The sequence below is a fragment of the Coregonus lavaretus genome (genome assembly GCF_964263955.1).
Source record: "Coregonus lavaretus genome assembly, contig: HAP1_SCAFFOLD_759, whole genome shotgun sequence".
In the NCBI taxonomy this organism is placed as follows: domain Eukaryota; kingdom Metazoa; phylum Chordata; class Actinopteri; order Salmoniformes; family Salmonidae; genus Coregonus; species Coregonus lavaretus.
In genome coordinates, this window is record NW_028166726.1 from 108,830 (window position 1) to 175,000 (window position 66,171).

The following is a 66,171-nucleotide window of genomic DNA, read 5'->3' on the forward strand; positions in this document are numbered from 1 at the left end:
CCTCCTTCTTCTTCTGTGGGTTTTATGGCGGACTACAACCCAAAAAGGTGTATTGCCACCACCAACTGGACAGGTTGAAACCAAAACAAGGTAAAAAGAAAATCCATTCGTGATAGCGAAACTACCTTAATCTACCCAAATAAAAATAGTACATTGAAAAAACAAAACAAAACTCCCACTTCTTCCTTCTCCCTCCCTAAGGATTCCGTTACTAGGGGCAACCTTTGACCAAGTGTTGCAACGTGTTTGAAACTTGAAAGCATAGTCAAATATAATTAACAAAAATATAAACGCAACATGCAAAAATGTCAAAGATTTTACTGAGTTACAGTTCATATAAGGAAATCAGTCAATTGAAATAAATTAATTAGGCCCTAATCTATGGATTTCACGACTGTGCTAGGGTGCAGTCATAGGTGGGCTTGGCAATCAGAATGAGTTTTTCCCCACAAAAGGCCTTTATTACAGACAGAAATACTCCACCCCTCCTCAGATGATCCTGCAGGTGAAGAAGCCGGATGTGGAGTACCTGGGCTGGCGTGGTTACAGGTGTTCTGTGACTGTGAGGCCGGTTGGACGTGCTGCCAAATTCTCTAAAACGATGTTAGAGGCAGCTTATGGTAGAGAAATTAACATTACATTCTCTGGCAACAGCTCTGTTGGACATTCCTGCAGTCAGCATGCCAATTACACACTCCCTCAAAACTTGAGACATCTGTGGCATTGTGTTGTGTGTCAAAACTGCACATTTTAGAGTGGCCTTTTATTGTCCCCAGCACAAGGTGCACCTGTGTAATGATCATGCTGTTTAATCAGCTTCTTGATATGCCACACCTGTCAGGTGGATGGATTATCTTGGCAAATGACAAATGCTCACTAACAGGGATGTAAACAAATTTGTGCACAAAATCTGAGAGAAATAAGCGTTTTGTGAGTATGGAACATTTCTGGGATCTTTTATTTCACCTCATGAAACATGAGACCAACACTTTACATGTTGCGTTTATATTTTTGTTCAGTATATATATTGTAACCACACTGTACATTGAATTGATAGTGACATTGATAATGTACAATCCGACACATTGTAGCCGACTGATTGTAGTACTCCTGAATGGTAGGCGGCGGTAGAGGTTTGCACAACGCCAAAGAGCGTTTACGTCTTGGTCAACGATGATATTTTATATTGACAAGATTGTTGAGTGACCGCTCTAACAACGGAAATACATGTCCTCAAAGATGGAAGGCAGGCTGGAGGAGGTGAGATCAGGTGGGAACAGTCTAGCCAATGAGAGGGCAGAAACGCCAAAATGCCATGTGCGCCCACTTATATCAGTACATTTATAACAACCTAACCATGGCCGTGTTCGAAACATTGAGGTATAATAAGAAGACAGACTATATCCGCGTTGCATCCGGTTTATACGGACCAACATCACACGCTCACTAGCAGTGCGAGCAGCGACAACGTCATCACGTCATCCAAAAATATGGCAGACATTGGATGAATATAAAATGTTTAATATATTTGGCTGTGAGTGATGGAAAAGAATCAGCCTCAGCTACAATTATTTGAATAATTCAATGGATGTTTTGTGCACAAAGGTGATGATGACTAAAGTGTTTTATTAGGAATTTTCTAATCTGACTTCTCTATGTGGCCGTCTTTAGAAGTTGTCTTTCTGGGCCGGGCATCAGTTAAACTGCAGTACCGAAGCAAAACTGCAGAAGCATTCGAAACCGTGCTTCTTTACCTGAACCACAGAGTTTCTAAACCCAGCAATACAACATCGCCAGGCTTCCGGGAACGCAACGCGAAGCAGACCAGGCCGGGGTTTGAGAAATCAATGAGAGAAGTGAAATATTCTTCCTTTGCTGTTAATTTCCCCGAAATCTAAAGGCACAACCTGGATTCGAGACAATGTCTTAAGTAGTTGAATATGTTATTACTCCAACCTCGTGAAAGTGACAAACTGACACGTTTTAACTTTCTTAAAAAACGACTTTATATCAAAGGAGTGACTGATTTGAGGCCTGCACATCATAAGCAGTTAGGGGCAAGACGAACCGTCAGACCTGATGACGTGTCTCTGCGCACTAGCTTAGCTGGCCAACATCACCATGACATCTCCTACAAGAGTGATCAAGGATTTCAAATTGGAGAAACAGTTTCTGCCTGTCTTCATACTGTACTGTCTTTGCCGGCACACTGGCCCCTTGGGGTGCGTTCGTAAATTCACTCTGGCTATCTACTCCGATTTCAGAGCACTCTCATCTGAGTGTGCCAGAGCGCAGAATAACTGATGAATTTACAAACGCTTAACACCCGTTGAATATGGCCGGTGTCAGTAAACGTAGGCAAAAAAAAAGCGTAATTAAATTGTTGCCAGCAGCACAGTTACAGATACCAACGCTCTGGAGAACATAAAACAGCCTAACCAGTGCTGTTAGGGCGTGTAAAATGGTCAGAATGAGGTGTTCTCTCATTTGTGTCTGGAAGTAGCTAACAAGCTAGCCAACGTTAGCTTGGGTGCTTGACTGTTTAGCCAGTTAGCTTGGGTGCTTGACTGCAGTTGTGAGGTCAGAACGCTCAGATCAACCCTACTCCTTGGCCAGAGCGTCCAGTGTGCGCTCCGAGAGCGAACCGCTCTGAATTTACTAATGGACAATCTGACACTCTGAGTGCACTCTGGCACTCCAGATTGAATTTACGAACAAAGCATTGATGCATTATTGGTAAATCGTGACCAACTGACTGATCTACAAATAATATTGAGTAGCTATTTATGATTCAAGGTGATTTGTAGATTAGTCAGTCTTGTCTTTAAAGTCGGCTGCAATGTTGAACGCGCCCCATTACGAAATATAAAGCCTTGTGCAGAGAGTAGCAATTCATTCTTTAGTTGACCAAATTCGAAACTCTCTCGTTGACCTCCCTACAAAAATTCCTCACTTCATAGTGTTATTTTCCTGGACAGATTTTTGGCAGAGTAACCCTCTCGCTTTGCCTCTTCTTCTCTGTCTTGGTAGGCCGGGGATTGGCGAGTAGTGATGGACCGGAAGGATGACCGAAATTCGGCTCGTTTTACCAAAGATGCTTTAAAACTAATCCAAGATAGACCAGAGCCTGTCGTTTCCAATGGGAGCAAATTAATCATAGTGGGCAGAACAAGCAAGTAGGTGGGCGGAGCCAAGCAGGAGCTAGCGAAATCCTATTGGCGCGTTCTAGCATTTATTTGCATATTTCCGTTAGGGAACGCCTGTAAAGCGCGTGTGTGCAATAACTCAATGCGCCCTTGAAGTCCTACTAAACAACGCACTTTTTTTTAAACATTGGCAAAGGGTAAAGTCTACAAAACGTAGTCCACTCTGTTTGTTACAGATTGTCGTTTTGGAAACAGAAAACTGTATTGAGATCAAACGTTTCATCGAGGTGAAAATGTGCATAATGTCGGCCAAAATCTATCTCGTTCCATCTTCTCCCACTGCCGGCCCTGGGCTTCCTCTCATCACCATATTTGGTAGTGAGTGGAAACGCCAACCGGATGCTTCACATTTATACATCCGGTGACATATCTGACTCATTGTCTATCTGTGTTTTTACTGACTCGGATCTTTTCCACTTCTTCAGTCAAAATAACGAATTTTTCGACTCATTTCAATCAGTCAGTAACAGCCAATTTATGCTTGATCCGAAAATGTGAACTGAGGCTCTGGATGGTGTGACGCAATTGCAGAGCCTCTGGAGGAACGCAGAGGCCAAATTGAGCTCCATACAGCAGTGCCGTGCCTCTCATTTTGTAACAATGCAGAGGGCTCTGTATAGCTCCGCATTGACATGATTGGAGCGCACTCAGGACCCCCTGACAGTGAACGATGAACTGAAAAATTCGAAAGAGTTATGATTCTATGAGCCTCTGGTTCGCCTTTTTTTTTCACATGTCGTTCACCATAAGGGGCTTATTGAAGCTGTTGTAAACATGTGTTTTAAACAATGTACTTTTGTTGATTGCTAGGCATACAACCTGACTAGATTGTGAACTACTCTTGGCAGAATGCATTGCTTGACTGCCACGAGGGTGATACGTAGCCTAAAGACTTAAACGCGCTACATGGTCAATCCATTATCTGCATTGGGCCGTGCAGCATTTATGGTGATATGGCCTCTGCAGAAGTCAGGGCATTCATACTTTTTGGCTTCATGGAGCAGTGCAGAGCTGTTATGAAGAAAGTTGTCAAAGTGAGTTTGTGTTTATACAGGACCTCCCGCCCCCACCTAACATCAACCAATCATGTCACTGCGGAGCTATACAGAGCCCCCCGCATTGTAACACAATTTGAGAGGTGCATGGTGATGCGGTATGGAGTTAAATTTGTCCTCTGCATGCCTCTGGAGGCTCCGAAATTGCGTCACACCCTCCATATGAAGCCTCCGACCACATTTTCGGATCAAACATAAATTGGCTTTTAGTTCTCGAGTTTGATGAGCAGAGGCTGTGTATGTTTTGGTTCTACAAAGTTGTGTCCATAACATTCAATAATCAATTAATTGCAGACGTTCTTGCACCATGATCAATTATCAGTTCTAAACATGTATTCTTCTTCTCTATATACTATGCTTTCTTATGCGCATTTGACAGACAGTTGATGGTCGGAACAGTATCTGGAGCCGCTGAGCCAGAGCAGCGTGTATTAATCCTGCTTTAGGAATCATTGCGGCCAGCCCTAGCAGGTCAAACGAACAACTGAAATGAATGAGTCACTCAGAAAAATGAATCATGACTCTCGAGTCAGAAAAAAGAGTCGTTCAAAAAGAAGGAATCGTTCGCGAACTGCACGTCACTGTTGGCGAGGTAAGATGGCGGCGCCAGAGGAGCAGGAATTATCTCAGGCGCAGACCGAAAAACTCCTTCAGTTTCAGGTAGTGAGCCTTTCTTCAGTTTACGGTCATTTCGATATAACGCCATATCAATGCATGTTTAGATATATGAAGGAAATTGTTTAAAATAAAGCACGTTATGGGTGTAAAAACGCTTTTTGACAAGATCATTTCGATACCCCTAGCGCCACCGCTAACGATGTTAGCTAACTAGCAACACACCAATTATTTTCAATACAAAATATTGTCTTGAGTTGCTTGTTCGTTCCCGACAATTCCCCCAAAGAAACGCATCAGCAAACTTCAATCAGTGTATGGTGAATTAGAAAGTACATGTTGAACTTGGTTATCTGCAGCACACTTGGCTTACTTACGGCAACTAGCTAGCTAGGCTAACGACAGTTGGCTAGCTAGCTAGCAGTTTGCTTGGTCAGCCAAGCTAACTTTACTTAGCTTGTTAGCTTTAAGATGGTTTGAGAGTGAACATCAGACACAACTGTTATGACACATGACAAGCAATGACTGGTTAGTTCCTAGTAAGTCCCCATCGGTCTCATCCCGTGTAGCTCAGTTAGTAGAGCATGGCGCTTGCAACGCCAGGGTTGTGGGTTCGTTTCCCACGGGGGGCCAGTATGAAAATGTATGCACTCACTAACTGTAAATCGCTCTGGATAAGAGCGTCTGCTAAATGACTAAAATGTAAAATGTAAGATGTGGAAATGGCCTGTAGGAATTATTGGAATAAATTCGTTGAACCTAACGTCTTCACATCCTCTCCTATCAATTGGAGATCTGTCCAATCTCGTGTACACCAGTGCTAGATCTAAGAATTCTGATTTTTTTTGCATTTGATTTCAGGACTTGACAGGCTTGGAGTCTATGGACCAATGTCGTCGCACATTAGAACAACACAATTGGAACATCGAGGTAAGAACTGTCACCCCAAATAAACGGAATACCTCTTTTTGATGTGGGCCTTTGAAGACTACAACATGCACAGGTCATGATGCACCCAGTGAATCCAATAATTTATCAGAGGATGCACTGTTATAAATGAATAACGTACAGTGCAGTAATATATATCATGTGACAAATGTTGCCTTCAATAATTCTGCATGATCTCTGTGACACGGTTTAGTCTTCCTTGTACTGTCCCGGGTGAGATGAAATGGATCATGTGATGTGTGTGTTCCCAGGCTGCGGTGCAGGACAGACTGAACGAGCAGGAAGGAGTTCCCAGTGTGTTCAACCCTCCGCCCTCCAGACCCTTACAGGTCAACACAGCAGACCACAGAGTGTATAGCTATATCGTCTCCAGGCCACAACCCAGAGTACGTACACATATTCTGTCTCTCTCTCATGTTGTTCTTCTCTTTGCTCTTATGTGTCACTGGTAAACTGCAGTAAATTGTTCTTGCATCTCAACTTAAAAGGTAGACTCTGCCATATGACATTAGCGTACACAGCGGGGCAACCTCCTGCTTACAGAAATCAACTCCATAAGAGAAATCAACCAGCTGACAGCTGTAGTATTCTCATTGAATCTTTCCACTGTTCCGACCATCATGTCTCGTCTGGTCTTTTTCTTACATTTTCAGGGATTAATAGGATGGAGTTACTACATGATAATGCTACCTTTCAGATTGACATATTACACACTTCTGGACATATTCAGGTAATACAAAGAAACTGTATTTGGCCATCAGTTCCCCTTATAAATATGAGCTGCCTGGCGTTTCTGTATGAAGGTGACTGATTGGTTCCTCCTCCTCTCCCAGGTTTGCCCTGCGGTGGGTCAGGCCAGACCCTCGTGGACGCGTCACAGACCCTGTGGGTGACGTTGTCTCTTTCATCCATAGTTTTGAAGAGAAGTACGGTCGATCGCATCCAGTGTTTTACCAGGGAACATATAGCCAGGTGTGTTACTCAGGTTTCCCAGTCCAGTTTCAATCTCAATTTGGGTTACTAGTACCTGACCATCCACAAGAAGAACATTTAGAACTCATGAGAACATTTAGAACTCATGAGAACATTTAGAACTCATGAGAACATTTTAGAACTCATGAGAACATTTCGAACTCATAAGAACATTACCTAAAAAAGTTGACACCCCACGTTTTATTTTATTGAGCGACCGACTAAATGGTTTTAATAAGGAAGCGGATGTTCCAGAATCCATATAGGTTGTAAATGGATTGAATCAATGTGTAACTTGGGTGATTAGCTGGTAGTGTTATTCAGTGAGCTGTGTTTGTTTTCCCCTGTAGGCATTGAATGATGCCAAACGTGAGCTTCGCTACTTGTTAGTTTACCTCCATGGAGAGGACCACCAGGATACAGACCAGTTCTGCCGGTAGGTCCCATACCATATGATCACTTTATGATCCATTTACATGAGGTCAACATACACGCAAACAAAATGCACTATGATACTACAGTGCAATACCCAAACTCTGGAAGGCCAGGCAATGTTGTGTACTCTTCTCCCTTTTTCGAGCGAGACCTGGCAAGAATCATTAGTTCGTTATCTAGTTATAATTCAGGTTCTATTGTTTTATTGGTTTGGATATTTATTCAGTTGATTGGATGGAGGTATTCCTTGCGTGTTTCCTTATTTGTGTCATGCTTGGTATTATTCACTTGTCCTCCCCTCTTCATTATTAGTATAAATCATTTAGGTATTTTGTTGATTTGGATATTTTCCCTGAAGTGTACCCTGTATGTCTTTCCTCTCACAGTTGATATTAACGATGTGCCTCTTTCTGTTACCATCTTCCTTCCAGCTCCACGTTATGTACAGAAGAGGTCCTGACCTTCCTCAACACCAGAACGCTGTTCTGGGCCTGCTCCACCAGCAAGCCTGAGGGATACAGAGGTAATGGTCTACTCCTGCACGCGTCTTCACTACCTGGGTCTGCTGGAGCTGGAGAGGAACAGGCCTCATCCTGTATACTCTTTTATTGTTGCTGTAAATTGAGGACGTGTTCTCAGTCAGTTTCATCTGGTCAAAAAGGGTTAAAGATAAAAGTCAATCATCTGTGCTGGAACTTTGGATGATTCTGTCATTGCTGGTCCATTTTACATTTTTACATTTTTAGTCATTTAGCAGACGCTCTTATCCAGAGCGACTTACAGGAGCAATTAGGGTTAAGTGCCTTGCTCAAGGGCACATCGACAGATTTTTCACCTAGTCGGCTCGGGGATTAGAACCAGAACTGAACTGGCACAACGGTCTTACCCACTAAGCGACCTGCCTCTCTAAGATATGAGGGGGGGGATCTCTTCATCCATCACTTTAGATCAGTGTTGTTTTAATCTGTGTTTGTTTTTCCCTGTGTCTGTCTCTGTGTGTCTGTGCCTCAGTGTCCCAGGCGCTGCGTGAGAACACCTACCCGTTCCTGGCCATGATCATGCTGAAGGACCGTAAGATGACGGTGGTGGGACGTCTGGAGGGGCTCATCCAATCAGAGGACCTCCTCAACCAGCTCACCTTCATCATGGAGGCCAATCAAACCTACCTGATGTCTGAACGCATGGAGCGGTAAGGGACTGGCATTGACTGGCTGCAGACCTGGGTAGACCTGGGCAGACCTGGGCAGACCTGGGCAGACCTGGGTAGACCTGGGTAGACCTGGGTTTCCAATACTTTAAAATCTATTCCAATAGTTATTTTTGAAATGTATTTAAAACCCAGGTCTGATTTTATTTTACTATTGTGAAAAATACAAATGTGGAGATGGTGTCTGGAATTTGAATTAAACCTCAGAAACGATGTTAATGGAACACGTGTCCTTATCTGCGTGTGTTCCAGGGAGGAGAGGAACCAGACGCAGGTGTTACGGGCGCAGCAGGACGAGGCCTACCTGGAGTCGCTGAGAGCCGACCAGGAGAAGGACCGGAGGAAGAGGGAGGAGCAGGAGAAGGTCCAGGCGGAGGAGGAGATGGTCCGGCAGACCGTTCTGGCCGAGGAGAGGAGGAGGAGGGTGAGGACGAAGAGTATTTTATACTATCTCCGTCCTCTCTCTCTCTCTCTGCTTACATTAAAACAGTTTCTTGGTCCTATGTTTTTTTAAATACTTTGTTGTTGCCTGTTTTGACTGTGGCTAACTAATTCTGTGTTTGTTTTTTTAGACGCTGGAGGAAGAGAAGGAGCGCAAGTCAGAATGTCTTCCCCCCGAGCCCACAGCAGACGACCCTGACAGCGTCAAGATAGTTTTCAAACTGCCTAACGACACCAGAGTAGAGAGGCGCTTCCTCTTCCAGCAGTCTCTGACGGTAAGAACACAGCTCTGCTCAAGTCAGCTTACAGGTGGTGGCATTTTAACTGTCCCGGTGCATACCAGTGGGGGCTTGACTCCCAATTCTACACAGCAAACTCTTAGTCACTCTTACATGTGGTGTCATTTTAACAGTTTGATTAAACTCCCCTGGCGTATACCAATGGAACTTATGGTCTTGACAAAAAAAAGCACGCATCTCACCCATCTCTCCCTCTGTGTTTCCAGGTAATATACGACTTCCTGTTCTCGTTGAAGGAGACCCCGGAGAAATTCCAGATAGTAACAAACTTCCCTCGCCGGGTTCTGCCCTGCCTTCCCACGGAGGAGCAGCCCAATCCTCCCAGCCTGAAAGAGGCCGGCCTCAGCCGTTCCGAGGTCCTCTTTGTTCAGGACCTCACGGAAGATTGACACCTAGCTAACTTTCTCCTCCGCCTCCAACATGGAACCTTCTCCTCCGCCTCCAACATGGAACCTTCTCCTCCGCCTCCAACATGGAACCTTCTCCTCCGCCTCCAACATGGAACCTTCTCCAACATGGAACCTTCTCCTCCGCCTCCAACATGGAACCTTCTCCTCCGCCTCCAACATGGAACCTTCTCCTCCGCCTCCAACATGGAACCTTCTCCTCCGCCTCCAACATGGAACCTTCTCCTCCGCCTCCAACATGGAACCTTCTCCTCCGCCTCCAACATGGAACCTTCTCCTCCGCCTCCAACATGGAACCTTCTCCTCCAACTGTTCTGTTGTTTCTTCACCCATTCTGTTTGTCTAAATGGCCGATAAGGGATCACTGTCTGAAATAACGAAACAAACTCTCTAACCCAAAATAATTTAGCCCCGCTCCATCCCCGGCCGCCCGGCCCGCCCTGATGACTCCTCTCGCCAGTTCAATTTGGTTCTGTTTAAAAGGAGAGCAATGTGAACTGCCCTCCCTGTACATACGTTAGATATATTTAAATAACAAGGCTGGAAAAAGCACTACTTTTTTTTTTTTTTTTTTTTTTTATTCAATCAAAGTTGACTCTATAATGTAATTGTCATGAGATGACCAAACAGGCGAGGGTTGAGTTCCGTACCGCCGGAGTAGGGCAGCCTGCCTGCAGTTTAAGACTACAACACAGTTCAAGAAGAAGAAGAGGCCACAGCTTTGATGTGGCTTTACCTATCTATAATATAACAGTCTGCCTGTGGTGATTCATAGATGCCTATTTCTCCTGTAACATCGGAATGGGTTGGTCATGTAAAGATGTCATTTTCCAACAACTATAAATTAAACATTTTAAAATGTCGTGGTGGTTTTGATTTTGATAATATTACTGGCTGTCAGTGCTCTTTCGCCGTCCCCAGCTCTCTTGGTCTAATAAACCTCCCTGCCTGCGTCTCAGCCTTCTCTTGGTCTAATACATCTCAGCATTCCTACCAGCCAATAGAAACTCTGCTAACCTTGAAGCCATGTCAGTTTTAATATTTTTGTAGGTACGCTATATATATATATATATATATATATATATATACATATACAGTGGGTAAAAAAAGTATTTAGTCAGCCACCAATTGTGCAAGTTCAACCACTTAAAAAGATGAGAGGCCTGTAATTTTCATCATAGGTACACGTCAACTATGACAGACAAAATGAGGGAAAAAAATCCAGAAAATCACATTGTAGGATTTTTAATGAATTTATTTGCAAATTATGGTGGAAAATAAGTATTTGGTCAATAACAAAAGTTTCTCAATACTTTGTTATATACCCTTTGTTGGCAATGACACAGGTCAAACGTTTTCTGTAAGTCTTCACAAGGTTTTCACACACTGTTGCTGGTATTTTGGCCCATTCCTCCATGCAGATCTCCTCTAGAGCAGTGATGTTTTGGGGCTGTCGCTGGGCAACACAGACTTTCAACTCCCTCCAAAGATTTTCTATGGGGTTGAGATCTGGAGACTGGCTAGGCCACTCCAGGACCTTGAAATGCTTCTTACGAAGGCACTCCTTCGTTGCCCGGGCGGTGTGTTTGTCATGCTGAAAGACCCAGCCACGTTTCATCTTCAATGCCCTTGCTGATGGAAGGAGGTTTTCACTCAAAATCTCACGATACATGGCCCCATTCATTCTTTCCTTTACACGGATCAGTCGTCCTGGTCCCTTTGCAGAAAAACAGCCCCAAAGCATGATGTTTCCACCCCCATGCTTCACAGTAGGTATGGTGTTCTTTGGATGCAACTCAGCATTCTTTGTCCTCCAAACACGACGAGTTGAGTTTTTACCAAAAAGTTCTATTTTGGTTTCATCTGACCATATGACATTCTCTCAACCCTCTTCTGGATCATCCAAATAAACTCTAGCAAACTTCAGACGGGCCTGGACATGTACTGGCTTAAGCAGGGGCACACGTCTGGCACTGCAGGATTTGAGTCCCTGGCGGCGTAGTGTGTTACTGATGGTAGGCTTTGTTACTTTGGTCCCAGCTCTCTGCAGGTCATTCACTAGGTCCCCCCGTGTGGTTCTGGGATTTTTGCTCACCGTTCTTGTGATCATTTTGACCCCACGGGGTGAGATCTTGCGTGGAGCCCCAGATCGAGGGAGATTATCAGTGGTCTTGTATGTCTTCTATTTCCTAATAATTGCTCCCACAGTTGATTTCTTCAAACCAAGCTGCTTACCTATTGCAGATTCAGTCTTCCCAGCCTGGTGCAGGTCTACAATTTTGTTTCTGGTGTCCTTTGACAGCTCTTTGGTCTTGGCCATAGTGGAGTTTGGAGTGTGACTGTTTGAGGTTGTGGACAGGTGTCTTTTATACTGATAACAAGTTCAAACAGGTGCCATTAATACAGGTAACGAGTGGAGGACAGAGGAGCCTCTTAAAGAAGAAGTTACAGGTCTGTGAGAGCCAGAAATCTTGCTTGTTTGTAGGTGACCAAATACTTATTTTCCACCATAATTTGCAAATAAATTCATTAAAAATCCTACAATGTGATTTTCTGGAATTTGTTTTCTCAATTTGTCTGTCATAGTTGACATGTACCTATGATGAAAATTACAGGTCTCTCTCATCTTTTTAAGTGTGAGAACTTGCACAATTGGTGGCTGACTAAATACTTTTTTCCCCCACTGTATGAGATGAGTAGTGCAAGATATGTAAAGATTATTAAAGTGACTAGTGTTCCATTTCTTAAAGTGGCCAGTGATTTCAATAGGCAGCAGCAGCCTCTAATGTGCTAGTGATGGCTATTTAACAGTCTGATGTCCTTGAGATAGAAGCTGTTTTTCATTCTCTTGGTCCCAGCTTTGATGCACCTGTACTGACCCCGCCTTCTGGATGATAGCGGGGTGAACAGGCAGTGGCTCAGGTGGTTGATGTCCTTGATTATCTTTTTGGCCTTCCTGTGACATCGGGTGCTGTATGTGTCTTGGAGGGCGGGTAGTTTGCCCCCGGTAATACGTTCGGCAGACCGCACCACCCTCTGGAGAGCCCTGCGGTTGTTGGCGGTGCAGTTGCCGTACCAGGCGGTGATACAGCCCGACAGGATGTTCTCAATTGTGTATCTGTAAAAGTTTGTGAGGGTTTTAGGTGCCAAGCCAAATTTCTTCAGCCTCCTGAGGTTGAAGAGGCTCTGTTGCGCCTTCTTCACCATACTGTCTGCGTGGGTGGACCATTTCAGTTTGTCAGTGATGTGTACGCAGTGGCAGCTCCTGAAAAAATTCTCAGGAGGGGCAATTTTTCTGATGATTTAGGTGACCTACACACATTTTTAAAAAGATATGTCCAGCAACAACATGAAGACAGGGGCAGCATATAAGTCAATACCAGAAGCATTTATTGACTGATCTCAAAAGTGTTGGCTTACAAAAGCAAAATAAGTTATCACAGTAAAAATAATCAAGGGTGTTCTTTCACATTCCTCAACACTGCATAAACAATATGTATGGCTTTGTAAAAATGAACAACCATATTCTGGCCAATTGTATAGATTTGTAAATATGAACAACCATATTCTGGCCAATTGTATAGATTTGTAAAAATGAACATGAACAGATTTTTTATTTTTTTGAATGGCAGTACCTTTCAAACATGTCTGCTTGCAGTAAGGTAGCACTCACAAGGTGGCCAGAGAAAGAGAACCTTTCTTTGGTGTGATCCAGGATGGTGTTGCAGACCTCTTCAGACAGCCTCTGCTTCTCCTCTTCTCTCAAAGCTGTTCTGGGTCTTTTGGCTCCTGTTGCTTCTTGCAGCTGCTGTTGAGAGGAGTCCCTGAAGGCAAACAGACCAATGTGTTTGTTGGCTTTGTACAGTATTGTTGTCTATGTGATGCACAGGTATATGCAATGTATCCATGTATAGTACAAATACTTCAGTTCCACTTAAAATGGGCAGGGATGCATAAAGTCTTTAGTGTTTAAGTTAGCCTTTGTGTCTCACATAGCCTGGATGTTCAGCACAGTATACAGTGGTGCTCATAAGCTTATGATCCCATGCTAAAGTTGACTAAAAAGAGGAATAAAAAAGAAAATAAAATTGGTGTCCTTAAAGGTTGGATTTTCCAACTTTTTTAATTAAGTCATTAAGATCAAATTCCAAAAGATGATTTTTTTATTTTTTTATTCCTCTTTTTAGTCAGCTTTAGAATGTGTTCATACACTTATGAGCACCACTGTACAGTACACATAGTATATAAAATAAGATAGATTACACCACTGGCCATATATAATGACAATAATGTAATTTCAAACACAAATGCAGTCTCCTTTCATGCATACATTTTCAAATAAAGCTCTGCTTTGAGAAAGATCGAATGATATTGTTTAATCTTTATCTTACCTTATGGCCTGCACACTGCTTGCGAAGCTGTCGAGGGCACGTTTGATAAAGACAGCATCGATGTCCTTATTCTGTAGCTTCTGGTACGGTGGGCTGGTCAAATGAACCCAATGAACCCGTCCGGATGGCTTCAAAACATTCTATGAGGTCGTCTCGATTCTCGTAGACAGTGTTCACGACTCTGCTGTTGCTAACCTCATCGTTGTGGCGGCGGACAGCTAGCCTGTATCCCTCATCCAGTTGAGTGGCAATATTCACTCTCACCAAAGCAGACAATCTCAAACAGCTATCAATGTGGGTCTTTGACAGCTCATTTTTCTTAATCTTTTCTGAAAGATGGTGCATGTCGGTTACACCAGTCGCTGTCCAAGCGTTGCTGTCTGCCGTTCATGGTTACGTTACGTTACGTATGACGAAAGCGCGTAAGTGCAAGCCCTCAGACACCCATAGAGAATGTATTGAAAGCTCAGAAATTTGAAAAAAAAATATTTTACATTAGAGGCTATGAGAGACTTCTGGGCGATTTTCAACCTGACTGAAATCGCCCCAAAACGGGCGGGGACATTTGAAGCACGACTTTAGCCTGATTGGACATTTAGTGGCTGGCAGATCAGACGTGAACACTGAACTACTGTTGCCATGATATAATTGATTAGAAAAAAAATCCCTTCCTTTTCCCGTTTGGCAGTGCGTCGCCCATATCGCCCTATTGAACACACCGCCCATGTGTGTACGCCAAGGAACTTGAAGCTTTCCACCTTCTCTACTGCGGTCCCGTCGATGTGGATAGGGGGTTGCACACTGCTGTTTCCTGAAGTCCACGTTCATCTCCTTTGTTTTGTTGATGTTGAGGGAGAGGTTATTTTCCTGGCACCACACTCCCAGAGCCCTCACCTCCTCCCTGTAGGCTGTCTCGTCATTGTTGGTAATCAAGCCTACTACTGTTGTGTCGTCTGCAAACTTGATGATTGAGTTGGAGGCGTGCTTGGCCACGCAGTCATTGGGTGAACAGGAAGTAGAGGAGGGGGCTGAGCACGCACCCTTGTGGGGCCCCGGTGTTGAGGATCAGCGAAGAGGAGATGTTGTTTCCTACCTTCACGACCTGGTGGCGGCCCGTCAGGAAGTCCAGGACCCAGTTGCACAGGGCGGGGTTCAGACCCAGGGCCTCAAGCTTAATGATGAGCTTGGAGGGTACTATGGTGTTGAAGGCTGAGCTACAGTCAATGAACAGCATTCTTATTGTCTAGGAGCCACAATGGCTCAGCCGTGAAGTGGTCGGTCACACAAGCTCACAGAACGGCACCGCCGAGTGCTGAAGCGCGTAAAGATCGTATGTCCTCAGTTTCAACACTCACTACCGAGTTCCAAACTGCCTCTGGAAGCAACGTCAGCACAACAACTGTTCGTGGGGAGCTTCATCAAATGGGTTTCCATGGCCGAGCAGCCGCACACAAGCCTAAGATCACGATGCAACAACGGCAAGCGTCGGCTGGAGTGGTGTAAAGCTCTCTGCCATTGGACTCTGGAGCAGTGGAAACACTTCCTCTGGAGTGATGAATCACACTTCACCATCTGGCAGTCCGAAGGACAAATCTGGGTTTCATGGATGCCAGGAGAACGCTACCTGCCCCAATGCATAGTGCCAACTACAGTTTGGTGGAGGAGGAATAATCGTTCGGGCTAGGCCACTTAGTTCCAGTTAAGGGAAGTCTTAACGCTGCAGCATACAATTACATTCTAGACGATTCTGTGCTTCCAACTTTGTGGCAAAAGTTTGGGGGAGGCCCTTTCCTGTTTCAGCATGACAATGCCCCTGTGCACAAAGCGAGTGTAACAGTGTTGCTTCCGTCCCTCTCCTCGCCCCTACCTGGGCTTGAACCAGGGACCCTCTGCACACATCGACAACAGTCACCCTCGAAGCACCGTTACCCGTCGCTCCACAAAAGCCGCGGCCCTTGCAGAGCAAGGGAAACAACTACTTCAAGGTCTCAGAGCGAGTGACGTCACCGATTGAAACGCTACTAGTGCGCACCGCTAACTAGCTAGCCATTTAACACCGGTTACACTAGGTCCATACAGAAATGGTTTGTTGAGATCAGTGTGGAAGAACTTGACTGGCCTGCACAGAGCCCTGACCTCAACCCCATTCGAACACCTTTGGGATGAATTGGAACGCCGACTGCGAGCCAGGCCTAATCGGCCAACATCAGTGCCCGACCTCACTAATGCTCTTGTGGCTGAATGGAAGCAAGTCCCCGCAGCAATGTTCCAACATCTAGTGGAAAGCCTTCCCAGAAGAGTGGAGGCTGTTATAGCAGCAAAGGGGGGACCAACTCCATATTAATGCCCATGATTCTGGAATGAGATGTTCGACAAGTAGTGTATGTGGAAAACCAACGTATTACGCTAACCTATTAGTAAATGTCTCATGGAATACTAGAGTTGGCTGTGAAGAGTTTCTTTTAGCCGTCACCTTATGTTCATCCTGATCTCACGAGATCACATTCCTTTTCTCTGCACAGTATGAGAGCCCAGGGCTCTGGTCAAAATCAGTGCACTATATAGGGAATAGGGTGCTATATGGGCCTCAATCCTAGCATTCATGACAGCTTTCTGTGAACTCTATGGTGATTACAGTGAAAACAGGCAAAGAAGCGGTTGTAATATTGGTATATGTCATACATTTATTAGTGAACAACCCTCTCAAAATCAGCCACAACGAAAAAATAAAATGATTGCACGACTCGGTAAAGCAGAACTAGCAACTTTCAGTTTATAAAAGTACAAATCTGAAAAATGTCAATCAGTATAGCTGTATATATAATCCACTATAACTAGTTAAATGCTACAAACAATATGATTCCAATGGAATGAAAACATAGCATTAAGAACCATTTTCCTATATATAATATATTCGCTTTTATTTTTTAAATCCAAACATGGCAAAATTGAGGTAACTGTAAATGTGCAAGTACCAAACATCTCGTTTCTAACACCGAACATGCCCCTGGCCCTGTTGGGTGGAGCCCCCTAGAGGCTGGAGGAGTAGTAGAATCAGTAAACAGACCACTATCCCACCACAGCAACAGATCATTGGAAAACAGTGGAAATCTACGGCGTAACCAAGAAATCAAATCCTAAAGAAATTATTTTAGCTGCTTATTATTGGAACACCATTTTTTTCTCCCCTATTTTTTTTTTTGCCTTTGTACCACAAGCTGTGAGATTATTCATTAAATTGGATCACAGAAAGACCACAAGATTCTATTTTCATTTGTCTTCAGACGTTACAATATGGTCATTAAAACCTGCCAAATAGATGTTTACCCCTCGAACCATGGCGCTAATGTTTCAGTAAGTGAATAAATGGTATCTAGATGTCAAATCTACATTGAGAATACAGTCGGTTGTTATTAGTTTGACTAACATGTATATATATTTTTTTATGTCCTTTAACTGTGTTGAATGTAACTGACCATTTTAGGACTATTAGTATAGCAACATGCTCTAAGAATCCATCTGATCTGATCCCCATGGCAAACTATTGCATTCCCACAAGTGACAGCATCATACCTAAAGCAAATCTAATGGCTTTTCACTATGGCTTTCAGTTAACTAGGTTCTAGACATGTTCATTATCTGAGGCAGCAACAACATAGCACACATATTATAACCAACAACTTTAACATCCTGGATTTCTCCCCAGTTCCAAAGTCCAGACAATTTGTATTTTAATAAAAGCGCAATAAAATCTTTTAGTCATTCAGTTCTGTTACAAATGTGTGCAGTACAATGCATGGCAGTTATCAGCTGAGCAGTAACGGAGCCCCCACCACCTGAAGAACGGACCCAAAGCCAACTAGAGCTAGCTAAAAACCAGTTGGGACCTGGTAGGACATGCATGCATATTGTGCACCGTTAAATAGTCCACCATCCCCATGTCTAGATATCTTTCACTGAAAATACACACTTGGTTTAATAAAAAAAAAATCATGCAAACACCTTCAGAGTAGTTTTGGAAGTGGTTTTAGGTAGGATATTGTGCACCAACGGCACGTTTTTAAAATGGGATCACAACCATTATGTAAGTATGCATGTCTGTACGTCGTGTGGTTGAGTTCAAGTTCAAGAACACAAACTAAAATGTATGATTATATGATGCAATATCCACTACTCTGGCAAAAAAAATAAAAAAAATCTACAAGTATTATTATTATCAATATTTGAATAGATTACATTAAAAATATGCGTGGCCTGAGGGAAAACAACCAAGAAAATTCAAATCCACCACCAATCCTTTCATGGCATCTGTCCCATTCAAACAGGCTGTGTTCCTTTATTCTTATATACCGAGAGGCCCTGAGGGATTTTTTGTTGTTGTTGTTTCAAACTCACAATATATGCCAGTGAACAGATATGTACACAGATTAACTCTCAAAGCTGTGGGTTTACTTTAAACTCATCAAGATGGCTTTTTTTTTTTTTCTCTTTAAAAAGGTGGTACACGCGTCACAGAGAGACTCACATTCGCTATAGAAAACATGGCAAGGTCCCTTTACACAAGAAAGCAAGTGTCCATCCTAAAAGTTACATCGGCCTATCAGTGCTTATTGGGGTAGTTAGGAATAGAAAGGAATCCCCCTACAACAACACAAAAGACACCCGGAGTAACATTTTATATATATATATTTTTTTTACCCCAACAACATTCCGTTTTGGAAGTCTGAACAAAGATGAGCCGGGTCCCAAATGGCACCCTATTCCCTACATAGTGCACTAGCCCTATGGGCCCTGGTCAAAAGTAGTGCACTACATTTGGGACGCAAACCCTATAGATGTCCAACAGTGTATCATTCTACCAACACCACTCCTCCCTCCATCTTTATCTCAAACCCCTTCCTGTCCTGATCATCACGGTGAAAGTACGGTCAGCTCAGCTGGGACAACGCCAGAGCGTCTGTCTGTCACGTCACCAGAGATGTTTGAAACAGGGAGTTAACATTCTTTTTGTCTTCGAAAACAAGACGATTATCGAGAAGCATTCACACTGAAGCTATGCGGCATACAACACTTCATCTTTTACAACACCATTAGTTAGCACGGCCTAACAAGAAGACCTGACCAAGTTAAGTTACCATTAGAATAGAACACATACCGTTGACCATACACTTCCATGTTAGTGCTCTGACCTTGTCCTTCAACACGTTTTCTCTAAGATAGCTAAAACCAATAAATAACACCATTTAAAAACTCTTAAAACAAGTGGAAATGACAAAGGGATTTTTTTCTTTTGAAAGATTATTAAGTAATAATAGGTTTGTGCTTGTCAAGGTCTTGAGAAGGCATATCTGAAATCTTGAAAGAGTATATATATATATAATATTGAATATTTGGCTCACAAACAAAGAGATAAAAGCCTGGTTCTTCCAAAAACAGGAAGAAAAACGTCCACTTTAAAACTATCACTCATTGCACATATTGCTTTCTGCAGCAGGCTCCACAGCAGCAGTCAGTCAGTGATGTTGATGCTGGGGTAGTGAAGGTTCCCTCCTGTCCCCCTCACCGATGCAGAAGACACATTCCCTCCACCTCGCTCTCTGGGTGAGACAAGGATCCCCCCCCCCTACCTCTCTGGGTGAGACAAGGCTCCTCCCCCTCCCTCTGGGTGAGACAAGGCTCCTCCCCCTCCCTCTGGGTGAGACAAGGATCCCCCCCCTCCCTCTGGGTGAGACAAGGCTCCTCCCCCTCGCTCTGGGTGAGACAAGCCCCCCCTCTCTCTCTCTCTGGGTGAGACAAGCCCCCCCTCTCTCTCTCTCTCTCTGGGTGAGACAAGCCCCCCCTCTCTCTCTCTCTGGGTGAGACAACATTCCTTGTTTTTGTTTGTTTGTTGTTACTTCCTTTAAAATGTTGTGGCGATACTTGATTAAAATATTGCTATGCTAATCCTTCAGTGCTGCCCGGGATCCAGCCAGCTGGTCTCCAGAGGACCAAGGCTGGCGAGGAGGATGGATGTGGTCATTGTGCAGAAAGGGCAGATGACTTCACAGAGAGGCAGTGCTTTGTCCCCCCTCCTCTCCTCTCTCTGGGGGCTGATCTGAGGACCCTCCCCTTCACTCCACAGCATAATCTCTCCTCTTCCTCCACCCGTCCAAGCCTCCATCCAGTCAGTTGTGTATCACAGTGTGGAGTAACAGGGCGAGGAGGGAATATATACCCGACAGGTCGGTGGCGGTGCATCACTTCCATCATTCTCAGTGCCAGATGAGTCCATAACCTCAGGCTTGTTTTAACCACAGCAAGTCATACTTTCACAATAGCATTAGCAGATTGAAAAAGAAAAAACGGATAGAACTATTGAAATCATCAATACATTATTGCGAAACATACATTATTAACAGGTCACTTTGCCCATCAGTCATCTACACAAACATGCATCTATGATGGTCAGTCAGCCAGGCTTCTCCTCCAAGCCAGCGGAATGATCTAGTCTCCTACAGTTTTAACCGTGTTGAAGTATTCCTATTATTGGTCTGCTGATTGAACAACGTGTGACGCCTCTCTCCGCTCCACCAGGCCCCCCCCCCCCCACCGTCATCACCATCTCCCATGCAGGCAGCTCCAACTCCCATCTGTCACAAAGAACTAACCAAAACCACAAGATAACAAAAAGTAAAAACCTTGTAAACGTAAAAGCCCTTCGACAACAACAACAACATATGGTAGGTCACGTCTTTGGAATCTGCCACACTGGGGCAGGCAGAGGAGCAGAACGAGGAGATGGATCAATGGATATCCCAGGCAGACAGACAGACAGACAGACAGACAGGCAGGCAGACAGACAGACAGGCAGACAGGCAGACAGACAGGCAGACAGACAGACAGACAGACAGACAGACAGACAGACAGACAGACAGACAGGCGGGCAGACGGGCAGACAGACGGGCAGACAGACGGGCAGACAGACGGGCAGACAGACGGGCAGACAGACGGGCAGACAGACAGACAGACAGACAGACAGACAGGCAGACAGGCAGGCAGACAGGCAGACAGGCAGACAGACAGACAGGCAGACAGACAGACAGACAGACAGACAGGCAGACAGACAGGCAGACAGACAGGACTATGAGGCTGTAGCTTTTCATCAGAGGCAGCAGTAGAAGAACAGCAGAGGTACGACCGAGGGAGGGGCTCCAAACATACAATCTTAGATTGCTTATTGTTGTTGAGGTGGAGCAGGAGTGGTGAGGGGGGGTGGAGGGGTCAGGAGTGGTGGGGGGGTGGGGGGGGCGCAGGACGCAGGCAGGGTAGGTGGCAGGCGTCCCCAGGCAGGCTGAGGCAGGCGCTACGACAGACAGACAGACTCTGTGGGTTTAGTTTTGTGCTGCTTTCCAATCAAAGATCTCAAAAGCCTGGGTGTCACTCACTCCACCTCGCGGTGCACCTCTGACGCGTCCGCCCGGCAGATTGGACAAGTGCGATTGGTCTGGGAGGAAGACAGAGGAACAAAAATAAGTGTTAACCATCGCATTAAAAAGGTATAGGGCATAGGATGCCATTTGGGACGTACTCCAAGAGTTAACGATGGATGAAATTAGCTTACCTTTAACCATTTGTCGACACACTTAGCGTGGAACTCGTGGTTGCAGGGTAATACTCTCAGTAGCTGCCTACACTCAAAGTCACTAAAGCACACGACACACCTGGAAGACAGACCTGAGCATTACACAGAGCGTCACCAGGTTCTGACATACTGTATGTTTAAAATGTCAAGACAGTTCCTGTTACGATGGATGGATGGATGGATGGATGGATGGTAGGGCTGGGCGATATGACCATGTTCTGACATACTACATGTTTAAACCCCCTCAATCAATCTATACACAATACCCCATAATGACAAAGCAAAAACAGGTTTTTAGAAATGTTTGCAAAACTGAAATATCACATTTACATAAGTATTCAGACTCTTTACTCAGTACGTTGTTGAAGCACCTTTGGCAACGATTACAGCCTCGAGTCTTCTTGGGTATGATGCTACAAGCTTGGCACACCTGTATTTGGGGAGTTTCTCCCATTCTTCTCTGCAGATCCTCTCAAGCTCTGTCAGGTTGGATGGGGAGCGTCGCTGCACAACTATTTTCAGGTCTCTCCAGAGATGTTCGATCGGGTTCAAGTCCGGGCTCTGGCTGGGCCACTCAAGGACATTCAGAGACTTGTCCCGAACCCACTCCTGTGTTGTCTTGCCTGTGTGCTTAGGGTCGTTGTCCTGTTGGAAAGTGAACCTTCGCCCCAGTCTGAGGTCCTGAGCGCTCTGGAGCAGGTTTTCATCAAGGATCTCTCTGTACTTTGCTCCGTTCATCTTTCCCTCGATCCTGACTAGTCTCCCAGTCCCTGCCGCTGAAAAACATCCCCACAGCATGATGCTGCCACCACCATGCTTCACCGTAGGGATGGTGCCAGGATTCCTCCAGACGTGACGCTTGGCATTCAGGCCAATGAGTTCAATCTTGGTTTCATCAGACCAGAGAATCTTGTTTGTCATGGTCTGAGAGTCCTTTAGGTGCCTTTTGGCAAACTCCAAGCGGGCTGTGGAGTGCTGCAGAGATGGTTGTCCTTCTGGAAGGATCTCCCATCTCCACAGAGAAACTCTGAAGCTCTGTCAGAGTGACCATCAGGTTCCTGGTCAGCTCCCTGCCCAAGGCCCTTCTCCCCCAATTGCTCAGACTGGCTGGGCGGCCAGCTCTAGGAAGAGTCTTGGTGGTTCCAAACTTCTTCCATTTAAGAATGATACAGTGAGGGAAAAAAGTATTTGATCCCCTGCTGATTTTGTACGTTTGCCCACTGACAAAGAAATGATCAGTCTATCATTTTAATGGTAGGTTTATTTGAACAGTGAGAGACAGAATAACAACAACAAAATCCAGAAAAACACAAATGTTATAAATTGATTTGCATTTTAATGAGGGAAATAAGTATTTGACCCCTCTGCAAAACATTACTTAGTACTTGGTGGCAAAACCCTTGTTGGCAATCACAGAGGTCAGACATTTCTTGTAGTTGGAAACCAAGTTTGCACACATCTCAGGAGGGATTTTGTCCCACTCCTCTTTGCAGATCTTCTCCAAGTCATTAAGGTTTCGAGGCTGACGTTTGGCAACTCTAACCTTCAGCTCCCTCCACAGATTTTCTATGCGATTAAGGTCTGGAGACTGGCTAGGCCACTCCAGGACCTTAATGTGCTTCTTCTTGAGCCACTCCTTTGTTGCCTTGGCCGTGTGTTTTGGGTCATTGTCATGCCGGAATACCCATCCACGACCCATTTTCAATGCCATGGCTGAGAGAAGGAGGTTCTCACCCAAGATTTGACGGTACATGGCCCCGTCCATCGTCCCTTTGATGCGGTGAAGTTGTCCTGTCCCCTTAGCAGAAAAACACCCCCAAAGCATAATGTTTCCACCTCCATGTTTGACGGTGGGGATGGTGTTCTTGGGGTCATAGGCAGCATTCCTCCTCCTCCAAACACGGTGAGTTGAGTTGATGCCAAAGAGCTCCATTTTGGTCTCATCTGACCACAACACTTTCACCATGTTCTCCTCTGAATCATTCAGATGTTCATTGGCAAACTTCAGACGGGCATGTATATGTGCTTTCTTGAGCAGGGGGACCTTGCAGGCGCTGCAGGATTTCAGTCCTTCACGGCGTAGTGTGTTACTAATTGTTTTCTTGGTGACTATGGTCCCAGCTGCCTTGAGATCATTGACAAGATCCTCCTGTGTAGGTCTGGGCTGATTCCTCACCGTTCTCATGATCATTGCAACTCCACGAGGTGAGATCTTGCATGGAGCCCCAGGCCGAGGGAGATTGACAGTTCTTTTGTGTTTCTTCCATTTGCGAATAATCGCACCAACTGTTGTCACCTTCTCACCAAGCTGCTTGGCGATGGTCTTGTAGCCCATTCCAGCCTTGTGTAGGTCTACAATCTTGTCCCTGACATCCTTGGAGAGCTCTTTGGTCTTGGCCATGGTGGAGAGTTTGGAATCTGATTGATTGATTGCTTTTGTGGACAGGTGTCTTTTATACAGGTAACAAGCTGAGATTAGGAGCACTCCCTTTAAGAGTGTGCTCCTAATCTCAGCTCGTTACCTGTATAAAAGACACCTGGGAGCCAGAAATCTTTCTGATTGAGAGGGGGTCAAATACTTATTTCCCTCATTAAAATGCAAATCAATTTATAACATTTTTGACATGCGTTTTTCTGGATTTTGTTGTTGTTATTCTGTCTCTCACTGTTCAAATAAACCTACCATTACAATTATAGACTGATCATGTCTTTGTCAGTGGGCAAACGTACAAAATCAGCAGGGGATCAAATACTTTTTTCCCTCACTGTAGAGGCCACCGTTTCTTGGGGACCTTCAAAGCTGCAGAATTTTTTTGGCACCCTTCCCCAGATCTGTGCCTCGATACAATCCTGTCTCTGAGCTCTACGGACAATTCCTTCGACCTCATGGTTTGGTTTTTGCTCTGACATGTACTGTCAACTGTGGGACCTAATGTAGACAGGTGTGTGCCTTTCTAAATCATGTCCAATCAATTAAATTTACCACAGGTGGACTCCAATCAAGTTGGAGAAACATCTCAAGGATGATCAATGAAAACAGAATGCACCTGAGCTCAATTTTGATTCTCATAGGAAAGGGTCTGAATACTTAAGGTATTTCATTATTTTATTTTTTTGCAAACATTTCTAAAAACCTGTTTTCACTTTGTCATTATGGGGTATTGTGTGTAGACTGATGAGGGGAAAAAAGTAATTTAATCAATTTTAGAATAAGGCTGTAAAGTAAAAAATTTGGGAAAAGTAAAGGGGTCTGAATACTTTCTGAATGCACTAGATGAAAATATGTAGTAGCCATTTATCAACTAATCTTCTTGTGGAACAATGTTTACGGTAGATGGTCAATACGAAATAGGAAACGCAACACTTTTTTGACTGGATAATTTCAACGAATCATCTCTCCACAAGTCGTTCTAAATAGTGACAGGGGTTGTCTTTAGTTTGAGTGATAGCTTGACTGTGAAATCCGTGTATTAGTTTGTGGCCAGCGACTTTTATACAGAAAGCGGCGCGAATTGTCTGTGCCATTTCACTTTGAAAATGACAACAGCGTTATAAATCCTGCGACGGACAGGCGCGTATGACAAAATCAACGGGTAACAAAATAATAATATTAATCTGATTCAAGCAATTGATTTAGTGTCAGCGTGATGACTTTACACTTTTCTAATAACCAGTGTATTCATGGACTCCAAGGGAAGCCAGGCTTCCCCAAAAAAATTGACCAATAATTTTTTTTTACAAAATAATGTATCTTTCGTCTCTCCGCGTTTTCCTTCAATTTGCAAGAGGCTGAATGTATCTCACAGGAGAAAGCATCCGAGCGAACAAAGCAAAACTCCTCTGTCTCAGTATATGTAGAGTGTCTATCTGATGCTGTCTGGTCAAAAAGAGTATGACATTGTTGCTGCACGTAGCATTGAATGAAAAGGGAAGCCAGCAAGTATTTAGCCTCCTTTGATAAAAAATAAATAAAATAATAGCCAATCGGCATTGAGCTAAACTGAGTGAGCTCAGCTGTGATTGGTCCTGGTGCACCCAAAGGGAAGCCAGTTTGGATTTGGCTACAGCCCAATCACATCACAAGCCAAACATCATTATTGACAGAAAAAAACTTGAATTGTTGCATCTCGTTGTGTTGTCCTCTGGTGGCTAGCTAGCTAGCTAAAATCATCCCTTTCCTAAATTAGCCATAGATGGAAATAGGGATTTTGGACCGGCCAATGATTACAACAGCTATTCAGATCCAACCACAAATTCATACATTGTACCCCCGGCCTGAGAGGATGGAAGTTCAACATGTAGCTAGATGTAGTATGCTAATGTTAACTAGATGGCCTGGGGCATCGTTGCCCATGAAGTTAAGCTACCAAGCAAGTATAATGAACAAAAATATAAAAGCAACTTGCAACAATTTCAATGATTTTACTGAGTTACAGTTCATATAAGGAAATCAGTCAATTGAAATAAATTCATTAGGCGCTAATCTATGGATATCACATGACTGGGTGGGCCTGGGAAGGTATAGGCAGGGCTTGGTGTGACAGGGGGCAGGGCTTGGTGTGACAGGGGGCAGGGCTTGGTGTGACAGGGGGCAGGGCTTGGAGTGACAGGGGGAAGGGTTTGGTGTGACAGGGGGCAGGGCTTGGTGTGACAGGGGGCAGGGCTTGGTGTGACAGGGGGCAGGGCTTGGTGTGACAGGGGGCAGGGCTTGGAGTGACAGGGGGCAGGGTTTGGTGTGACAGGGGGCAGGGTTTGGTGTGACAGGGGGCAGGGCTTGGTGTGTCGGGGGGCAGGGCTTGGTGTGTCGGGGGGCAGGGCTTGGTGTGTCGGGGGGCAGGGCTTGGTGTGTCGGGGGGCAGGGCTTGGTGTGTCGGGGGGCAGGGCTTGGTGTGTCGGGGGGCAGGGCTTGGTGTGTCGGGGGGCAGGGTTTGGTGTGACGGGGGGCAGGGCTTGGTGTGACGGGGGGCAGGGCTTGGTGTCACACCAAGCCCGGAGATGCGTATCACATTTAACAAACCAAATATTGAAATACCGTTATAGAAGGTAAAGTAAAAACCCAAACTGGTCCATGCATCGATACCGGTATATAGGAAAATATGGTATACCGCCCAGCCCTATTTGGCCAGCCAGCCAGATAGATTAGATTAGATAGATTAAATGGGTGAGTGGAATAAGAGAAAAGGCAGAGGAAGCTTATCTTACAGCGTTTGTTCAGATTGATGGTTGTCGAGGTTGAACCTGTAGGATGGAAGCTGCTCAATGTCTGCCTTGGTGATTCCTCGTGGTTTAGCCTCTCCTAGCCTCTCAGCCAGGTTCACTAATGCCTGAGGGACGAGAGGGTGAGAGAGATCAGCCAGGTTCACTAATGCCTGAGGGACGAGAGAGACCAGCCAGGTTCACTAATGCCTGAGGGACAAGAGGGAGAGAGATCAGCCAGGTTCACTAATGCCTGAGGGACAAGAGGGAGAGAGATCAGCCAGGTTCACTAATGCCTGAGGGACGAGAGGGTGAGAGAGATCAGCCAGGTTCACTAATGCCTGAGGGACAAGAGGGAGAGAGATCAGCCAGGTTCACTAATGCCTGAGGGACAAGAGGGAGAGAGATCAGCCAGGTTCACTAATGCCTGAGGGACGAGAGGGTGAGAGAGATCAGCCAGGTTCACTAATGCCTGAGGGACGAGAGGGAGAGAGATCAGCCAGGTTCACTAATGCCTGAGGGACAAGAGGGAGAGAGATCAGCCAGGTTCACTAATGCCTGAGGGACAAGAGGGAGAGAGATCAGCCAGGTTCACTAATGCCTGAGGGACAAGAGGGAGAGAGATCAGCCAGGTTCACTAATGCCTGAGGGACAAGAGGGTGAGAGAGATCAGCCAGGTTCACTAATGCCTGAGGGACGAGAGGGTGAGAGAGATCAGCCAGGTTCACTAATGCCTGAGGGACGAGAGGGAGAGAGATCAGCCAGGTTCACTAATGCCTGAGGGACAAGAGGGAGAGAGATCAGCCAGGTTCACTAATGCCTGAGGGACAAGAGGGAGAGAGATCAGCCAGGTTCACTAATGCCTGAGGGACAAGAGGGAGAGAGATCAGCCAGGTTCACTAATGCCTGAGGGACAAGAGAGATCAGCCAGGTTCACTAATGCCTGAGGGACGAGAGGGAGAGAGATCAGCCAGGTTCACTAATGCCTGAGGGACGAGAGAGATCAGCCAGGTTCACTAATGCCTGAGGGACGAGAGAGATCAGCCAGGTTCACTAATGCCTGAGGGACATATATTTTAGGGCCAGTTGTTTTGGTTAATTTTTATTGACCGGTATTTCCAGCATTATCCACTAGGTTTGGAAATGGCCCTCAAGTCTTTAAATTGACACAAGCTGTCTCTAAATCAATCAATCAATCAATCAATCAATGTCTGGTTGTGCGTGAGTGTTTGACCCATTTTGACCCATTTTTAACTCCAACTTCCATTGGAGTGGATCAGCTTGAGCAAAGTGATGTGTAGAATCACTGATCTACAAACCGGTTTTTCCCTGCCAGATAATAGTCGTAGAGCTCCGCCTCCCCTGGCTCAGGCGATCCCCCACCAAACACTCGCGCACAACCAGACATTGATTGATTGATTGATTGTGTTCTAGCTAAAGACCATTTCCTAGTATTTTCTACCTGCAGCAAACCTAGTGGATAATGCTGGAAATACCGGTCAAGAGAAAACCCCCCACAAAAACCATCCAAAACAACTGACCCTAAATATAGTACAAACACAGAAACACACAGAGAAACACACAGAAACACACAGAGAAACAAACAGTGTGTTTGGTAAGTGTATTGATGACCTGGTCCTCTCACCTCATAGTTCTCCATCTCCACATCATCTACGTCCAGGTCCAGACTGATGGCTGGTCCCACTGCTGTAGGAGGCACAGGAAGCATCGACCTGCACAGAGACACAACGGTCACACATCACCCGGACTAAAATAGGGACATGACACTTGGGATGTGGAAAAAGGCAATGTATTGTGGCGTTGTCAATACAGTGTACAGTATGTTCAGTTACGTTAACACCTCACCTTAAAGGGTGTCCTATTTTAGGTCCTGAGCGACTTTGGGTCATTGAAAAGCGTACTTGTATCATTACGTTCTTTATTCATTTCATACTCACAGGAAGTACGGCAGGAAGCCTGGGTAGTAGGGAGGTGGGGGCGGAGGTGGGGGCTGCTGTAACCGGTACCTGTGGCCGTTGACACGCCGCGGCAGCATGTGGGGGTATGGCTGAACAGGAGACGAGAGAGACATAGCTGTTAACATGCTGGGGGTGAAATATGACTGTTTATTTAAAATGCCAATTACACCAGCTCTGTAGCTTTAGCTAGTTCTACAATCTGAAGCCTTACCACTGGGGAAGGGTTAGACTGAGCTAGCTAAAGCCTTACCACTGGGGAAGGGTTAGACTGAGCTAGCTAAAGCCTTACCACTGGGGAAGGGTTAGACTGAGCTAGCTAAAGCCTTACCACTGGGGAAGGGTTAGACTGAGCTAGCTAAAGTCTTACCACTGGGGAAGGGTTAGACTGAGCTAGCTAAAGTCTTACCACTGGGGAAGGGTTAGACTGAGCTAGCTAAAGCCTTACCACTGGGGAAGGGTTAGACTGAGCTAGCTAAAGTCTTACCACTGGGGAAGGGTTAGACTGAGCTAGCTAAAGCCTTACCACTGGGGAAGGGTTAGACTGAGCTAGCTAAAGCCTTACCACTGGGGAAGGGTTAGACTGAGCTAGCTAAAGCCTTACCACTGGGGAAGGGTTAGACTGAGCTAGCTAAAGTCTTACCACTGGGGAAGGGTTAGACTGAGCTAGCTAAAGTCTTACCACTGGGGAAGGGTTAGACTGAGCTAGCTAAAGTCTTACCACTGGGAAGGGTTAGACTGAGCTAGCTAAAGCCTTACCACTGGGGAGGGTTAGACAGCTAGCTAAAGTCTTACCACTGGGGAAGGGTTAGACTGAGCTAGCTAAAGTCTTACCACTGGGGAAGGGTTAGACTGAGCTAGCTAAAGTCTTACCACTGGGGAAGGGTTAGACTGAGCTAGCTAAAGCCTTACCACTGGGGAAGGGTTAGGGATGGATAGCTCTATGTTTTGCTAACTGTGTGACGGTGAAGACATGAGGTCTTACCACAGTAAAGGGTTAACCCATTCATAGACTAACTACCTTTAGCGCCTATTGACGATAGCATCTTCTGGCCAGGGGGAGTTTTGTTAAGAACCCCGATGCTCATTCTGAACCTTAAAACTCATTGCTTGTTTTGGAAACATAAGGAACGTATCTTTCACATCAGCACAAAAGAAAGTTGTAAAAAAAAAAATGACGACACACATTTATGGGGTTAGTGTTCCCACACGGCCATATCACCAAGGTTACAGCGCTTGTTTACGGAAGACAGAGGCGGTCACCTGTGCTAATTAGCCACCTAGCGTGCTCCCAACACCTGTGTGTCAGCTAACTGGGGAGGAAGTGTAGTTTGTCAACTGGAGGCACACACAGCGTGTGGATCTGTGCTAAACTGCTACAGTAAATGTATATTTTTATTTGAAAGATTATTTCTCGTTGATTTACATTTACATTTACGTCATTTAGCAGACGCTCTTATCCAGAGCGACTTACAAATAGATGAAAGGGGTATATCTACTAGTGATTAGTGCTTTTTGAGGTCGGGGTTCGGTTTCGATTAGATTATTAAAAAATAAATCACAGTATTCGATTTTGATAATTTTTTTAAAACATTAAATGTATTATGAAATAATGACATTACAATGATTAGAGCTTTTTAATGGAAATTCCAAAGCCAAAAACAGTGAACATTCAATTGCCAAAACCGATCTCGACAAACCATTTCTCGGACCTCGCTTTGTGCACGGGGGCATTGTCATGCTGAAACAGGAAAGGACCTTCCCCAGACTGTTGACACAAAGTTGGAAGCACAGAATGTCATTGTATGCTGTAGCATTAAGATTTCCACCGGAACTAAGGGGCCTAGCCTGAACCATGAAAAAAAAAAAACAGCCCCAGACCATTATTCCTCCTCCACCAAACTTTACAGTTGGCACTATGCATTGGGGCAGGTAGCGTTCTCCTGGCATCCCCCAAACCTAGATTCGTCCGTCGGACTGCCAGATGGTGAAGAATGATTCATCACTCCGAAGAACGGAGTTTTACACCACTGCTCCAGAGTTTTACACCACTCCAGCCAACACTTGGCATTGCGGATGGTGATCTTAGGCTTGGCATTGCGGATGGTGATCTTAGGCTTGGCATTGCGGATGGTGATCTTAGGCTTGGCATTGCGGATGGTGATCTTAGGCTTGGCATTGCGGCTGCTGGGCGATGGATCCCCATTTCATGAAGCTCCCGACGAACAGTTCTTGACTGGTTGGAAATGTGGCATCCTATGACGGTGCCACGTTGAAAGTCACTGAGCTCTTCAGGAAGGCCATTCTACTGCCAATGTTTGTCTCTGGAGATTGCATGGCGGTGTGCTCGATTTTATACACCTGTCAGCAACGGATGTGGCTGAAATAGCCGAATACACTAATTTGAAGGGGTGTCCACATACTTTTGGTCATGTAGTGTAGGTCGACTTGATTTCACTCTAGAAAAAGGGCGCGTTGGGCTCACACGAAAAAAATTAACTAAATGGAATTCAAGTAATTGAACAGACGTCGGTCAATTAGCTGTTTAATAACGGGTTAATCGCTCAGCACTGCTACCTACCTCTAACTTCCTTCATACTGGACAGAAACATAAAAATGGTGTCCACAAGTTCATCTGACTCTGGGGAAGTAGATAACGCCAAAATCCCGAAGCATCCCTTTAATAATGTAAAAATACGTTTGTTACTCAAATAAGGAGTATCGATTAGCAACTATCGAAATTAACTGCCGTCACGGCCGGTATGTACTTCCAAAAAATGTCTAACTAAAAATGTCCAAGCAACCCAAAGAAATGTCGGCACCTGGTGGATGGGAGTTTCAAATCGGTGCTTTCTGGGCGTTAGAAGGGTTTATAACTCACAGATACTGGTTCAGCTAGCTAGCTCTATGGCATCAAGCCTTACCACTGGGAAGGGCAGATGTGAGGTAAAGTCTTACCACTGGGAAGGGCAGATGTGAGGTAAAGTCTTACCACTGGGAAGGGCAGATGTGAGGTAAAGTCTTACCACTGGTAAGGGCAGATGTGAGGTAAAGCCTTACCACTGGGAAGGGCAGATGTGAGGTAAAGTCTTACCACTGGGAAGGGCAGATGTGAGGTAAAGTCTTACCACTGGGAAGGGCAGATGTGAGGTAAAGCCTTACCACTGGGAAGGGCAGATGTGAGGTAAAGTCTTACCACTGGGAAGGGAAGATGTGAGGTAAAGTCTTACCACTGGGAAGGGCAGATGTGAGGTAAAGTCTTACCACTGGGAAGGGAAGATGTGAGGTAAAGTCTTACCACTGGGAAGGGCAGATGTGAGGTAAAGTCTTACCACTGGGAAGGGAAGATGTGAGGTAAAGTCTTACCACTGGGAAGGGCATCTCCTGGTGCAGAGGCTCCTGAGGGAGGTACTGGAGGGGGACAGAGGGAGGCATCGCTGGTGGGTGGTGGTGGTTCGAGGGAGGGTAAGAGAACGTTCCTAATGGGTGCTGGTCCCCCCTGAGATCCACCTCATTCTCTACCCTCTGGAGAGGCTGGCCGACCGACGGGAGAGGGAGGGAGTGAGAGAGAGAACTTAACAGTCAGTGACAGGTTTCACACATTCTAACTCAGACTCATTCCTTTTTAATTCATGTGGATCAACTACTATACAGAAATGTGCATTCAGAAAGTACCACTGAAAGCAATATCGATATTTGGTTAACACATTCTAACTAAATCCTAGGCGACTCATCACTTTTTTTCCAACTACCGTGTAAGTGTACTAGATGACGAGGCATACTTCTAGTGTTATTTGTAACGGACAGGATTCCGTCCCAAATGGCACCCTATTCCCTACACACTGTGAAAGCAGGACACACACGCGCACTAACAGTCACTTAGGGATAGTTCTCTTGAGTCATAGCTAATGAAAACAAATAGTTGTGTGTGTGTGTGTGTGGATGGTTGGAAACAGAGAGTATGATAAATAAAATAAATAAACTATTTTGGGTTGAAAAACACTCCAGGCCACCCCTGAACGACTACAACTTGATAGAAAGTAGAAATTGTAATTGTAAAATGGATTAAATTGAGATTTTGTTTCAGTGGCCTACACGCAATACCCCATAATGTCAAAGTGGAATTATGTTGAAATGTCTTGAGTCAATAAGTATTCATCCCCTTTGTTATGGGGAGCTTAAATAAGTTCAGGAGTAAAAAATATCTTAAGTCACATAAGTTGCATGGACTCACTGTGTGCAATACTAGTGTTAAACATGACTTTTGAATGACTACCTCATCTCTGTACCCCACACATACAATTATCTGTAAGGTCCTCAGTCGAACAGTGAATTTCAAAACACAGATTCAACCACTAAGACCAGGGAGGTTATCCAATGCCTCGCAAAGAAGGGCACCTATTGGTATATGGGTAAAAAAAAGCAGACATTGAATATTCCTTTGAGCATGGTGAAGTTATTAATTACACTTTGGATGGTGTATCAATACACTAAGTCACTACAAAGATACAGGCGTCCTTCCTAACTCATTTGCAGGAGAGGAAGGAAACCGCTCAGGGATTTCACGATGAGGCCAATGGTGACTGAAAAAAAACCTCTTAAAATCTCCCAGTCAATCCTGATCCAGTTTTATGCACCAATCATTGAGTCCATCCTCACCTCCTCCATCACCGCCTGGTTTGGGTCTGAGTCGGCCCGCTTCAAGGGCAAACTGCAACGCATTGCCCGGTCTGCAAAGGGTCATTGGCTGTCACCTGCCCTCTATCGGGGTCCTGCACGACTCCAGGGCAAGGAAGCGTGTGGGGAAAATTATTGCCTACCCCTCCTCCAAAAATTCACCTCTGGCAGGCGTTTCAGGAATCTCGTCCAAAAAGTTGACAAAAGTTTGCCAAAAAGCACATGGAAGATCATCAAGACTTTTGGAATAATTTTCTATGGACAGATGAGTCAAAAGTATAACTCTTTGGAGGACATGGGTCTCATTAAGCCTGGTGAAAACCAAACACTGCATTCCAGAGTAAGAACCTTATACCAACGGTCAAGCATGGTGGTGGTGGTGTGATGGTTTCGGGATGCTTTGCTGCCTCAGGACCTGGACGACTTTCCTCAATAGAACAAACCATGAATTCTACAGGAGAATTAAAAATTAAATTAAAAATGCCATTTAGCAGACGCTTTTATCCAAAGCGACTTACAGTCATGTGCGCATAAATTTTTACGTATGGGTAGTCCCGGGGATCGAACCCACTACCCTGGCGTTACAAGCGCCATGCTCTACCAATTGAGCTACAGAGGACCACAGGCCATCCGTCTGTGAGCTTAAGATGAAGCGCAGCTGGGTCATGCAGCAAGACAATGATCCAAAACACACAATCAAGTCTACATGAAAATGGTTAAAAAGCAACAAATTTGAAGTTTTGGAATGGCCAAGTCAAAGTCTAGACCTAATCTCAACTGAGATGTTGTGGCAGGACTTGAAACGAGCAGTTCATTTTTGAAAACCTACAAATGTCATTGAGTTAAAGCAGTTCTGCATGGAAGAGTGGGCCAAAATCCTCCACAGCGACGTGAAAGACTGATAAACAACTACAGGAAGCATTTGGTTGGAGTCATTGCAGCTAAAGGTGGCACAACCAGTTATTGAGTGTAAAGGGGGCAATTATGTGTTGCATAACTTTGTTAATTAAATAAGTATCAATAATTGTTGTTATTTGTAAACTCAGGTTCCCTTTATCTAATATTAGGTTTTGATTGAAGATCTGATAACACTCAGTATCAAAAATATGCAAAAATAGAGGAAATTAGAAAAGGGGGCATATACTTTTTCACAGCACTGTGTATCAACCGTATACCAACTATATTCACCTTGTAGCCCCGCCCCCTTTACCCAGATCCATTCGAACACGATTGTGTTTGTCTTTCCGTTTCACAACTTTCCGTCAACGCTAGCGAATTACCTCAGAGCGGTGGCTAGCTAATAATTAAAAAAACGCGCATCGTTAAACACATCTTAACAAATAAACAAAAACCCTGAGCCAAAGCGGTTAAACAGCATTGACTTCACACACCATAAAAGGCCAGTGACCAATATGCAGAAAAGCGTCCAGAATGTCCACCCCTTGCCTCCCACTCCTGCATTCCACTCGCAGGAGGAATTGAATAGGAGCCTGGAGACACCTGAATCTGCCTGTGGGGAGTCTGCTCTATAAGTGTGTTAAATAGTATCACAGCCAGTGGCATCCCAGGTCAAATTGGACTGAAAGGAATATTTATTTGTGGCTGTACCATTTTAAAATGTATTTGAACTGATGTGTGTCTCTCTTCTGTTCAACGCTTTCTAACGCCATATAAATAACTTAATATATATTGTCTACTCTTTCCCAGCCACATGGACAGCGTGTCAATTACAACTGCCAGAAGTGCCTGTCCTTCTGCAATGAATTTGTGAAACCTGACCCAACCCAGTCGACTGCTTTGGAACAGATCACAACGGAGCAGAGTGCCTCACACTTGTGGCATGACTCAAGGAAGCTTCGAGTTACTGCAAGCTCAGCCAAGAAGGTCCCCGTCAGGGAATCCACCAACACTGGTCAGTTCCTCCAGGAGCATCCTGTATCCCGGGTTCCGAGGGAATGCAGCCACACGCTACGGGAAAGATATTGAGCTGATGACCTCCCAGTGGCTCTGGAAGACTGTGGATACTCTGTGGACCACAGAGGCACTGTTGTCAGTGTTGAAGAGCCTTGGCTATCAGCAAGCCCTGACGGACTGCTGAACTCCAAGGAGCTGTTGGGGATCAAGTGTCCTGTCATGGGGAAGGGCTGTGATTCTCCGGATGATGTCTTCAACGGGAAAGCCTGTGATGTGAAGTTGGTGGAGGGACCACTGCAACCACACGGGCCACGTGGCCACTACATGCAGGTGCAAATTGGTATGTTTTGCACAGGACTGAGAGAAAGTAAAAAGGTGCTCATCTGGACTCCGTCCCAGCAAGTTGACATCCCTGTTCCCTGTGATGCACAGTCCTGTGCCGAGGCTGCCCTGAGGCTGAAGACCTTCTCCTTTACACACACGCTGCCATTTATTATTGAGGAGCATCAGGCAGGCAGATTGTCACTGAGTGACAAATACATGCAGCTCTGTAGAATGATGTAGTCAGATGTCTCTCCTGTTTGCAGTTACTATTAACAAATTGTTTTTCAATTTTAAAATCCTGACTTAATGCATCAACAGTCACAGTATTGTGGAAATTGTTTTTATGGCTTTGTTTTTTATTAATATTAATGAGTATGTAAAACAAATAATTAAGTTGAGTTGTTATAGAATGAATTGAAATTTATTTAACGTAACTTTTGACACATAACTTTAATTCATATTGGGAAATCGACCCTGTGAATGGCATTTGACTGGTCAGTTCATTCAGCATCTTCATGAATGATATCACCACACAGGTTACACAGGGCAGCACAGATTTGAAGTATTTTGTCCATTCTAGATGAGGTTGAGTCTAAACTGTTTGAGCCTTTGAATTACGCGTTCCACATGAACCCTCACGTCTTGTACATGTGGTGTCCTCCTCTGACAGCTGTGCGCCTCTTTTTTGTGAAGGCTGGACCTCATCACCTGGATAGGAGGTACACCAGGAACCCAGAATCCGATGTAATATATTTGTCGCTACATCTACCTCCATATGCTGAGGAGATGAACATCACTAGACCACAAGGTGCAATGGCCACCAGGTACTTGATGGTGTTCTGGGCATAGTAATGGCTGAATGACTCCCCCCCACCCCCTTGAATCCAGATTCTTGCACTTCTGTAAAAGCAGTTTCTGAGCAGTCAATAATGCAGATTGTTCCTGGGTAGTGGTCCTTAAAAACATTGTGGCATTGTAGCACGGATGGTCTCCCTTGGCAGCCATGGAATGAACTCCCTCAGATTCTCTTCCATCATGTCAATCCAATAACTAATCACTCGACTGACAATCCGCTAAGGTGCTAGCCATCAAGCTAACGAAGTTGGTACCAGATTAGTTTTGCAATGGAGCCCTCTTTGTCTGGAGACCTAAATGAACGGTTCCAGCGCTGTATCTATTACGCTTTGTTTCAAGGCAAACTGGATCACTCTGAGTTCAAATGCGGCAATAGTTTACTTGCCAGGGGTTATAGGCTTGAGGTGGCTTCCTTGATCACGCAGGTCACCAGCCTACGTAAGAAACTGGGGAAAACGCAGAGTGGAATGTTTACCTTTTCTACGCCGGTGGCTGGACGGCGTTCGCGCTTGTTGGATGCATCTCCGCCTTGTCATTTGTCGTTATCTGACTGGCCGGTGTTGCCCGGAGCTCCCCCATCTGATAGCGCCGTCGAAGGAGCACAGCATGAGGAGAAAGGCAATCAACGATGGTCGCATGTCACGAGCCGTGGAAGCCGAAGACAGCGACCACCCGCAAAGCAATCTACACTCCCAACGGGAGGCCCGGAGCGGATTAAAACAACAAATAGTTACGCCGTCCTGGAGCCTGATCTTCCTGCACCTTCGTCGCTGGGGGTGCCTGTGTCTGCAGCTGCAGTGCCTACTACTACGATTTCTAAGTCGACGTCGGCAACCTTCCGTCCCTGCTCTGGATCGAGCGGGGCTTCTCCATCTGTCGGAGGCCTGCATCCTGTGAAGCGTGGGAGTGGGCGGATTTCCTCGTCCTTCTCGCCAGCCGTGATTTTCGGCAGCTCCATGGTAAGAAATGTGACCGTTCCCGGTGCAAAAACAATGTCCTATCCCAGAGCTCGAGTAAATGTCATTACTAAGCTGCTTCCGAATGTACTACGTCAGGACATGTAAATCGATTCTATCGTAGTCCATGTGGGTTTTAATTACATTATGAAGGGCAGCTCTGAACAGTTGAAACTGGATTTTAAAGAGCTGATTGACTCTCTGCTAGACACTAACAAAAAAACCATCATATCTGGCCCTGTGCCCTCTCTGAATCGTGACATTGAACGCTTTAGCAGGATTCTTTCTCTTCACAACTGGCTACGTGATTATTGCAGCTCAATGGGTGTACATATTGTTGACAATTTCGAAACCTTTTGGAAACAAAACACATTTCACACGGAGGATGGGATCCACCCAAATCATTTGGGTTCCTGAATCCTTTCACAGCATTATAAGGCTGCGTTGAGACAATGACTTAGCGATGACCCAAGCCCAGCTCAGCTAATCCCCATCATTGTGACGCAGAGTTGTCAAAATGCTTCAGCAAATGTACATTACACCAGGGGCGTCGGTAGACACAATGTGGGTAACCTGGTTTGTGTCCCTCTAGCTGCCCTGGGTGCCTCTGCTGATCCTGCAGCTGTTGTGTGCTGTGATCAAGTGCCCAGGAACCAGATTTATACTGTTAGCACTGAGCCGGTGTGCCCGAGGAGGCAGTCCACCGTGTGCAGCTCACCCTGCACTGACATAAAGAACATGGAGCACATCTACTGCTGCTAAGCTTCCCAGTAAAGCAATAAAAACAAGTAAGCATCCCAGAAGAAAAGTGCTCAAAATAGCCCACGTTAACATATGTAGCTTAAGAAACTAAGTTTATGAAATCAATAATTTGCTAGTAACAGATGACATTCATATTCTGACTATCTCTGAAACTCACTTAGACAATAGCTTTGATGATACAGTGGTAGCAATGCAAGGTTATAACATTTACAGAAAAGATAGAAATGCCAATGGTGGAGGTGTTGCTGTTTATATTCAGAACCACATTCCTGTGAAGATTAGAGAGGATCTCATGTTAAATACTGTTGAAGTAATATGACTACAGGTTCATCTGCCTCACATAAAGCCCATTCTTGTGGGAAGCTGCTATAGACCACCAAGTGCTAACAGTCATTATCTGGATAACGTGTGAAATGCTTGATAATGTATGTGATATCAATAGAGAGGTATACTTTCTGGGTGATTTAAATATTGACTAGCTTTCATCAGGCTGCCCACTCAAGAAAACGCTTCAAACTGTAACCAGTGCTTGCAACCTGGTTCAGGTTATCAGTCAACCTACCAGGGTGGTTACAAACAGTACAGGAATTAAATAATCAACATGTATTGATCATATCTTTACTAATGCTGCAGAGATTTGTTTGAAAGCAGTATCCAGATCCATTGGATGTGGTGATCACAATATAGTAGCCATATCTAAGAAAACCAAAGTTCCAAAGGCTGGGCCTAATATTGTGTATAAGAGGTCATACAATACGTTTTGTAGTGATTCCTATGTTGTTGATGTAAAGAATACATGTTGGTCCGTGGTGTGTAATGAGGAGCAAACAGACACTGCACTTCACAAATTTATGAAATTGCTTATTCCAGTTACTAATAAGCATGCACCCATTAAGAAAATGACTGTAAAAACTGTTAAATCCCAGTGGATTGATGAGGAATTGTATGGTTGAGAGGGATGAGGTAAAAGGAATGGCAAATAAGTCTGGCTGCACAACCGATTGACAAACGTACTGCAAATTCAGAAATCATGTGACTAAACTGAATAAAAAGAAGAAGAAACTACACTATGAAACAAAGATAAATGACATAAAGAATGATAGTAAAAAGCTTTGGAGCACCTTAAATGACATGTTGGGGAAAAAGGCAAACTCAGCTCCATCATTAATTGAATCAGATGGCTCATTCATCACAAAACCAACTGATATTGCCAACTACTTTAATAATGTTTTCATTGGCAAGATTAGCAAATGTAGGCATGACATGCCAGCAACAATTGCTGACACTACACATCCAAGCATATCTGACCAAATTATGAAAGACAAAGCATTGTAATTTTGAATTCCGTAAAGTGAGTGTGGAAGAAGTGAAAAAAGTTATTGTTGTCTATTAACAATGACAAGCCACCGGGGTCTGACAACTTGGATGGAAAATTACTGAGGATAATAGTGGACGATATTGCCACTCCTATTTGCCATATCTTCAATTTAAGCCTACTAGAATGTGTGTGCCCCCAGGCCTGGAGGGATGCAAAAGTCATTCCACTATTAGCCTGTTACCAACCATTAGTAAACTATTGGAAAAAAATTGTGTTTGACCAGATACAATGCTATTTTACTGTAAACAAATTAACAACAGACTTTCAGCACGCTTATAGAGAAGGACATTCAACAAGCACAACACTTACACAAATGACTGATGATTGGCTGAGAGAAATTGATGATAAAAAGATTGTGGGGGCTGTTTTGTTAGACTTCAGTGCGGCTTTTGACATTATCGATCATAGTCTACTGCTGGAAAAACATGTGTGTTATGGCTTTACACCCCCTGCTATATTGTGGATAAAGAGTTACCTGTCTAACAGAACACAGAGGGTGTTCTTTAATGGAAGCCTCTCCAACAAAATCCAGGTAGAATCAGGAATTCCCCAGGGCAGCTGTCTAGGCCCCTTGCTTTTTTCAGTCTTTACTAACAACATGCCACTGGCTTTGATTAAAGTCAGTGTGTCTATGTATGCGGATGACTCAACACTATACACGTCAGCTACTACAACAACTGAAATAACTGCAACACTTAACAAAGTGTAGTTACAACATTGTAGTTACTCCACAATACTAGCCTAAATGACAGAGTGAAATGAAGGAAGCCTGTACAGAATAAAAATATTCCAAAACATGCATCCTGTTCGCAATAAGACACTAAAGTAAAACTGCAAAAAATGTGGCAAAGAAATCCTGAATACAAAACATTATGTTTGGGGCAAATCCAACACATCACTGAGTACCACTCTTCATATTTTCAAGCATGGTGGTGACTGCATCATGTTATGGGTATCTGCTTGTCATCGGCAAGGACTGGGGAGTTTGTTTTTAGAATAAAAATAAACGGAATAGAGCTAAGCACAGGCAAAATCCTAGAGGTAAACCAGGTTCAGTCCGCTTTCCAACAGACACTGGGAGACAAATTCACCTTTCAGTAGGACAATAACCTAAAACACAAGGCCAAATCTACACTGGGGTTGCTTGCCAAGATGTTCCTGAGTGGCCTAGTTACAGTTTTGACTTACAATCGGCTTGAAAATCAATGGCAAGACTTGAAAATGGCTGTCTACCAATGACCAACAACCAATTTGACAGAGCTTTAATAATTTTTTAAAGAATAATGTGCTAATATTGTCCAATCCAGGTGTGCAAAGCTCGTAGAGACTCCCAGCTGTAATCGCTGCCAAAGGTGATTTTAACATGTATTGGCTCAGGGGTGTGACATATTTCTGTATTTAATTTTCAATACATTTGCTAAAGTTTCTAAAAAAAACATGTTTTCACTTTGTCATTATGGGGTATTGTGTGTAGATGGGTGAGAACAAATACAATATGAATCCATTTTGAATTCAGGCTGTAACAACAAAAACGTGAAATAAGTCAAGTGGTATGAATACTTTCTGAAGGCACTGTATATACTTTCAAATAAGTGCCATTTTTTGGGGGGCCCACGAATTGATTTTGACAAACAAATCGAGAAAAACATCTCGATGTGGAGTTTGAGCCAAAACGTTTGACCCCCCCCCCCCGTTGGTAGTGGTGAAGGACTAGCTCACTAGCTACCTACTACAGAATCCATGGTCTGCAGTGGCCGAGCTCCTACTATGGAAAAGCCAGAGACGGCGAGACACCTTGATGAGACCGCGCTCGCTGCCTGCCTGCCTGCCTCCAGACTTTCTCTCCCTGCTTGACCACCTCCCTCAGATGACCACTCCAAGCCATGAACTTTCTAAATGTTCATCATATGTTGGTGTTTCTAAATTGCATGTTTTTTTTGGGGGGGGGGGGGTTACTTTAAAGCGCTTTGAGATTCTTGTAATGAATGTATGTAATGAAGAGCGCTACAAAAGTTGAATCAATTATTATTACTTTTGACCAGAACCCTATGGGCCCTATGTACTATGTAGGGTGCCATTTGGGACTCAACGGGGTACTCACCGTGCGTGTGTGCTGCCTCTGTAGAGGGAGGAACTGGCTGAGAGGAGTAAGGTGAGGAGGCTGGTGGGGGGGCCCCGGGGGGTTGGGGTGCAGTATAAAATGCTCCCTGGAGATCAGCGGTGGGAAGGCTTGGTAAGACACCGGTAAATGCTGCATTGTACAGGCTTGGATGAGCTACAAAAGAGAGAAAAAAAAACAGACAGACACACTATTAATAACAAATGACAATAATAAACTGTGGTTAACCATACGGAACAAGACTGGCAGGACCGTCCTCAAGAAACCAAATTCAACATGAGTCAAATAATAATCTATGGATTAAAAGCAATCTATGATCTATGGGTATTACTAGCCAAACACGGCCAATCCTTACTCTACACAAACACATGAGCAGGAGTGAATATGTCCAAAGCACAGATGCAATGACGTCAAAAGTATTTGCAAAGATCATGCTGCTAAACAGCTTAAGAATGAAGCAGTGTTGGTAGGGATGCTACATCGACAGTGAACACGACTGAAGTGGTATGGCGTGTTGGTAGTGGTATGGCGTGTTGGTAGTGGTATGGCGTGTTGGTGGTATGGCGTGTTGGTAGTGGTATGGCGTGTTGGTAGTGGTATGGCGTGTTGGTAGTGGTATGGCGTGTTGGTGGTATGGCGTGTTGGTAGTGGTATGGCGTGTTGGTAGTGGTATGGCGTGTTGGTGGTATGGCGTGTTGGTAGTAGGGGTTCGACCCGAAATTATTTTCCAATCGTTTCGTTCTAAACAGAACCTTATTTATTTTGGTACCGTTCCACTGTTCCGACCAGCAGAATAAAGTTCTGAACCGGTTTGAACCAAAATAAAAGTACTGGTTTACATCATTCCTTTCTGTTCCTTTTTAAAATTCTGAAATATACAGAATAACCAATAATATCAATCTATTTATACCCAGTACCAGTCAAGGGTTTTTCTTCTTTATTTTAAAAATGTTTTACATTGTAGAATAATAGTGAAGACATCAAAACTATGAAATAACACATATGGAATCATGTAGTAACCAAAAAAAGTGTTAAACAAATCAAAATATATGTCATATTTGAGATTCTTCAAATAGCCACCCTTTGGCTTGATCACAGCTTTGCACACTCTTGGCATTCTCTCAACCAGCTTCACCTGGAATGCTTTTCCAACAGTCTTGAAGGAGTTCCCACATATGCTGAGCACTTGTTGGCTGCTTTTCCTTCACTCTGCCGTCCGACTCATCCCAAACCATCTCAATTTGGTTTAGGTCGGGGGATTAAGGCCAGGTCATCTGATGCAGCACTCAATCACTCTCCTTCTTGGTAAAATAGCCCTTACACAGCCTGGAGGTGTGTTGGGTCATTGCCCTGTTGAAAAACAAATGATAGTCCCACTAAGCCCAAACCAGATGGGATGGTGTATCGCTGCAGAATGTTGTGGTAGCCATGCTGATTAAGTGTGCCTTGAATTCTAAATAAATCACAGACAGTGTCACCAGCAAAGCACCCCCACACCATAACACCTCCTCCTCCATGCTTTACGGTGGGAACTACACATGCGGAGATCATCCGTTCACCCACACCGCGTCTCACAAAGACACGGCAGTTTGAACCAAAAATCTCCAATTTGGACTCCAGACCAAAGGACAAATTTCCACTGGTCTAATGTCCATTGCTCGTGTTTCTTGGCCCAAGCAAGTCTCTTCTTATTATTGGTGTCCTTTAGTAGTGGTTTCTTTGCAGCAATTCGACCATGAAGGCCTGACTCACGCAGTCTCCTCTGAACAGTTGATGTTGAGATGTGTCTGTTACTTGAACTCTGTGAAGCATTTATTTGGGCTGCAATTTCTGAGGCTGGTAACTCTAATGAGCTTATCCTCTGCAGCAGACTCCGGGTCTTCCATTCCTGTGGCGGTCCTCATGAGAGCCAGTTTCATCATAGCGCTTGATGGTTTCTGCGACTGCACTTGAAGAAACGTTCAAAGTTCTTGAAATGTTCTGTATTGACTGACCTTTATGTCGTAAAGTAATTATGGACTGTCGTTTCTCTTTGCTTATTTGAGCTGTTCTTGCCATAATATGGACTTGGTCTTTTACCAAATAGGGCTATCTTCTGTATACCAACCCTACCTTGTCACAACACAAATGATTGGCTCAAACGCATTAAGAAGGAAAGAAATTCCACAAATTGACTTTTAAGAAGGCACAACTGTTAATTGAAATGCATTCCAGGTGACTACCTCATGAAACTGGTTGAGAGAATGCCAAGAGTGTGCAAAGGTGTCATGAAGGCAAAGGGTGGCTATTTGAAGACTCTCAAATATAAAATACATTTTGATTTGTTTAACACTTTTTTGGTTACTACATGATTCCATATGTGTTGTTTCATAGTTTTGATGTCTTCACTATTATTCTACAATGTAAAAAATGTTTTTTAAAGAAAGAAAAACCCTTGAACGAATAGGTGTCCAAACTTTCGACTGGTACTGTATATATATATATATATATATATATATATATATATATATATATATATATATATATATATATATATATATATATATATATATATATATATTTTTTTTACATTTAGCTCTACATTAAAATTACTTCACCAATCAGTGCAGACAGAGCAGCTTGCTGAGGAGCGGGTCAGCAATTTAATCTGTATAGGAAAGTCGTTAAGAGCTAATTATATTTTGCAGTAAAAACATGGTTTAATCATAATGAAAGGACAAACACACTGTGCTGCCAGTCACAGTGTAGGGTGAGAGAAGATGGAGGAAGCTTGCCTTGAAGCGCTAAGCATCTTGTTATGACATGCATTATCTCAATTAGGCCCACATAATTATACCTAGGAGGAGTGGCTTCTATGGAGGAGTGGCTTCTATGGAGGAGTGGCTTCTATGGAGGAGTGGCTTCTATGGAGGAACTTTGAATGTCTTTGAATTTCCGAGTTGGTTTGACGTTGGACCAGAGCAAACGTTCGCTAGATAGCTAGCTAACAAGCTTGTGTGTGCAGAGCAGCACTACAATTTAAAACATGTCTTACCTTTTTGTAGTTAATAAATCCAATGTGAAACGTGATAACTATATTGTCCTTAACTAGCATTGAAAATGTAAATCCATTCTTCTCTAATTAAACATCTCTCCCCAATTTCTGAATTACGTCGTCAGTAGGCTACAGTAACCTAGGCTACAGTAACCTGCGCTACAGTAACCTAGGCTACAGTAACCTGCGCTACAGTAACCTGCGCTACAGTAACCTGCGCTACAGTAACCTAGGCTACAGTAACCTAGGCTACAGTAACCTAGGCTACAGTAACCTGCGCTACAGTAACCTGCGCTACAGTAACCTAGGCTACAGTAACCTAAGCTACAGTAACCTATGCTACAGTAACCTAGGCTACAGTAACCTGCGCTACAGTAACCTGCGCTACAGTAACCTAGGCTACAGTAACCTACGCTACAGTAACCTGCGCTACAGTAACCTAGGCTACAGTAACCTACGCTACAGTAACCTACGCTACAGTAACCTAGGCTACAGTAACCTAGGCTACAGTAACCTAGGCTACAGTAACCTGCGCTACAGTAACCTACGCTACAGTAACCTGCGCTACAGTAACCTGTGCTACAGTAACCTACGCTACAGTAACCTACGCTACAGTAACCTACGCTACAGTAACCTGCGCTACAGTAACCTACGCTACAGTAACCTAGGCTACAGTAACCTGCGCTACAGTAACCTAGGCTACAGTAACCTACGCTACAGTAACCTACGCTACAGTAACCTACGCTACAGTAACCTGCGCTACAGTAACCTGCGCTACAGTAACCTAGGCTACAGTAACCTACGCTACAGTAACCTGCGCTTAAGAGGGGAGGGGCAGGTGGCCTACACACACCCACTGGCAAAGATGTCCAGCTGGCAGGCAGACGCTGGAATACGTTTCTGAGTGACAGAGCGAGGGCTTTGCATAGGCGCTTTGTTAAAAGAGTTTTGTGGGACAAAAAAAGAATATGCCCGGAACGTAAAATAACGTTATTAATCGGTTCCCACGCTTTTAAAATAACGGTTCTGTTCCGGAACGGTATAGATCACTTTCGTATTAGATTCTGGTCCTCAAATAATGTTGTTATTTTCCAGTTTTCGGTTCTGTTCCCCCTTAACTAGTTCCAAGCAGTGGTATGTGGTATGGTGTCGGTAGCAGTGGTATGGTGTGTTGGTAGCAGTGTATTAACAGTGGTATGGTGTGTTGGTAGTGGTATGGTGTGTTGGTAGCAGTGTATTAACAGTGGTATGGTGTGTTGGTAGCAATGTATTAACAGTGGTATGGTGTGTAGGAAGTGGTGTATTAACAGTGGTATGGTGTGTAGGAAGTGGTGTATTAACAGTGGTATGGTGTGTTGCTAACATGGACGTCACTGACATTTCAGCTCTTCCTTTTCAAACTCACAGGAGGAGGAAGGCAGCAGAGCAGAGAGAGCTGTCCGCTGAACATTACCGAGCATGCTGGTAGCTGCTGACTGTTGCACCCTGGGAGAGGTTGCCCAGTGTGGATGGGGAAACCGTGCGTCGTCACCGTGGTAACAGTGTAAGAGATGGGAACGGATCCCTGGTGCATCTTGGTACAAGAGAGAAAACAGTGATTCAGCCCATTTCCAAACAACTTCACAAAGACAGAATGCAACATATAGTCAAGGTCTCATTTTGAAGACTGTTCTGTGTGTCATATTCACAAAGGTTCTATTTTTCTTTCTCCAAAGCTCACGGTGCCATAGAGCTCACGGTGCCATAGAGCTCACGGTGCCTAAGAGTTCACGGTGCCATAGAGCTCACGGTGCCATAGAGTTCACGGTGCCATAGAGCTCACGGTGCCATAGAGCTCACGGTGCCATAGAGCTCACGGTGCCATAGAGCTCACGGTGCCATAGAGCTCACGGTGCCATAGAGCTCACGGTGTCATAGAGCTCACGGTGCCATAGAGCCTAACAGACTGCATAAATAACCCACATCTGGCCCGGATCTTAAACCAGTGTGAATTTCAATTTGCTAGACTACAACATCCACTGTGAAAGTAATGGAAGGAAAGTTGCACTCTTCTCTTCTGTCTTTTAACAGACCCCCCCATCATGGAACACTGAAACTACAGCTGTGTACCTACGTACCTGGTCGTGTAGATCCACCATGATGGGGGTCTGTTGATGCTGAGGTGGGTGTGCGGCAGGGTGAAGCATGCGTGGCGGTGCACTGGAGTGGCTGTACTGTCTGGCCTCATCTAAAGGAACCTGCTGACGTTGCTGGGAGAAGAGAGGGCGGTGGAAGTTCTCATCCTGGAGCAGGGCGTTCTGCAGTGCTACCGGTCGGTCTCGGCTCCCCCACTGTCGTCTCACTGGCGGGCTGCGGGAACATCAAGTAAGCATACCATGAAACATCAGGCATACCATGAAACATCAGGCACACCATGAAACATCAGGCATACCATGAAACATCAGGCATACCATGTATTCAAAAAAGTGTATCAAATTATCTGTTTAGGATATACTTAGATTGTCTTTAATGTAATGTTGTCTTTTTCTTTTTTTTTCTTTTTTTCATTAAACATGTTTATGAATATCACAAGTTAGAGAAGGTCAGAGGGAATAAAGGCAACTAAACAACAGCTAGAATCCAAAAGACCTGGTGGCTGAAACATCAAGGATACCATGAAACATCAAGGACACCATGAAACATCAAGGACACCATGAAACATCAAGGATACCATGAAACATCAAGGACACCATGAAACATCAAGGACACCATGAAACATCAAGGACACCATGAAACATCAAGGACACCATGAAACATCAAGGACACCATGAAACATCAAGGATACCATGAAACATCAAGGATACCATGAAACATCAAGGATACCATGAAACATCAAGGACACCAAGAAACATCAAGGACACCATGCATGGACAATTAACATGATCTTGTTTAGGATATACTTAGACAATTAACATTCTTTTTTTGATACAACACCCCATACAATTCTATACGCATTTTCTTTTTTGGGGGTTATTTACAATGTTAATTCTGATTTTCTTCAGTTCATGTAAACTGTGACAATAGTTGATCAAACACAGTCAAATAAGTGATGTCTGGGCAGTTGGTCCATGAATACAGCACAAATGATTCCTAAACCCTATGTAATAGATGGCCCATCATTCCATAATGACAGTTGATAAAACATTTTTTTTTTTTTTTTTTTAAGAGGGTGGCTGCTTCCCAAACGGTACCTTTTTTCCCCTTTATAGTGCATTACTTTTGACCAGGGCCTATAGTAGTGTGCTGAATAGGGTGCCATTTGGGACACATCCGTGTACTAAGGCAGTAGTATTCACCTTCTCCTGAGGTGCACTGGGGTGTCACAGGGCTCTCCTAGGAACCTCCTCTGGTTCAAGGGGGCTGTTGGTGGCCGCCTAGTCACTGCTATTTCCCATGGTCGCATTGGTGACGTTGTGGGGACCGACGAGTCACACTCTGGAAGAGGAGACCAGTGGTGCTGGAGGCACTTGTGCCTTCTAACCTCTGTCTTTACCCTGAAAATAAAAACACCGTTAGCTACCCAACCACACACACTCACTAAGCCTGGTATGCAAAAACAGAAGTTGATTTGAAATGTGTGTGTGTGTGTATATCAATATCAAATCATTTCTGGGTAACCTTACTGTAATAGATCTCCATTAAAATGGACAAAAATAGATTTTTTGCAAACAACTATTTCTCAAGCAAGAACCGTCTGGGAGTGGTCTGAGTGGGGCGGGGAAAACTGAAAACTAGCTGTTATTGGCAGAGAGGTTTGGAACTCTCTTTGTTATTGGTCTATTAACCAATTTACCGCATGGTGATGTCACCATGGAAAGCTGAAACTCCAGCCCATGCAAACCTGCTGATTAGAAGGTCCTGTGCAGATTAGATTTTCAACCAGCAACTATCAGAAAATAACACCGATCAAATGTTTTCACACTTCTACAGTGTTAGTTTCATCAGCTGTTGTACAATATGAGAAAAAAAAACACAGGAGAAACTGAATTTTGACTGTACGTTAGTAAGTAAGTCACTCTGGATAAGAGCATCTGCTAAATGACAAATGTATAGCTACTGTATCTAGCTGTATGTGCAAGGTGCAATGCATGTACACAGGCAGCCCATATGTTTTCCACTAATTAGTCCTAATCACGTCAGATTTCTTCACACCAGATCTGATCTGAAAACAAAAATAAAACCAAATTGGGCTGCCTGTATAAACGCAGCCAAAGAATCACTGGACTATTTCACGTCATATAAATGTGTAAGTAGGGGGCGCTGTAGCTAACTGAAACAAAAACAAGGAAAGCCATGTGCTCGGAGAGAAACAAAGCAACAACAAAGGACGAGGAGTTAGCTAGCTAAATAAGTAGCAATAATAGATTTGTTTCACGTTTCAATGAGACAGGCATGCAACGATAAAGCATATAACGTTACACTTATTTTTTAATTTCAAGTTGCATGGCTGATATTCCACGATGCTTACGCATTTAGCCTCAAAAAGCACAAAGGCATTGCTTGCAATGGACACAGGAGCTAGCTAGCTGTTATTTAAGCCAAGATAGCCGTCCACTGTCAACCACATTTTTGCAGTGTGCAACACATGCACAAAAGAATCAAGCTTTTCAATCATATTTTGCAAATATGCTTGCTATCATCAATAGCTAAATGCTTAAAAGGAACACATGATTAGCGAGCTAGGTAACTGTAGGCAGGTTAGTTAGTTACTTAGCTCGCTAACCATGTTTTCCTTTTAGCTAACTGAGAATGCATAACTAGCTAGCCACCTTTAGCTTACTTGCTTTAGTCTCACCTCAGAAGACGAGGGACGCTCGGACTGAGGTTGTTTTTGCTATGACCTAGATGGGAGCGCAAGTGCTGTAGTTTTCAAGTTTGACAGGTGCCCTTGGTGTCTGAAGTTTCAGTGGCGACGACAAAGCAGATATCGTTAGCTTAGCTAGCTAACGTTACCTCCCAAAGCAACCTATGGCTAACTGGTTAACGTTAGCTGGCTGTGTTGTTATGCTAGCAGATAGCGTATTTGCTAGCTAACGTTATTGCATAGTCCATCCATCGGTCTAAAGAAATATAAGCTGGTATATTAATTTTTCGAATAACTGCTTCGTTTAGAGTGATTTAATTAACGATACATGTAATTGGCACCATTCCTTCGCGGATGTTGTTGTCATGGAGCGCCTTGGACGTCGTTGTGTTTGATGAAGCCACACCTCTCTCCCTACGCAAGTGTTAAAAAGGCCAATCACAAGCAGTAGCCACACCTCCCTCCCTACGCAAGTGTTAAAAAAGGCCAATCACAAGCAGTAATTTTGACTTTATTTAACTATTTAAAACAGGAGGCGTGCCCGAAACCAATTACGCTTTATAGCTACATTGTATCCCAAATAAACTCTTAATATCCTGTGGGGATGTGAATTATTGATCACAAATACATACAATCAAGAAACTATATAGGCCTGGGCACAGATACAACTTTGATGGTAAGTACAGCTTTTAAGAAGAACTAGACTAGGGCTGTCAAACTAATTTTGCCCCGGGGCCACATTCGGCATTCAACGAGGTCTGGAGGGCCACACTGAAAATGTGTTATATTTCCTCGCTGTCAAAATGTGCAAAAAAATTGTCTCCTATCCATTGTTTTTGGAATTTTTGATGCTCCCTGACTGTCTAGCTTTTATTTAGGTGATTATTAGCGAGTTGTACACGGTCAATGTAGGTCGATTCTCATTTCTCCTCAGTTTCGATTTGGTTTGAGGGATTTGAATGTATATTGAGATCATAGGTCCCCCCCTCCCCCATTTTTTTTTCTAAATATATACATATATAGATATTTTTTAACTCATTTTTCTTCAATTTCTTCCATTTGGTCCTCTGTAGCTCAATTGGTAGAGCATGGCGCTTGTAACACCAGGGTAGTGGGTTCGATCCCCGGGACCACCCATACGTAAAAATGTATGCACACAGAGCTATTATCTGCTAGTACTCATTGCTAGTTAGTAATGTTAGCACACCCTGCTAGGTTAGTCATGTTAGCACGCCCTGCAAGGTTAGTCATGTTAGCACAACCTGCTAGTTAATCATGTTAGCACAACCGGCTAGGTTAGTCATGTTAGCACAACCTGCTAGGTTAGTCATGTTAGCACACCCTGCTAGGTTAGTCATGTTAGCACACCCTGCTAGGTTAGTCATGTTAGCACGCCCTGCAAGGTTAGTCATGTTAGCACAACCTGCTAGTTAATCATGTTAGCACAACCGGCTAGGTTAGTCATGTTAGCACAACCTGCTAGGTTAGTCATGTTAGCACACCCTGCTAGGTTAGTCATGTTAGCACACCCTGCTAGGTTAGTCATGTTAGCACAACCTGCTAGTTAGTCATGTTAGCACAACCTGCTAGTTAGTCATGTTAGCACAACCTGCTAGGTTAGTCATGTTAGCACAACCTGCTAGTTAGTCATGTTAGCACACCCTGCTAGGTTAGTCAAGTTAGCACACCCTGTTAGGTTAGTCATGTTAGCACAACCTGCTAGTTAGTCATGTTAGCACACCCTGCTAGGTTAGTCAAGTTAGCACACCCTGTTAGGTTAGTCATGTTAGCACACCCTGCTAGGTTAGTCAAGTTAGCACACCCTGCTAGGTTAGTCAAGTTAGCACACCCTGCTAGTTAGTCATGTTAGCACACCCTGCTAGGTTAGTCATGTTAGCACACCCTGCTAGGTTAGTCATGTTAGCACACCCTGCTAGGTTAGTCATGTTAGCACACCCTGCTAGGTAGTCACACTCTGTAGCTAAGACAGATCAGACATCCCTACAAAGGCCTATAGCTCCAGTCTATCACCTATGCCCAGACAGAAGCCAACCAGGCTAAAACGGGCAATTGCCGCCAACTGCCGGCTGCTCTGCCGGCTGCTCTGCCGGCTGCTCTGCCGGCTGCTCTGCCGGCTGCTCTGCCGGCTGCTCTGCCGGCTGCTCTGCATGTAAACAACTAGTCTCGCATGTAAACAACTAGTAGTGACTAAAAGGCAGATGGAACCTAAACCTTATGAGGGGGGAATTAAATACACATACAGTCTGCTTCTGACAACAATTCCACTGACAGATGACAACTTTCACCACATTTGTTAAAGGGGCAAGCTGGGATTAGTACATTATTTTTTTTTACTTTTAAATGAGTGATCTGGATGTTCAATCCTTGGCTCTTATAGCTCAGTCTATAAATATGAGAGTAGTTACATTTCTCCAGTCTCATCCCTCAGCTGTTTACCAAAACAAGAGGCGGGGTGTACATTTTGTTGTTAGAATCTCAGATTGCCCCTCAGTCATTCCATGTTCCTTCTGCCAGTAACTCTCACTATGGGATCTCAGCCAGTTACATCCTTCTCTCAAAAGTAGGCAGCCTTAGGGGACCAGTCTGTCATTTCCCATCATGAACAATATAGAAACTGTCTGTAGGAGCCAGGGGCCATAAAAAATGGTCAAAGACTCCAGGCTCCAAAGTCATAGACTGTTCTCTCTGCTACCCCACAGCAAGCGGTACCAATGCACCAAGTCTGGAACCAACAGGACCCTGAACAGCTTCTACCCCCAAGCCAAAAGACTGCTAAATAGTTAGTTAAAATAGTTAACCAATAGCTAACCGGAATATCTGCATTTACCCTTTTTGCACTTACTCATCACATAGGGGCGGCAGGTAGCTTAGTGGTTAAGAGCGTTGCGCCAGTAACCGAAAGGTCGCTGGTTCTAATCCCCGTGCCGACTAGGTGAAAAAAATCTGTCAATGTGCCCTTGAGCAAGGCACTTAACCCTAATTGCTCCTGTAAGTCGCTCTGGATAAGAGTGTCTGCTAAATGACTACAATGTAAATAGAGGCTGCTGTTACTGTTTATTATCTATCCTGTTGCCTAGTCACTATATATCTACCTGAATGACCTCGTACCCCTGCACATCGACTCGGTACTGGTACTCGTTATTATTTCTCTTTTCTTTCTCTCTGCATTGTGGGTAAGGGCCCGTAAGCATTTCACTGTTAGTCTACACCTGTTGTTTACAAAGCGTGTGACAAATACAATGTGAATTTGATTTTGACTGTACTTGTCCTGTGCACTGACCTCTCTGCCCTAAAAATGATCATGTTCTGCCTTTGACTACAAGAAGTCACACATTTTAATGTATTTTTTCAACATATATTTTTGCATACGTGCACAACTGAGACAGTATACTGGTTTATGACCCATTACCAAAATTACTTCACATGTAGCCTAGTAAAAAGTTGAATGTGTAAATGTTTTTATATAGAGACTATATTCAAGAAGGGATCTATCGCAGGTATGGGTGTACAATAAATCATAGTTAATATAGAAGGAAATATAACCATTATAAGTTGACCATCCTTTCTATAAACTGTCATTTGAAATTGTGCATAGCCCACCATTTCTAATACCCAGAACTAAATACCTGGTCTCAGAGCATTTCGTATGATTCTGTAGTTAGCCCACCCAACTACCTCATCCCTATATTGTTATTTATTTTGCTCATTTGTACCCCAGTATCTCTATTTGCACATCATCTCTTGCACATCTATCGTTCCAGTGTTAATACTAATTGTAATTATTTTGCACTATAGCCTATTTATTGCCTTACCTCCATAACTTGCTACATTTGCACACACTGTATATATATGTATTTCTGTTGTATTTTTGACTTTGTTTTGTTTTACCCCATATGTAACTCTGTGTTGTTGTTTTTAATCGCACTGCTTTGCTTTATCTTGGCCAGGTCGCAGTTGTAAATGAGAACTTGTTCTCAACTGGTTTACCTGGTTAAATAAAGGTGAAAAAAAAATGAAAAAAAATGTGATTTTAAAACAGTTCTGTATATATATTTTCTGTTGTATTTTTGACTTTATGTTTTGTTTACCCCATATGTAACTCTGTGTTGTTTTTAATCGCACTGCTTTGCTTTATCTTGGCCAGGTCGCAGTTGTAAATGAGAACTTGTTCTCAACTGGCTTACCTGGTTAAATAAAGGTGAAAAATAAAATAAAAATAAAATAAAATAACAAATATTCGTATGATTCTGTACGTAAATCCGAGACACTCCTTTTAGTATGATATGTTACGTTTCGTACGGTATGTATTAATTTGTGGCTGTCCATCATCCATTTTGTGTGATGTTACCAATTCCAATTCGTACGATGTGTTATGAATTGCAAAATGTACAATATTTCACAAATTTGCAAAACGTATGACATGTTACAAATTCCAATTTGCTGTAGCTAACGTCAGCTAGGTTGCTAACACTAAATGTTAGCTAGCGCTAGGGGTTAGGAGTTAGGTTAAAGTTAAGGTTAGTGAAGGGTTAGCTAAAAGGGTTAGGGTTATTGGGAGGGTTAGCTAAAAGGGTTAAGGTTAGGGGAAGGGTTAGCTAAAAGGGTTAAGGTTAAGGTTATTGGAAGGGTTAGCTAAAAGGGTTAAGGTTATTGGAAGGGTTAGCCAAAAGGATTACGGTTATTGGAAGGGTTAGCCAAAAGGGTTAGGTGAAGGGTTAGCCAAAAGGGTTAGGTGAAGGGTTAGCTAACATAAGTAGTTGCAAAGTAGCTAAAAAGTAGTAAGTAGTTGCAAAGTTTCGTATGATTTATTATTATTATTATTATTATTATTATTATTATTATTATTACAACCTTTGGGTTGCTAGACGTTTGCCTGATATGCCTGATATGCCCGCCCATTCACCCTTCTTTAATTTGTCTTAAGTAACGTATGTAACCATACCAAACGTAACATATCATACTAATTTGAGTGTCCCAGATTTGCATTTACTATGTTAAGTCTATGAGATCAGTCTGAGACAACACTAAACCCTGTTTATCCAGCAGATAACACTGTAGGCTATGTGTAGCCTAGTCTGTGGTTTCCTCATAAGTGATAGCATATAGCAATCTATATGTGGCCACACAGAGGACTCCGGCCTGTTAGCCAATTATGTAACACATGCACCACAGTTGCAACTCTGGAGGGCCTAATTGTCAGGGCCACGATTTGTTTTAACACGACTTGGTGTTATGGAAGCGGGTATGTAGCTCAATTGGTAGAGCATGGTGCTTGTAACGCCAGGGTAGTGGGTTCGATCCCCGGGACCACCCATACGTAAAAATGTATGCACATATGACTGTATGTCGCTTTGGATAAAAGCGTCTGCTAAATGGCATATTATTATTATTATTATTATGTAAAAAGTGTGTTAAAGTCAGTGAGTACGGTTACATGCACACAATAATGAGATACAGTATTTGTGGATAGTCAGATTAATATAATAATTTGATTAGAACGTTGACATGCTTTTCCCTAATAACCCTGTTTACATGGACACATCTGAAATCAGGCTACCTGATGACGCTCTGATCAATGCAGAAAATCGGTAATCAAAATAAAATGTTCTACCACAGCGATGTAATTTTTTTGGGACGCATATTTGACTCCGAGTTCGGACATATAAAGTTTGTATGTGAAAACTACTTTTAAACGCATACATTCAGTTGTTCCGAACTCACTTCACTCACGCTAAAGAGAGCCCCACAGTGGAGGTGTCATAATACCCATAAAACCTAGTGGTCAAACAGGGAAATGGTTCCAATCGTTTTTTCCACCATTCATTTTTCCCATAGGGAATTTTAGAAACACTTAAAATAAGGGCTGTGTTTCGTGTAGGCTTACCCTGGCGTTACGTTTTGATAACCGTGTAAATCTCTCTCGTAACAAGGTGACTTTTATCAATCAATATTTACTCTCAGATTCGAAAATGATAATTGGCATCAAAGTAGACACCATGCAAGACTACAAATCCCTGCAAGCTCCTGCATGTCATCGCTAGCTTGATATTTGGTATTTATTAGGATCCCCATTAGCCTCTGCAAAAGCATCAGCTACTCTTCCTGGGGTCCACATGAAACATGACATAATAGTACAGAACATTATTAGTCAAGGACTGAACTACAAATGTAAAATGTATGCACTCACTAACTGTAAATTCGCTCTGGATAAGAGCGTCTGCTAAATGACTAAAATGTAAAATGTCATAGGGGCCGGATTCACAAAACACTACTTACGAAAAAACGAAAATGTTTCTTAAGGAAAAAATAAGAAGTTCATAAGTGCAATTCCTCAAAATGTTCTTAAGGAATTGATAGTTTTCTTAGCGACTTCGTAAATATATTTCCTAAGAACTTCGTAAATATAATCTTATGTGGCATTGACATTAGTGACGTGCTTGAAACCAATAAATAAGCCGATGTAACTGGGATGATAGGATTTATAATAAAGTGTTGATATTTCCATTTAATTACATTATTTTATCTGCTTTATGTCTCGAGAATATATATATATATATATATATTGTTGGCTTCAGCAACTAACTTCAGCAAACAAGCTTGAATTGATGGTGGAGGAAATAGCAGCCAGGAGTGATGGTGGAGGAAATAGCAGCCAGGAGTGATGGTGGAGGAAATAGCAGCCAGGAGTGATGGTGGAGGAAATAGCAGCCAGGAGTGATGGTGGAGGAAATAGCAGCCAGGAGTGATGGTGGAGGAAATATGGTATCGACCATTAAATATTGGTATCGACCATTAATGTGGACCAGCTGGAGGAGAAGGTGTTGTCCATGATAGGAGAGACTGTGGTAGAGGGACTGCGTGACCGGTAAGTTAGCGCAGTCCCCCGCGTAACGACATTAGCCAACATAGCTAACAACGTTAACTAGGTTAGCCAAGTTCTTCATTGCAAATTGACGCGCTAACGCTAGATATTTAACACTTCTAGAATATTGTAATATATTGTTAATTACTGGCTAACTAGATAATGCGCGTTTTAATTAGTTTTCTTGCTGTATTTAAATGTCTGGTAGCCAACAGTCTGTGGCAGTGGCGCAAGAAAACGTTCGTGGCGCAAGAAAAAGTTCATGTTACAAAAGTATCCAGTCGTCACAAGACAAGGGTTTAGTGGTCCTAAAGTTAAAGACATTTCCAAGAAGAAATCCTAAAACATTACTTTCAAGAATCCCATTTCTTCTTAACTTTTTTCTTAGGAAGAATCATAGGAAAAAACGTAAGAACATTTCCAATAACTTTATTGAGGAATAGCAACTTTGCTTAACTTTCTTCATAAGTCTATAGTTAAGGAAAAAATGGCAGTTAAGAATTACATTTCTTCTTAAGAAGGTTTTGTGAATCCGGCCCCAGGTATTTGCTAATGTAACCGGTGTGAAATGGCTAGCTAGTTAGCGGTGCGCGCTAGTAGCATTTCAATCAGTGACGTCACTCGCTCTGAGACCTAGAAGTAGTTATTTCCCTTTGCTCTGCAAGGGCCGCGGCTTTTGTGGAGCAACGGGTAACGGTGCTTCGAGGGTGACTGTTGTCGATGTGTGCAGAGGGTCCCTGGTTCAAGCCCAGGTAGGGGCGAGGAGAGGGACGGAAGCAACACTGTTACACTAACAGGTATTCTTTCAATTTAAAACTTGCAGAAGACAGTTCACAGAATTGTCAATTTAAATAAATTGTCAATTTATACATGACTAAATTTAGTTAAAATTAGATAGTTAATCCAGAGATTCTTACCTTTGCCTCAATTCGGCAGTCTCATCCAGATCATCACGGTATTTGTATTTCTATTATGGGGGGGGGGGGGGGGGTAAATACAGGCGAATATATTGATAGTCACCTTGTTCTAGAGAGATTTGCACGGTTACACGCCAGGGTAAGCCTACACGAAACACAGCCCTTATTTTAAGTGTTTCCAAAATCCCCTATGGGAAGAATGAATGGTGGAAAAACGATTGGAACCATTTCCTTGTTTGACCGCTAGGTTTTATGGGTATTGTGACTCTAGAGAGAGGCTTGCTCGGTGTTCGCACATGCGCAGATCAAATACACCGTTGGAACGCAATTTAGAGTGTTTACATGTCCTAAATATTCGAAAGATTGCTCTGAAAATCAGGTGTTTTAATCGGCATATGTTTACTTCGATTTTTGCCCTTGCACGAATTAAGATAAGCTGAGTAACGTGTTTACATGACTTTTACACAATCTGCCATAATCACTTTAATATCAAATTATTACTGTGCATGTAAAGGTACTCACTATAGTAGTCCTTGCACAGGATATTTATCTGTGGAATAAAGTGAAGGGGGCCCGTAATGAGAGCGACAGACATTGAGAATTGCCTAGACCAAATAAATAAATACTGTCTTTAAAAAAAGTATATTGATCCAGCATACATATATTTTGCCCAGAAACATTGCATCATGTATTATGTCTGAGCATCTGCACGTCAGGCCTGGCTGTCTGATTGCTTCACTGCAGATAAAAACACTGCAATGTTGCAGACGGGAATATTACTATAAGTGGGAAGGAGACCAATGCATCCTTGTTGGGATGTTCTAATCATATTTTACTGGAGTTATACGGGTTCGTGAAGTGGGAGATAGCGTAAGGATAGAGCCCGTTTCCTATGCCGAATGAAAACATGACTCTCTCTCCTAGCGAGACACAAAACAAGGAGGGGTTCAAGGCAGGCTGGGGGAAAAGACAGACAGCGAAGTCCAACGCAGCCCCTGGAAAAAAAAACTGCAACCCAGCTAGCTAGCACGAAAACAGGAACAGAACATCTATGCAAACTGTCTAGACAACGTGATAAATATCGTTACCTGATTGTTAATTAGCAAGCATTTGATTTAATGATACTTCTTGTAATCCTTCACATCTCGTTCATATATTCGGTGCGGCATTGTCGTCAGCTGTTCCTATGTGGAACATTCCGTGGATTTCACCACTATTGTAAAGAAAGGTACACGCATTACACCTTGTATTCCAAAACGTCTGAAACCAACATCCTACACGGGATGTATGAATAGACGCCGCCAAATTGTAATCACAAAATACTCCAGCTGATTGTACATGACTGGTAGAGCACCCTGACACTTGTTTTGGGGATCGCAGTAAACGTTTTACCCCCATTTGGGCGCATTTGAGAGAGCGCACTCCAGCCTGTCTGCTTTACCGTAATGACAGTATGAGTGTGACAGTAATATCCCCAATGTCATGTGTCGGCTCTCAAGATCACTTGTCTATAAATAGGTCAATGGCCTCTTATATCTAAGGGATTTTGACTTTATATGCTCCTTTGTTTTAGTTTGTATCAATGTAACGTCACTATCATGTACACACGACAGTCATTATGATCCTTCCAAGAATGTTGTAGAACACCCCTATAATATTCCCCTACACCCAACGGAGGTGGTTGGGAATTAGGAACGACACTTAGCCTTGTCTGAGACCTGAAGGTTTATGTTGACTTCCCAAAGTGAATGCCTAGGATTTAGCTCATAGGGCAAACACAGTCAGGTGGCACACAGGAGATCCAGGGTTCGTCCCCTGGTTTGCAACACAAACAGTGTGTGCTTTTGACTTCTGCCTCCCTCTAGTGGAAAAGCAGGTGTTAACTTTGTCTTTCATCTGCTCATCCCAATAAGGACGTGTGGTGAAATATGAGGTGAAATATGTCATATTTGTTCAAACAAATTTTTTATTTAACATGCATTTATCCAGGAAGGTCATTGAGGTCACAGGACAAGAGGTCACATGATCACGAAAAGACAGGCCTATTGATCTAAAGCTTTATATGCCATAGTTATGGGCGGCAGGTAACTTAGTGGTTAAGACCGTTGTGCCAGTAACCGAAAGGTTGCTGGTTCTAGTCCCCGAGCCGACTAGGTGAAAAATCAGTCGATGTGCCCTTGAGCAAGGCACTTAACCCTAATTGCTCCTGTAAGTCGCTCTGGATAAGACCGTCTGCTAAATGACTAAAATGTTATAACTGTAGGCTATATATAGGAAGAATAGGTTTGTCAACAATGCTTTTTACAACCCAAATGATTGGTTACAGTACATACAGTATATGGATCATATTGTAGCCATGACAATAGAGTTTATTCTCTGGAAATGTTTAAAGTCAGCTAAATATGATGACTAGCAGCAGCAGCTGAGTAATGATAATGACTGTCTAGTTCAGACTACGTGTAACACCACAATGGTGACCTTTGGACAAACTGATTTTACTACGGATATGTCATGTACAGCAGTAATAAAGAAGCTAACTATAGGAAAGAGGAAGGAGGAAAAAGTAAGGAACTTGTCTGTCGGCCCTGCATTAAAGAACATAATTGGTTAAAGAAAATTGTTATAAATAAAAAAGTTTAACAGTTTCATTTAAGATCCAAAAGATTGACAGCCGTCCCATATAGATTGAAAAATAGTTGGGAAGAGATCTTTGACGTACCGATTCCATGGCATAGTGTTTATGAACTGATATGCGAAACGACGCCGGATTCAAAAATTAAGAATTTTTATACAAAATTCTTGCAACCAATAGAATATTATTTATATGGGGGATACAATCTTCCCAGCTCTGCAGATTTTGCTGCGAAGAGACAGAATCATTAGATCATTTGTTTTGGTACTGTCCATTTGTAGCTTGTTTTTGGTCACAGGTCCAGGAATGGCTGAAGGATTGCAATATTTTCCTGGAGCTAACCCTGCAGATAGCATTACTACTGATCTGAAAAGTCATAGCAAAAATGTTTATTTTCAATTCACAAACTGTAGAAACAATGAGAATAGAAAGGTTCAGAACTTTTGTAAAACATCACAGTACAGTTGAAAAATATATGGCAAATAGAAATCCAATATGGATGGTGTTAAGAGATAGATGGGAGGTGTTGAATGGAGCTGAAGGATGGGACTAATAACAACAACTAATAACAACAAGATAACTAGTGTAAAGCATACTGTGTCCATAATAAGTATATAGGTTATATATTGTGAGCTTTTGTGAAAGAGCACAGTTAGAAAGATATGGCATATAGAAGCATACCAGATGGACATCATGAAAATGATTGGAGGAAGTTCAGGAGTAAAAACAAACAAAATATAATTATTGACTGTGTCCATAAAATGTATATAGTATGTATAAGCCTGAAGTAGAGGCCTAAGCGTTGTTGTTCACTAGTTTACTCCAATTAGGGAAGGGGTGGTGGGGTTGGAAAGTAAGAAAGGGAAATATATATTTTTAAAGGATATGTATATATATATATTTATGTATGTATATGCGTATATGTATGTATGTGTGTGTATGTATGTGTATATATATATATATATATATATATATATATATATATATATATATATATATATATATATATATATAAACATATGGGGGATTGGAAGAAATGCAGACAATTACATTGATGGCAGTTACAATCTATCTGCAATATGAAAGCTGATCTCCCCCCAGCTAAGCAGTCTACGTGTAACACCACAATGCTGACCTTTGGACTCTTATTAAACAAACTGTGATTTGTATATGGATCTGTCATGTACAGCAGTAATTAAGCAGCTAACTATAGAAGTGATACACCCTCAGTTGTTCTTCTCTTTCCTACGCCCATCTAAGATCCCACCCTGTAAGACACATTCCTTATAGCTCAACACTGATGTCATATCATTTATTTATCTCTCTCTCTCAATTCAAATGGGGCTTTATTGGCATGGGAAACGTGTTTACATTGCCAAAGCAAGTGAAATAAACAATAAACAGAAGTGAAAAGACACAAAACAAAATCAACAAAAAACGATTAAAATTGAACAGTAAATATTGCACTCAAAAAAAGGTTTCAAAAAGATAAAGACTTTTCCAGTGTTATATTATCAACCATGTACGGTGTTGTACGAAGATACACCGAATTTTGACGTTTCTACGTTGAATTTTCAATGCAATTTCAACGTATACATAATTCTGACGATTATGTAGAAATTAGATTGATGTAACAACCTGTTAGTCAGGTTAAGTCAATGTATTTAAGTTTAAGTTTGACCCTAATTTTTTACGTTTACAACATTGGTGGAAATGAGATGAAAACAGTGCTGGGTGATTACTTTTTTTCAAATCCAATGTATTTTCCACATTGGTTTCATGTCACAATACGTTGACAAATGACATTGAAACAACATTGATTCAACCAGTGTGTGCCCAGTGGGAATATACATTTTTTTACACTACGCTTCTGGACAATCAGAGAACTCCAATATATTTAATTGCTTCTTGAAGCTTTATGTTTCATTTTACTGGAACGGTGGTATTTTATTGCATAATTACTGCTTTGCTAATCCTGCCCTTGATAACATTACTGAAAACATTCACCTCCTGACTACAGTATCCAGGGAAGGGAGATGTGACCTTCGTTAAACCAGTCATAAACCAAAGTCTAAGAGGATAAGATCAGAGGAGAATGACTTGATTCCTGGCAGTTCACTGTTATATAATAGAATGAATCCAGGACATTCTACTTGACTGAAGTGCCAAGAAAAATGTCTAAGCATATTCAAAGTTAAATTGGTTAAATTCTCAATGTAGTATCATTCAGTAGTTGCTCATTTATAAATGGGGCTTTAGTTGATGATCTTTGGGGCTTTTCATTCACCATTTTCCCTATAATGCACTACTTTTGACCAGGTCCCAGAATAAGGGGAATCCAGGGTGTTTCAGACTATGTTCCATACGTACAGTAAACTGGGAAGAGGCAGAGAGATTACCTTCCCATGTAAACAAGAGGGTCAAATTACCTTCCCATGTAAACAAGAGGGTCAAATTACCTTCCCATGTAAACAAGAGGGTCAAATTACCTTCCAATGTAAACAAAAGGGTCAAATTACCTTCCCATGTAAACAAAAGGGTCAAATTACCTTCCCATGTAAACAAAATGGTCAAATGACCTTCCCATGTAAACAAAAGGGTCAAATTACCTTCCCATGTAAACAAGAGGGTCAACAAATCCCCCCTTCCCTGTATGTTGTTGATCGATTAGCGTTGTTAAGAGGATAACAAATCTCCCTTTCCCTGTAAGTTGTTGATCGATTAGCGTTGTTTAGAGGTTAACAAATCTCCCCTTCCCTGTAAGTTGTTGATCGATTAGCGTTGTTTAGAGGTTAACAAATCTCCCCTTCCCTGTAAGTTGTTGATCGATTAGCGTTGTTTAGAGGTTAACAAATCTCCCCTTCCCTGTAAGTTGTTGATCGATTAGCCTTGTTAAGTGGATAACAAATCTCTCTTTCCCTGTAAGTTGTTGATCGATTAGCCTTGTTAAGAGGAGGGCTGGATGACATTGGGCTTTATTGACCTTCATCCCTATAGGATCCTTATGGGACTAAGATGTTCAAAGACCTGCCAAACTCAGAGGCTCTGTCTGAAATGGCACCCTCTTCCCTATATAGTGCACTATAGCAGCGGTTCCCAACCTTTTCTGTTCCGGGGACCAGGGGCGCCATGCACCCCAAAAAATCTGAGGGGGCACAAAGTGCGTGAGGATCGCTGGGGGGTTGTCCGGAGGGGGGCTAGGCCCTTTGTCTGGAAGTTGGAGAATTGTGCATTTTTCAAACACCTGAAACAGCTTTTTTTCATGAAATCTACAGCCATAATCATTATGCATAATTGTAGGTGAAAAGTACTGTATGTTTATTTTTCCTGCATATCTTAGCATACCTCTTGTCTGTATCCTCCTGACTTTTCTTTTTAAGAAACAAAATACGCTTCTCTGCATCTCTGCTAAAATCTGGTTAAAAGATGAAAAGGGATTTAAGTCTTATTCAATACATTTAGTAATTGCTTGCTTTTCTAAAGTCTACCAACCTTGCCAGCAGGCATTCCGGCTAAGATAATTAGACAAGTTAGCTAATCTAACTTGATTGAAAGTCTGAAATGGCTTCTTGGTAGCTAGTTATGAGGATGGGAGATTGGGAACCTATCTGGGCTAGCTAAAGCCAACTTCATAAAATTGCTAAGCGGCTTTAGAATTTTATATACACTACCGGTCAAAGGTTTTAGAAAACCTACTCATTCAAGGGTTTTTCTATATTTGTGCTATTTTCTACATTGTAGAATAATAGTGAAGACATCAAAACTACGAAATAAAACATACGGAATCATGTACTAACCAAAAAAGTGTTAAACAAATCAAAATATGTTTTATATTTGAGATTCTTCAAATACAGTGCCTTGCAAAAGTACTCATCCCCCTTGACGTTTTTCCTATTTTGTTGCATTGCAACCTGTATTTTAAATGGATTTTTATTTGTATTTCATGTAATGGACATACACAAAATAGTCCAAATTGGTGAAGTGAAATGAAAAAAATAACTGGTTTAAAAAAATTCTAAAAAATAAATCACGGAAAAGTGGTGCGTGCATATGTATTCACCAACCTTTGCTATGAAGCCCCTAAATAAGATCTGGTGCAACCAATTACCTTCAGAAGTCACATAATTAGTTAAATCAAGTCCACCTGTGTGCAATCTAAGTGTCACATCATCTGTCACATGATCTCAGTATATATACACATGTTCTGAAAGGCCCCAGAGTCTGCAACACCACTAAGCAAGGGGCACCACCAAGCAAGCGGCACCATGAAGACCAAGGAGCTCTCCAAACAGGTCAGGGATAAAGTTGTGGAGAAGTATAGATCAGGGTTGGGTTATAAAAAAAATATCAGAAACTTTGAACATCCCACGAAGCACCATTAAATCCATTATTAAAAAATGGAAAGAATATAGCACCACAACAAACCTGCCAAGAGAGGGCCGCCAACCAAAACTTACGGACCAGGCAAGGAGGGCATTAATCAGAGAGGCAACAAAGAGACCTAAGATAACCCTGAAGGAGCCGCAAAGCTCCACAGCGGAGTTTGGAGTATCTGTCCATAGGACCACTTTAAGCCGTACACTCCACAGAGCTGGGCTTTACGGAAGAGTGGCCAGAAAAAAGCCATTGCTTAAAGATAAAAAAGAAGCAAACACGTTTGGTGTTCGCCAAAAGGCATGTGGGAGACTCCCCAAACATATGCAAGAAGGTACTCTGGTCAGATGATCCTAAAATTTAGCTTTTTGGTCATCACGGAAAACCCTGGCGCAAACCCAACACCTCTCATCACCCCGACAACACCATCCCCACAGTGAAGCATGGTGGTGGCAGCATCATGCTGTGGGGATGTTTTTCATTGGCAGGAACTGGGAAACTGGTCAGAATTGAAGGAGTGATGAATGGCACTAAATACAGGGAAATTCTTGAGGGAAACATGTTTCAGTCTTCCAGAGATTTGAGACTGGGACAGAGGTTCACCTTCCAGCAGGACAATGACCCTAAGCATACTGCTAAAGCAACACTCAAGTGGTTTAAGGGGAAACATTTAAATGTCTTGGAATGGCCTGGTCAAAGCCCAGACCTCAATCCAATTGAGAATCTGTGGTATAATTAAAGATTGCTGTACACCAGCGGAACCCATCCAACTTGAAGGAGCTGGAGCAGTTTTGCCTTGAAGAATGGGCAAAAATCCCAGTGGCTAGATGTGCCAAGCTTATAGAGACATACCCCAAGAGACTTGCAGCTGTAATTGCTGCAAAAGGTGGCTCTACAAAGTATTGACGTTGGGGGGGTGAATAGTTATGCACGCTCAAGTTCTTGTTTTTTGTCTTATTTCTTGTTTGTTTCACAAAAAAATACATTTTGCATCTTCAAAGTGGTAGGCATGTTGTGTAAATCAAATGATACAAACCCCACAAAAATCCATTTTAATTCCAGGTTGTCAGAAACAAAATAGGAAAAATGCCAAGGGGGGTGAATACTTTCGCAAGCCACTGTATACAGACCCGGTATGCACCCAAGGACCCAAGAACAACTGGACCCGTTCCGTATAGACCTGGTTCTATACAGACACAAGAACAACTAGACCCGTTCCGTATAGACCTGGTTCTATACAGACACAAGAACAACTAGACCCGTTCCGTATAGACCTGGTTCTATACAAACCCAAGAACAACTAGACCCGTTCCGTATAGACCTGGTTGTATACAGACCTGGTCCGATCCGATCCCAGGGAAGCAGCAGAAAACGAGAGACAGCAACCAGCCAAGCCGACTTGCTCTATAGTAGACTAATAGCTGCCACAGCCAGATTATTTATCATCCTATATGATTACCTAGTACCTGTCTTGACTGCATCAAACCGGGACAGGCTAGTTAAGCTAGCTAACGCAGTGCATGCGCTTTCTCATCCTACAGTAACAAACAACAACAACTCTATTCAGATTATGAAGTACCTGTTGCTACCTGTTGGCTTTTGGTTCGTTGTAGCCTGTCCTCTTCCTTTAACTTTAATTCCATCTTCCATTGATTAGATATCTCCTATTGCCGCTTTGATGACATATGATTGGCCAACAACAACAACAAGCTACACGAGCCATGCTCCAAAGCA

The 66,171-nt window shown here is 43.2% G+C and overlaps 2 protein-coding genes across 2 annotated transcripts; one reads left to right on the forward strand and one right to left on the reverse strand.

The window, feature by feature from the left end:
- Positions 1-4,848: 4,848 nt before the first annotated feature.
- LOC311114367 (FAS-associated factor 2) lies at positions 4,849-10,448 on the forward strand. The gene is made up of 11 exons (XM_084189625.1): positions 4,849-4,921; positions 5,738-5,806; positions 6,076-6,210; positions 6,478-6,554; positions 6,658-6,796; positions 7,147-7,232; positions 7,663-7,754; positions 8,243-8,420; positions 8,691-8,862; positions 9,011-9,154; positions 9,385-10,448. Exons 1-11 carry the CDS (start codon positions 4,859-4,861, stop codon positions 9,565-9,567), a joined length of 1,338 nt encoding a protein of 445 aa, XP_084045751.1. The 5' UTR covers positions 4,849-4,858; the 3' UTR covers positions 9,568-10,448.
- A 10,822-nt stretch (positions 10,449-21,270) lies between these two features.
- On the reverse strand, positions 21,271-49,687 carry LOC311114369 (RING finger protein 44-like). The gene is made up of 11 exons (XM_084189627.1): positions 49,623-49,687; positions 48,124-48,321; positions 46,906-47,137; positions 46,242-46,361; positions 41,737-41,910; positions 32,136-32,303; positions 28,752-28,861; positions 28,439-28,526; positions 26,800-26,921; positions 21,577-21,676; positions 21,271-21,459 (listed from the first exon to the last, which is right to left on the reverse strand). The coding sequence occupies exons 2-11, from the start codon at positions 48,228-48,230 to the stop codon at positions 21,397-21,399; spliced, it is 1,284 nt and encodes a 427-aa protein (XP_084045753.1). The 5' UTR covers positions 48,231-48,321; positions 49,623-49,687; the 3' UTR covers positions 21,271-21,396.
- Between the last annotated feature and the right edge of the window lie 16,484 nt (positions 49,688-66,171).

Bases quoted from the DNA above. Each gene is read 5' to 3' on its own strand.
- LOC311114367 (XM_084189625.1), top strand. From the start codon at position 4,859: ATGGCGGCGCCAGAGGAGCAGGAATTATCTCAGGCGCAGACCGAAAAA. The intron at 8,421-8,690 runs GTAAGGGACTGG...CGTGTGTTCCAG, and splicing joins ATGTCTGAACGCATGGAGCG to GGAGGAGAGGAACCAGACGC. The intron at 8,863-9,010 runs GTGAGGACGAAG...TTGTTTTTTTAG, and splicing joins CCGAGGAGAGGAGGAGGAGG to ACGCTGGAGGAAGAGAAGGA.
- LOC311114369 (XM_084189627.1), bottom strand. From the start codon at position 48,230: ATGCGACCATGGGAAATAGCAGTGACTAGGCGGCCACCAACAGCCCCC. The intron at 47,138-48,123 runs GTGAATACTACT...ATGTTCCCGCAG, and splicing joins CCAGTGCACCTCAGGAGAAG to CCCGCCAGTGAGACGACAGT. The intron at 28,862-32,135 runs GTAAGACTTTAC...TCTCCTGTTCAG, and splicing joins AGGAGATGCCCTTCCCAGTG to CCATACCCCCACATGCTGCC.